Consider the following 60,948-nt stretch of genomic DNA (forward strand, 5'->3'; position numbering starts at 1 on the left):
GGAAACTGAGGCTACAATTGGCACAGGCTCACCAAAAGTGGACAATAGAAGATTGGAAATACATTGCCTGGTCTGAGTCTTGATTTCTGCTGCAACAATCGCATGGTAGGGTCAGAATTTGGCATCAACAACATGAAAGCATGGATCCATCCTGCCTTGTATCAACAGGTCAGGCTGGTGGTGGTGGTGTAAAGGTGCGGGGGATATTTTCTTGGCATACTTTGGGCCCATAAGTACTCATAAGAGCACTGTGTCAACACCTCAGGCTACCTGAGGTTTGTTGCTGACCATGTCCATCCCTTTATGACCACAGTGTACTCATCTTCTGATGGCTACTTCCAGCAGGATAACGCACCATTTCATAAAGCGTGAATCATCTCAGACTGATTTCTTGAACATGACAATGAGTTCCCTGTATTCAAATGGCCTCCACAGTCACCAGATCTTAACCCAATAGAGCACTATTGGTAAGTGGTGGAATGGGAGAGTCGCATCATAGATGTGCAGCCGACAAATCTGCTGCAACTGCGTGATGCTATCATGTCTCTATGGACCAAAATCTCTGAGGAATATTTCCAGTACCTTGTAGATTTTATGCCACAAAGAATTAAGGCAGTTCTAAAGGCAAAAGTGGGTCCAACACAGTGCTAGCAAGGTGTACCTAATAGTGGCCGGCAATTTAAAAGAACAGTTTTTTTTACTTTAAATCCTGTATATTAAAATATCACTTTCAGATTTTTTTAGCATTATTACTTGTCTTAGGTGTTATGTGATCCATCAAAAAGTATTCTAATATGCTCTAAATTTCTTATTATAATCTATGTTGAAAGTTGTGCTACTTGATTAAGAGTGAAAACTTTGATACAGGGCCTTTTTACTTTAAATAAAAATCTTCTGTAACATTATAAATATATTTTCTATAATCGTTCATTAATTTTCTTTTCAACTTAGTCCCTTTATTAATCTGGGGTCGTCACAGCAGAATGAACTGAAAACTTATCAGCATATGTTTTACGCAGCAGATGCCCTTCCAGCCACAACCCATCACTGGGAAGCATCCATACACACTCATACACTACAGACAATTTAGCAATTCACCTATACCACATGTCTTTGGACTTGTGAGGGAAACCGGAGCACCCGGAGGAAACCCACGCGAACATGGGGAGAACATGCAAACTCCACACAGAAATGCCATATGACCCAGACAAGGCTCAAACCAGTGACCTTCTTGCTGTGAGGTGAACATGCTATCCACTCCGCCACCACGTCGTCCATTTTCTATAATTGTTTTTATGTATTTAATGCATATTTGCTTAATACAATTAATGATGTCTATTAAAACATCAAATATTTATAGTTATATCATTTTAGCATATATTAAAATAATATTAACAATTAATGTTATAACCTACTATTACCTCTATTCCATTTCTAATTTCAATGTGAAATTGTGTATCTCATTTCCAAACATACTGAAGTATCTCAAGTGTGCAATTAGGAGTCATGAGGGCTTCACATATCTGCATCGCTCCTGATTGGCCGAGATCATTGACGGACAGGTCCAGCTCGGTCAGACAGCAGTGTTCTGATTGGATGGCAGCTGCCAGGGATGAGCAGCAGGAGTCAGTCAACCCACAGGAAAACGCTCTGTGAGTAAAACACACACAGATACAATGCTGTATCAAGGCAGTAGGTCATTACAAATGTATTCTGGATGTATTATTGATTTATAAAGTATAGCGCATTCAGTTTTAACACACAAAGAACAAATATTTTGTTAATCTGACCAAAAAAATACTCTATAAATAATATTTATTAGAAATTTAGAAGAAATATTACCAGACATTCATAGAATAATGCAAATATTAACATTTAACTCAAATCCATATCCCATATACTGAAAATATTTAAGTGATCTCTCTCTCTCTTTCATACACTGGTGTGTGTGTGTGTGTTAAATTTTTTTTTTAGAAATTAATACTCCCACTTCCCACCATATGAAGCAATAGATTGTGTAGCTGTCGTCAGAAGCAATTCTTATATATTACACTCTATAAACATAAACTTTACATTAAAAAAGTCAATAAATAGTTAAAATGTTCAAATTAATTATTAGATTAAATAAGTAATGTATATTTGTTGTTAATGCATGTTAATTCATTTAAAGTTATTTAACTAAAACTATAAGGGGGAGGGGATAACCTTTTCTTGTTATGTTTAGCTTGGGAATTATTTCATTGTTGCAATCAAGATATTCTTCCGTTGCACTACAAGTGATACAGTCACAAGGTGCTGTGCTAAAACACATTTTTAAGGTTTAAGAAGCGCAAAGAAGTTTGTTTAAGAGAAACTGCAACCCTTCAAGTTTATTCCTCTTGAGTTAGAGAGGCCAATGAGGTATGTGTCGTATGGTGTTAACGTATGTGAACATGTATGATTATGTGTCCGTATGTAATGTATAATTAGCCAATTAAGTGTATTTCTTTACATGTTGAATGTGCACTTTATTTTTTGGTTGTATGTATGTTGTTCATTACGTGCAACATCACCTTTAAAGGGTTAATTGAAGTTTATGTATTTCTTCTCATAGTTCTGACGGCAATATTGGGACATAAAAGAGTGCAAGGCTAGACATGACATGAGTACAAGACATACTACAGACTCGTGTCCGAATAAATGTCAGTTAAAATCAAGAACGACTTGAGCCTTTGTTTCATCTCGAGGGGAGTAACAGACTGATCAAAAAGAATAATGTTGAAGCACTATTCTAAATAAATAATTTCAATAAGTTATTTAAACTTATTTCAGTTTCTACTCTTTTACTGTTTTAAAATTAATTATAATTATTAATAATGTAATTATTATACATAATGATTAATAATACATATTTCTTAAGCTGCAGTTCATTATATTAGTAAAAAGTATAAAGTTTAAATTGACTACAAAGACTGAGTAATGTTAAAGGGCACCTATGGTAAAAAAAAAAAATCTACTTTTTAAGCTGTTTGGACAGACTTGTGTGTAGGTAAAGTGTATAGACCGTCATATTGGGGTGATACAAACACACCCAGTCCTTCTTTTTTAAATTTAACAACAACGGTGTCTTTTTTAAATTTAAAACGGTGGACCAATTAGAGAGGTTTTGAAATCGACCACAACTTGACGCCCCCGCCCACCAATATTGATTGACAGGCGAGCATTGCCTCAGTTTGTTGTTTCACGTCCGCCATTTTTAGTGTGCGAGTTGAAGCGATGTCACTAAAGAAGCACCCTTGCTCTATTTATGGATGTAAGGCTCATTGGGCTCAACACAAGAGCCTTCATCGTTTTCCTGCAAATGAGCGACAGAGATTTTACATTTAGCGGCCATTTGTGCTGAACACTCAGTGAATGCAACGTGTCGATAAAAACAGCTGATCCACCAAGGCCGTACTCACACTAGGTACAGTTGCCTCGAACCGGGCCAAAGTACGCTTGTCTCCCCTCCCATCTCCCCCGACGGCCCGCACTCACACCACAAACGGGCCTCGGCACGCTTACGTCATCGCTGCTGCGCTGTTCAGTGAGAAGCGCTCTCTCATTCAGCAGCACAGTGGAGATTTCTCTAGTTATATCCTTTCAGTCATTTGTTATGCAGTGACATGCAGTCAAATATTTCGCCAAACAGTCCTTAGTGATGCGGTGACACGCAGTCAGATATTTCACCGAACAGATCAACCACTTTTGGCGCTCATAAACAATCATAAAGCTCTCGTGCTGCAGAAATGAAGAGGTCTGCTGAAGCCGCGCAGCTGTCATGCTGTGAGGAGTTCTCGTCTTTAATAAACTACGGCAGTTTGCGTTCACTGAATAGTAAGAATGATTAATAAATCCATATGAAAGAGTCCCTTAAAAGTCACGTCTCGCTTTAAGTTTCAGGCTTTGGCACGTTTTGCACTCACACACAAGCGTACCGTGCCAAAGCCCAAGTGAACTGCGCTCAGGCACACCTCTTCCAACCGGGCAACCGTGCAAGTCAACCGTGCTTGAGCCCGATTTATCGCACTCAAACTTCTCAAACGATCCGGGAAATGGGCCTGGGCAGGGTACGGATGGCATAGTGTGAGTAGGCCCCAAGTCAGCACTCTTTTTGAAAACACTCGGCTGGCGGATCAACATTCACTACATGATCGCTCTCATCGGCGCCATTGTTTGTAACTTTAGGTAGGTTTGCAAACGTGTACTATTCATTGCATCTTCCTTAAACTTCAGCCATTAGCATTTCCCGCGGTCACAGAAGCTCCCTGTCATCTTAACTAGATGCAGCTGGAAAGTGTGAGCGCGTTGCATCACGTACACAACCCTCTATTCGAAATAACAAACTTGCATTACTTTCAACTGTCAAGTCGGCGACTGTCCGTGGCACCTAGCTACGACTCAGGACACTGTTCATATTTCTGCCGCACCCAGAGCGACATCTTAATAGTTTCATTTTAAATAACATGCGAATGTGCGCGCCTTGTGTGTGTGATACTTTCAACTGTCATGTGCGTGCCATGTCGCGGCTCTGAGCAGCGCTTTAGTCTCGGTGTACAACTCGGAACTTTAAACTAGCACACGGTTGGCTGTAAAAATATACAAAGACACAAATGATTTTGTAACTACCACTCTGACATATTCTGCTTGGTCTGTGTCCATATCTAGGTCGTACATGTACGGGTGAATGCTGGTCCTCTCACTCATGTTGCTTCTCTCTCTGTTTGCCTGTCGGTTGCCATACACATTGCGGGGGAGCTCTTGGCTCTGCCCCCTTGTTAAGTTGGGCAGGAAGTGGAAAATAATTTTAATGTGAAGCAACACACCCCTAAAACAACGACCTGTGTACACAGCCCCAAAATGACACATTTTAACACATTATAATTCAAAACTCCTAAAAAAGGGGTAAATTAGGTGTATGTATACACTATTTTAAATTGTAAACACATTTTAGAGTTTTACCATAATTTTTTTCTTGATTTTGGATTCAATAAATAGCCGGAACAAAAGAGAAATCTTTCAAAATGATTAAAAAACACACTGATCTTACAAACCTTTGAATAATTTATACAACATATATAAACTCTCTATATTTAGAGATGCTTAAAAGTGATTTCTCAAACATAACAGTAGGTTACTTCAATATTTTGAGGCGTCCTTTCCGCATGACTTGTGAGATCAGCTCCATCCCGTCATCCATCACTGCATTCCTGCTCAAATTTAGCATGTTCAGCTCTGAAAAATCACTGTTTAAAGCTGAAGACAGAGCGGACATGGACGTTGCCGTCAGTGAGCAATGATCCAGACTGCAAAATACAAACACACATAAACAACGATCAACATACTAAACAGTGTGGGTTTTCATATCTCCGTAGAGGGCTGCACAACATTGCTAACATTGCAATATTTAGTTTTTCTGTTTTTTGAGTTTGTAGCCTGTCATACTGAACAGGGCAAAGACGGTTGCGTCACAAGACGGCAACAACGACCATATAATAAGCCCTTAAAGGAGAAAAACAGTTTTCTTTTCGCATTTTAAACTACAGTTGATCAAATCATTAGAAAACAAGTAAGTCACATTCAAAGTCATCTCTCTTTTTGTATGTTTTTGTATGTAGTGTTGTATTTTTAACATATAATCTGCTAGTGTTTGCTTTGCTTTGGCTTTTACGCGGTTAATTATTGTGATCTCCCGATTGCAACAGAGAAATGCTGGGAAATCTCTGTAGACTGGCAACATTTCATGTCGTTCAGCCTTATAATCTTAAAATGTGAGCAAAGTGACCTGTTTTGTCATCACTTTAGACACGATGCTAAAGAATCATTCAAATAATAACTATACAATGACGTTGGTGAATTAGTAACGGCTTCTGCTGTTCTGTCAACAGCTGCAGATGCGAATGAATGGCGGAAGAAAGTAGTTCCTCGTACAAAAGAATTTTTAAGACTCTCTGTTTGATTTTCTTTTTATATATAGATAGATAGATAGATAGATAGATAGATAGATAGATAGATAGATAGATAGATAGATAGATAGATAGATAGATAGATAGATAGATAGATAGATAGATAGATAGATAGATTGATTAAAGCAGTTTATAGATAGATAGAAAGAAAGAAAGAAAGAAAGAAAGAAAGAAAGAAAGAAAGAAAGACAGAAAGAAAGTAAGAAAGACAGAAAGAAAGAAAGAAAGAAAGAAAGAAAGAAAGAAAGAAAGAAAGAAAGAAAGAAAGACAGAAAGAAAGTAAGAAAGACAGAAAGAAAGAAAGACAGAAAGAAAGAAAGAAAGAAAGACAGAAAGAAAGACAGAAAGAAAGAAAGAAAGAAAGAAAGAAAGAAAGACAGAAAGAAAGACAAAAAGAAAGAAAGAAAGAAAGAAAGAAAGAAAGAAAGAAAGAAAGAAAGAAAGAAAGAATATATTGTGCAGCCCTATCTCCATATTATGAACAGTTCAAGTGTACTTGATTTCCTGTAGTTTGCAGTTTTCCAATGCACCGCTGAGTTGAACCAGGCCCTGATCTTCCAGATTATTCCCACAGAGATCCAAAACACGCAGACCGGATCCTCCAGAGAGCATTTCAGCCATTGCTTCACAATCAGCTGCGGTCAATGAGCATCTAGACAAGCTAAAAACAGTGAGCACAGCATTCAGTATTTTAAACATAATACATCAGTAGCTGGGCTGCACAATATATCGTTTCAGCGTCGCTATTGCAATGTGCAAAATCGCAATAGTCACATCACAGAATATGCGATTTCAGTTTATTCATCCCTTAGGAAATTTGAGAGGAATTATCGCTGTAATGAACAAACTGTAGGATTCCACGTGCATTTAAACCATTTGTTTGCATAAGAAATGTTTTATTAAAGATTAATACTATGTAACGTTTTATACAATGATGACTATGCATTGTTACTTATTTACGTATTATCATTTGAATCATCCCAATCAATATAAAATAATAATTTCTTTACCAAATTAGTTATTCAAGTCATCTGGTGAAATTATATTCATTTCGCAGCGAAACAAAACCTTGCAATGTCATTTTTTTCCAATATTGTGCAGCCCTAATCAGTAGCACACAAACTCCTGATAGAACCAATGGGAGGATTTCTATATAAAATGGGTTCATACTGTAACTAATAATGATCTTACTTGATTGATTGCAGTTTGGAGCTTGCGAGTGCATGACTGAGGGTTTTAACGGATTCCCTTTCCAATCTGGAGTAGGAAAAGTCCAGCGCGATGGTCTGTCCATCAGCCAGTGCTGTTGACAGGTGTGTGATAGCTGCCAAACTGAGGCGACTCTGTGATAGACTGACCAGATAAAATCACACACTTGGTTAATTATAATAATATGAACAAATAAAAGTCTCACTTTAAAATATGGTTCTATTAGTAAACATTAATTAATGGAAATAAAGTCGTTTGTTTTTAATTCTGTAACACTTTGGTTTAGGTTACAATTCATGCTGTTAACTACTGCCTAATATTGAGATATGAACAGTTCTTTAGTAGTTATAAAGTACGATCATTCCTAATCCTACCCAATACCTAAACCCAACTTCTACCTCACTCACTATTAATAAGCAGCTAATTAGTAGTTTATTTAATTAGTAGTGTTAGTTAATGATTTGATAATAAAGTGAATTGTGACATAAAATAGTGTTACCTTTAGAAATTAAAATAGAAACTGTATATAAAGCATACAAATGGTAGTTATAGGTACCATAGATTGTTATGGGACAAAAATGCTACCAGCAACAAATCCATATATTTCATATATTTCATAATTATAATAATAATTATGAAATATTAATGATGAAGATGATGACAATATTACTAATAATGAATTACATTTCCCATTATCATGCTGCATTGAATGTGAGTTATCTGCTATAAAAAGTCCGACTATTACTTTTCTGAAAAATACATTTATGGTTTGCATCAAACAAAATGAAGCATTGCAGTAAGAAATGTTTATTTTGCATTATTGTTTTTATTTGCATGTCAATTTAATAAATAATATGTCTGCTACAAAACAAACGAAAGATTATAAATCATTCAATTCAAGGCTGAAAGCTGCAAAGCAGTCATCAGTAACTAGAGAGAAAAATAATATACACCTCACATGACTGCGCTCAGGTCCTACTCTAAACATATAAATAAAGCCACGCAAAATTTAGAATAAAGGTCTGCACTTGACACAAACTGAAAATGTATCTAAAAAATCGGGCTCGAAAATGTAATACCTCATCAGATGATGTTTATTACTTTTTAATGGCCTTATTTTGGTTAATTTTAGTTAACCTTATTGCCCTTTAGCTATACTAGTATCTTGAAAAACATCTGGTAAACAATTATGTACTGTCAACATGACAAAGATAAAATAAATCAGTTTTTGTAAAATATATCAGAAATTTTGGAAACATACACCCACATAGCAAATGCTTTCTGGGCCAGCTCTGGGCCACACAATAACTTTTCTCTCGGCCCAAGTACCACAAAGAATGACGGTCCTGAAGTGGCCCATAACTGGATTAAAGACACATGGGCCATAACAGGTCCGAATCACAGCCAATTTATTACCCTTAACTAGGCCCACATGGAATCTGTGCACACAGAAATCCGCTCTTTTTTAGCTCTTCGTTAATTCTGTCTTTTTACTTAAGTAAATGTGTGTAAATTTGTATTTATTTAGTTGTTAAATTAATTACAGTAATATTATGGACTAATATGAAAGTGTTCATCTGATTTATCTGAAATGCAGTTTGTACAGTAATATTTTCTGTCTTTTGGTAGATATGTCATATGAGAGACTTGCTTTGTTTACCAAATAGAGTGAATCTAATTGGATTTGCATTTTAAACATTAAGGAAAAGTTAAAAAGGTATTACTTTTTATTTGACATATTAAGGTTTAGTTGATACTCCCAAAATAATTCAGCAGAAATCCAGAGATTTTTACCAAAATTCTCTGCAGTAATAGCAAAAAACGTCCGCAGATTCCATCTGGCCCTACCCTTAACTGGCCCTGAACTGGGCCAAAACAGGTTTATTATTGGTACCGATTATCAGCTATAAGTTAACCATATCAACACCATCATTTAACCAGAAACCCCAAAAACTGAGCCATAACCCAACCTAATGTTACCTAAACAATGTGAACATTTCCTACACTAATCTGGGCCACACACCTCCTGGCCCAAATGTAGTTTGCCGTCATGCATGCAGTGCCATCATTGCCATGCGTGGCCCACATTCGGCTGACGTTATGAACGCCAGTGCCGGCAACACGCCAGCAGTACCATAATGAGGCCACATTTGGGCCAAGTCTGTTTGCTATGTGGGCAGAGGGCTAATAATTAAGACTTCAACTGTATGTGTGCAAATAGAAAGCGTCAAACTCACCTAATTCTTTTCGACAGCCGTAAAGCTGGCATAAGTCTCTGGACCTGTTCATCTGTTAGCTCTGCTCTATATAGATTCATATGCTCCATCTCTCCCACACAACTCACTGCATATGACAGCGCAGCGCAGTCGGCCTCCTGCATGGACTTGTAGCTCACATGCAGCCATTTGCACTTACTAATGCTTTCCTTAACCAGAGACGGATTACGTGCATGATGCAGAAGCTGAAAAACACGGAAATGTTTCGCCTGGTCTCCATCCGACAACACTCTAGAAACAAGTCCCATCATCCAATGGGAGAACTCAGAAATCCGGCTTTCGTCAAAACTGCCGACAGAGTCTTCCAGTGGTTTACGTTGGATTGAGTCGGAAAGTCCTGCTAGAAAAGTGTAATAAAGATCTGAGTGTTTGTCTGAGATTTCCTGCACGGATTGGTCGAGATAAAACGAGGCGGCCAATAAGAACTCTTGCATTATTGGAGAGAGGAATGTGAATGTGGCATCACCTTTAGCCAATAAGAAATCAGAAACTACTGGGTGGTGCAGATGCAGAACAGACCTGGAATCACTAGTGGAGTAAACCGGATTTGCAAGTTTTCCCAAAGCGAACACAATCTCTCTGGTTTGTTCAGCATTCATCTTCGGCTTCTCCAGGAGTGTGTGTGTAATGATGCTGAGCAGGTGCGTGAGAGTCTCAGGTGGGTCATTTTTAGCCTCAAACCGAGCTTTAAACACATTGCAAAGTGTCCAGCAGAAGGCCGGATGAAAGCACTGCTCATAAACTCCCAATGTTTGCTCAACTTGACATAAACGTCTCTCGGATTGCTCTCCAAAGAAATGCTGGAAGAATGTTCTCCTTTGGGTCTGGGAGAATCCGACCACCTCGAAACATCTCAAAGACTCAATCTTGACTTGTTCTCTTGATGTGATCAGCATTGAGGCTTCAGGAAGCAGAGATCCTTCAAGCAGACTGAGCAATAGTGCTAAGCCGGTTGCTTCTTGATGTGGATCACATATAAGAGTAGATGGAGTGCAAAGAAGCTTCTGCGATTCCTCAAGTCCGTCAAGCACAAGAAGCAAACATTGAGGTCTCTGTAGAGCCAAGGTAAGAGTCTCTGCTGATATGTGAGCATACATACGACCTAGCATGCTCTGCAAACTCTCAGCTTTCCCCTCAAGAGTGAGCAGCTCCAAAACAGGCACTCGTATGAGGAGGGCGTAATGTTGCAGGTGTATACCCGTCGCCCAATCCCAAATTATCTTTTCTATCGCTGTGGTCTTGCCCATTCCAGCACCGCCATAAAGAACCAGTCTCCGGCCTTCGGATCCTGGAGGAAACTCTCGAGATATGACGTCCTCTAAAGCTTCCCAATCTCCTCTTTTGACCCTGTGAATGGAGTCTTCGTTTGCACATACTGAGAGAGGAGTGTAGTGGCCTTTCTGGATCACCTCTTGCACTGACTGACCTCCCAGAAGAGAAGTGGACAGAGCTGAGGTCAGCACAGAGTCTCGCAATGCATTCTTATGCATCTGCTGCACATCTGTAGAACAGGAAATATAAAGCAAATATCATCAAATATATCAAATGTCATTGAATAAATACTTCTGATAACTCTATTTATAGTACTGACCTAACTATCTGTCCGTCCATCTATCCATCTATCTGTCTGTCTATCAATCTACCCACCCATTTTTAATTAAGATTTGGACTAGAAACAAGAGAAAAAAACTATCTGTCTTATTGTCTATCTGTCTGCCTGTTGTACTTACCAACCTATCCATCCATCCATCCTTCCGTCTATCTACATTACAAAAGAACGCTTTTCTTGCTTACAATTTTTCTTAGCGCAAATATCTCTAATCTTAAAAAATCTTGTTTTCTGTTTGAAATAGGGTTATTTTACTTAGCCCTTGGAAGTTTATTTTGCTTGTTTTAAGAAAAAAAATCACTTAATTTGGACTTAATAAAAAAAATGTTTTGTACTTGTATACCCAGGAAAAAATATGTAAGAAAAATTTTGGACTAGAAACAAGACAAAGTAAGTAAGTAAGCATGCATGTATGTATGTATGTATGTATGTATGTATGTATGTATGTATGTATGTATGGGCTCGCATAATCACTCTGGACGCCACGCACCCAGCACACTACCTGTTTGAACTGTCAAACAGCCAGACACATGAAAAGTTTCTTTCCTTAGGCCATCTACCTTATGAACAGTTAAATATCCCCCAACTGTGCTATAAATATCTGCAATACTTTCTCATACGCACTTGTACAAAGCAATGCTCAATATACAGTGCAATACTTTCTACATTCACATTTGTACACAGCACCTTATAACCTGTATATTTATAACAAATATGTACATACAATTCAACATCCAGAGTTCTTGATTAACTGCATCTCAGATTAATGTTTATCATCTTTTTTTCTCATATTTATTTTTCCTCTATCTATCTATCTATCTATCTATCTATCTATCTATCTATCTATCTATCTATCTATCTATCTATCTATCTAAAAACACTTTTCTAACTTGCAATTTTTCTTAGCATGTCTCTTATCTAAAATAGTGCTGTTTTACGTTGAAATAAGATTTTAGCTATTTGGGAGATTATTTTGCTTGTTTCAATACACTTTTTTACTTAATTATAAAAACAAAACAACATTTTGTACTTGTATGTCTAGAAAATGCATTTTTTAAATAAAAATTTGGACTAGAATACGACAAAAATCTATCTATCTATCTATCTATCTATCTATCTATCTATCTATCTATCTATCTATCTATCTATCTATCTATCTATCTATCTAATGTTTTTAAAAGTCTTAAAGTTTGACAAACTGAAAGAAAACTCAAGACTCATCCTTCATTATCTATCTAGCATCTAAAAATTCCCTTACATGATCCTGCCTGAATTCATCCTAAACCGCAAACAATAAAAAGCTAAAAATATCAAAACCACCTTTTTCCTCTCACCATCTGAAATCTCGCTCAGCATGGCTGAATATCCGTGAAAATATCGTGAGAAATCCTGATGTTTTGCTAACGGTGATTGAAGTCAAAGCTGCTGTCTCCTTTAAACTGATCGCTGCTCTTTCGTCCGAGGAAGTGAGTGTCCGTAATTTACTAATAATACATTCTAAGACCACCCACATCAAACCAAGCTAAATATTTTCATATCAAATAGTCAAATGTGATTGCCATGTTGTAGTTTTAGTCAAACATCAGTCAGTTCAAACAGCGCTCCTGAACAGACCCAGTAAGTTATATAGAATTTCGCTATTTTCTTCAAAACGACAAACTCTTATCTATAATAAAACAGTAACCCGAAATAAAACCAGTGAAAACGTTTCGATGTTTCTTTACACTACAGTCGTTTCCAACACGGAAGCGTGGTAAAGTTCAACAGCGCCATCTTGAGACATACTACAGTTCTTCACTAGTTTTTGTGAATTCTCAATCACAGAGAAAAATTGCTTGAAATTACCTATTCAACCTCCTCATTTTTTTTGTATATTTATACAATTGATTTTGTACAGTTGTCTGTTATTTCCCAAATTCCCATATGGAAAACATACATAGTAATTTAGGCATGGGATTCTGATGGTGTGTAAACCGTGGATAAAAATATCAATATTTCTCAGTATGATATTGTGATTGCTGCGCTCAAATATATTCTTCTGGGTAAAAATAAATAAATAAATGTTTTCCATTTGAACTCAATATGTTATTTTTAAAAAACATTGAAATATTTTGGAACAGTAAACATGTCAGGCTAAATAACTAAAATAAATCCTTGACCTGCAATCTTAATTAGTTTATACAAAACAGATATCTTTACTCTTTCATCTTTGGATATCTTTCTTTTATTTGGATATTAAAGTAAGCAAGTCACTGCACTGCATGGCACATATGATGCACATAGCAGCATAGGATGTTGGTTTAGAAATGATTTGTTTTTCAAATATTTGCTAAATCATGGGCTGACCAGTAGCTTTTGATTTGGAGGGTCATTTTCTGCTGGAGATACTGTTGCTCTAAAAAACTAAATAAATTAATTGTAAAAAAAAAAAAAAAAACATGTCATACCTTAGAAACGGTATAGCAGAAAATTTTTGCGGTTTTAAAACTTTGACTTTTCCAAACCGTGGTAAACTTTAAAAACGATTATCGTCCCATGCCTATAGTAATTAATTCTACATTTTTAATAAAGTGTTTTATACTGGATATGAGCAATTCCATGCAAATGTAAAAGTTGCCATGAAAACAATTACGTTTTCACCAAAATAGCGACACTCTGGGTTGGGCAGTTTAATTCACTGAATTTCTACAATGTATGCTGTAAACTTGCATTTTTTTTTGGCCACATCCATAACATCCCATAACTCTGTGGTTCGTTGTTTTGGAAAATATAACAAAAATTCAAGGGCGTACCGTATTTAAAGGGATGTGTGAAAGATGGTACTTTTTTTCAATGCAGGAAAAAAAAAATAAATATAAAATATTTAAAATGGTGATTTAGACCCTATCAAAGGTTTTTCTACCATTTTCCTCTCGATTTATATCTTACATTCTGTTGATTGAAGTTGTGAGCTAACAATTATGAGAGGGGAAAAGTCAGAATTGTTCATTTAAAATATGTTATTGAGAAGAAAATAGTTGAAATTCTAAGTTTCTGTCTTATTATTCAGATTTTTCCTCTCTGTATTTTAAGCCTGCATTCAGCCTTTCTATCTTTTGCTCTATATTTGCAAAATAGTCATGGTTTAGATTTTTTGTAACTTTATGATGTAAACCCAAAATTCTGAAAGAATCAAGCAAACAAAAATAAATAAATAAAAACTGATTAAAAACAAAGTCAGAATTTTGAGTTTATATATATGTCACTCGATTTATAATTTTCTCTTCAAACTTTGAGTTAACATCTCAGAATTGTGACCTTTTTGTTCTAATTTTGTTTTATTATTATTGTCTATTAATTTTTTTCTGGAGAAAGTTTTATTATTTTGGCTGGATTAACAAAAAAAACTAATTTATATTTAATTGAAAAATTACACTGATAAGGTCAATATTATTAGCACTCTTAATAATTTTTGTTTATATATATATATATATATATATATATATATATATATATATATATATATATATATATATATATATATATATATATACATACACACATACATACATACATACATATATATATATATATATATAATAAATATGTATGTATGTATGTATTTATTTATTTATTTTTATTTGTTTGTTTATTTATCTCTATTTTTTATTTAATATATATATAATATTTATTTATTTAGTTAGTTATTTTATATATAATTTCTATTTATTTATTTTACATAAATAATATACATTTATATAGTTAGGTAGTTGGTTATCTATTTAGTATATATATATGTATATGTATGTATATATATATATATATATATATATATATATATATATATATATATATATATATATATATATATATAATATTTTGTTAGTTAATTATTTTTTTGTAATTATTAATTATTTAACTACCCATAATATTAATTAATTATTTATTTGTTAGTACTATTTATTTAGTTAGTTGTTTATTTTATATATAATATTTAGTTAGTTAGTTAGTTAGTTAGTTAGTTAGTTAGATGTCTATTTATGTATTTATTTATTTATTTTATATAAATAATATGTATAATATGTATTTATTTAGTTAGTTAGTTATCTATTTATATATATATATATATATATATATATATATATATATATATATATATATATATATATATATATATATATATATATATATATCAAATATTTAGTTAGTTATCTATTTATTTATTTATTTAGTTATTTATTTTATATATAATATTTAGTTAGTTATCTATTTATTTAATTAGTTATTTATTTTATATATATTAGTTAGATAGTTAGTTAGTTATCTATTTATTCATTTATTTCTTTATTTTATATATAATATTCCACACACACTCATTCACACTCATACACTTTGAACAATTTAGTTTACTCAATTCACCTGTACCACATGTCTTTAGACTCTGGGGTAAACCGGAGCACCCGGAGAAAACCCATGCAAACGCAAGGAGAAAATGCAAACTCCACACAAAAATGCCAGCTCACTCAGCCGAGGCTCGAACCAGCGACCTTCTTGCTGTGAGGCAACAGCACTACCAGCTGCGCCACTACATCACCCTTATATATAAGCTATAGAATGGCCAAGCCAATCACCCGATCTGAATCCAATAGAAAATACCAAATAAAGCTCAGATTTGATAGACGAGACCCACAGAACCATCAAGATTTTTACACTCTGCTGAAGTCTGTGAGAAACTCACACGTGAGCAATGCATGTGACTTCATTCTCCATATGAGAGGCGTGTTTAAGCTGCCGTCTAAAAAAACCCTTCAATATTAAACACATTTCAGTAGTTTCTCCTCGTGTCATTTCATTGTTATTACACATAACTCATGTTTGCTTTTTTTGTTATGTTATATTTTTATGTTTGTATTGTTTAGTTTTAACAAAATCTGGTTCAATTCCATGTCAACAGTCTCTTTACAAACATTATTCCCAGGAAAAACCATGATGTGTTCAACACTTATTTTCCCCACTGTATAAATCTCAATTTCCAAAAAGATTACCCTCATGACTAGTTTTGTTGTCCAGGATTACATATAAAACTGCTGTTTATTTTACAGCTGCAGATTGTGTTAACAGATGGTTGCTCAGCTGTATGTTTTTCTTGGCTTGGCCATGAGGATCAATCATGTGAAAAGTGTCGTAATTTGTTGTCTCATCATTGCTATGTGTTTGTGTAAAGGTGTTTGGGTACAGTCTTGAGGGGATGTTGTGTCGTGTTGTCTTTTCATGCGCTGCTTTCCTTGGAATCTTATCTGTCCTGTTTTTCCCCCTGAGGACAAAACGACACAAACTCTTGCTTCACCCCTTTATTAGCGTTAGACCATGGTTTTTGGTAAAACGTTTGACCTCAATAACAGCTGTTCTTTGATTAAAAACTAGTTTAGAGTAAAAGGATGCTTCAGATTCCTCGCATGACTCGGTGTCTTGTACACTTATGTAATTTGAAGCAGTTTCATGTAATACACACCTAAGGGCAGAACATTCATACCATATTATGAGCAGTTTACATCTTAAACATTATTTAAACAATCGTGAATGAGAAGCAAGTAATGAATAAAAAAAATAAAAATAAATGTGATCAAAATAAAAAAAAATTAGTGTTAGAAAATTGGAATCAAAATTTTTTTATTATTTTTGTATATTTTTCTTTTAATCAAACAATTATTTGTATTGGTCATGTAAGGGTCATACAGTATATTAACTGAACTTCTACTGTTGTGTGTGAGTGCTGTGCATACTAATTAGCATTTTTTGCAGAAGTAAATAGATAGGTTAAACTAAAAATTAAATTCAGCTCTGCAGAAACTTCCTGTCTGAAGAGAAGTGTTAAAACTGAACACAGAGCACAGAAAGTTGTATGCTTCTTTTGTTGTTGTTGTGCAGAGAATTCATAAAAAAAGAGGAAGTATGTCTGGGGTGCGGCCAATGGAGGACTGAACAATGACTGAAAAATGACGAATTTCATTAAACTCCACCTGTTGATATCAGCTGCCTATATAAGGTAAAGTCGGGAAAAGAAAGTTGTTGCGCACCTCCTTAATGTAACTTTTGCATCGCATTGAGGATAACAGAACTCAGTGAATCGAATTATTCATTTGTATCCAATAAATTGTTAAGATTTTTGACATTGAAGAAAAATCTCTCCTGACCTTTTTTCTTGAACACGCATGGAATTGATTTAATATTCCAACATTAGTCGTATGTTGCACACACAGTTATATGTTTGGCAGTAACCAAAAATACATTGTTATTGAAAGTTTTAGATTTTTATAATGTCAAAAAGTCATTATAATATTTACTTGACTTTCTTTATTGTCCACAACTGGAAATGTAGCTTCACCACACAACAGCATCAGCGTTCACATCACACACATCACAAAAAACAAGCACCACAAATACATTCAATGTCATCACATAACTCACATTACAGTTTTTCTCAGTCGGTTTGGTCCATTTCTCAGATCAGAATTGAAGTTTTTCAAACTACCTGTTAAATCTTCACATCGTTGTGTCACTTGTGTACATCAAATAAGCAGTTTCTCAATCCTTTGAACAAGCTGCAAAGGCTTTTGTACATCCATGCAAATGATGATGTGCAATTCTCTGATGTTTCCTACATTATCAATTGTTTATGCCATGTTGATCAAAGCTTATTATTTTGGTCTCTGTTGAATAGTCTCACCCCCCACAAAATTTAGGGCTCTATTTTGATGCATTAAGGGCGTGTCAGAATCCACTTTTGCTATTTTAAGGACGGCTTTGCGCCGTGGTGCATGGTCTAACAGGGTTGAGCTTATTTTCTTAATGAGTTATGGGTGTGTTTTGAGAATAAACCAATCAAAGTCTCATCTCCCATTCCCTTTAAGAGTCAGTTGAGTCGCGCCATAGCGCCTTTTGCGCAGAGGATGTTCTTCCAACTGCAACCCAGCATTGGGAAACATCTATACACTCTTACATTCACACATACTCATACACTACGGCCAAATTAGTTTATTTAATTCACCTATAGTGCATGTCTTTGGACTGTGGGGGAAACCGGAGGAGCCAGAGGAAACCCACACCGACACGGGGAGAACATGCAAACTCCTCACAGAAATGTCAACTAGCTTAGCCAGGACTCGAATCAGTGACTTTCTTGTTGTAAGTGCTAAGCACTGAGCCACCGTGCCGCCCCTACTCTAATTATATCAAAAGTAAATTTTTGATTACTAACTTGCATTTTAAGATCTTTATTTTGGACAACTTTAAACCATACTTCAATAATTATTCAGCTTTCTGATGATATATAAATCTCAATTTGCAAATATTGACCTTTAGGAACTTTTAAATAATTTTTTTATTGCCTTTTTGGAGGAACTGTATGAATAGGTAAATAAGAAAAATGTATACATAATGTGCATACACTCAAAATTATTATCAATAAAATGAGCCGAAACAACTCAGTTCTTTAGTTTTTTTGGACAACCTAATTGTTTTACGTTAGATCCACTTAAATTTGTTAAAACAAAAAAAAACTAATTCCTTTATTTTAACTTAATTTCCAAATCTATTGTGTGGAACCCAACATTTTTTATAGTGTATAATAAAGAACAGCAACAAAAAAGAAATCATTAAGAAGTTGTCAAATAGGCGAGGCAGTGGCGCAGTAGGTAGTGCTGTCGCCACACAGCAAGAAGGTCGCTGGGTCGCTGATTCGAACCTCGGCTCAGTTGACGTTTCTGTGTGGAGTTTGCATGTTGTCCCTGCCTTCGCGTGGGATTCCTCCGGGTGCTCCAGTTTTCCCCACAGTCCAAAGACATGCTGTACAGGTGAATTGGGTAGGCTAAATTGTCCGTAGTGTATGAGTGTGTGTGCGAGAGTGTGTGTGGATGTTTCCCAGAGATGGGTTGCGGCTGGAAGGGCCTCTGCTGCGTAAAAACTTGCTGGATAAGTTGGCGGCTCATTCCGCTGTAGCGACCCCAGATTAATAAAGGGACTAAGCCGACAAGAAAATGAATGAATGAATGAATTGTCAAATAACTTCAATATAACAGAGAAATACAGATAAATCTTTTAGTAAAAAAATAAGACATTGGGCACATAAAGATACACAAAATTGTTTTACTTTTAAGTATTTATTTAAAGAAAAGGAACAGCAAAAAAAAAAAAAAAACTTTGAACATAAGAGTATGCGAGTACAATGCAAAAGTTATACTGTATATTTTCCCTGTTTTTCTCTCTCTCTTTTTTTTACCTGGCAGTAAAACACAGGGGTTGATTTAAAGATGTGTGTATCGTTAGATTCTTGATCATTCAGATTCTTGGATGGATGTTTAAAGTGAATTATCGGCCAATCCTATTGGGAGGAAAAACAGATTTGGGAAGTTATTATTTTTCATCATCCGCACTGATTTCAGTGAATTAAAAATGTATTTAATGGGATAAATATATAATGTAAAATATTTTACAGTGAAAAATGATATTTACATATTAAAAACATATATACTGTATATATATACTTTGTTTGTTCTATGGTTTGTTTATACAGTTGAAGTACAACATGGAAAATAAGTAACGAACGTCATGATTTTTCCTGCATGGGAATAATATTTGTAAAGGAGCTGTTGACATTAAATTGAACCAAATTTTGGTAAAAACCCAAACTATACAAACATAAAACTCAAACAAAACAAAAAAATCAGTTTTTTTTATGTGTAATAGCAATGGAATGACACAAGGAGAAACTACTGAAATGTATTTAATACCTTAAAAAGTTTTTTTTTATGGTGACGACAGCTTAAAGACGCCTCTCATGTGGAAAATGAAGTCACAAGCATTGCTCAGGTGTGAGTTTCTCACAGACTTCAACAGACTAAAAATCTTGATGGTTCTGTGGGTCTCGTCTATCAAATCTGAGCTTTATTTAATATTTACTATTGGATTCAGATCAGGTGACTGGCTTGGCCATTCTACAGCTCGATTTTCTTTCTCTGAAAGAATTTGAGAGTTTCCTTGGCTGTGTTTTGGATCATTGTTTTGCTGAAATGTCCACCCTGCTTTCATCTTCATCCTCCTGGTAATGTGGATGTAGACTGCAGCAGTGAATATTCATTTACACTGAGGAAGAGCAGAGGGTTGCTAAAGAACTGCTAAGAGATTTCAGCTGCTGTCTGGGCTTTCACTGCCTTTCTACACCTCCCTTTCTTCATGTGTTCAATACTTTTTACAGGTGTAATTTCATTTTAATACACATAACTTAATTTATAATCGAATCAGTTTAGTTTTCTTTGTATATATAGATTTCTTTGGTTGTTACCCTCATCTAGAGAAAATTTCAAGTCAACAGCACCTTTAGAAATATGTTTTCTGAGAAAAATGATGGCCTATTCAATACTTATTTTCCCTCTATAGATATATTAAAAGATTAGTAGTTAATCTAGTACTTAAAATCATAAGTGGGCACTCCGGCTTCACGGTCTCACCTGTCCTCTTCTCCTTCCAGTAGTTTCTTGTATGTGGCGATCTCGATATCCAGAGCCAGTTTGAGGTTCATCAGCTCCTGGTAATCTCTAAGCTGTCTGGCCATTTCCTTTTTGGCTTTCTGCAGTGCTTCCTCCAGCAGGCGGATTTGCTCAGTGGCATCAAGCACCGCCTCCTCGCCGTCACGCTCCGCCTCCTTGATTTTCTCGTCCACATTGTCACACTGTAATGGTGTCAGAAATGTAAATCACACAGATCGAGCTGCTAACATGCATCTACAGGCCCGGCCCATAAAGAGATCGCCTCTGAGATAGTATTGAAAGGCATCCATGCTTTTACTGACAGATACAATCAGTTTCATTGTAAATAAACGAGCCGATGAATAGTGTTATCTGGAAATTTACCTGTGATTTAGCTGAGGTGATGTCATTTTGCAGGCGCTGTATTTTCCTTTTCAACTCGTCTATTGCACCTTTGTTGTTTTTCAGCTCTGTGCTGCACTGGTTAGCCTGAGATGAAACCAAGTCAAACTGTGGAGGAAAACAGGTATATGCACAATTATGAGGTATACATAGATAGAAATACACAATTAATAATATCTATATATACAGTTGAAGTAAGAGTTATTAGCCCTCCTGTATACTTTATTTCCCATTTTTTGTTTAATGGAAAGAAGATTTCTTCAACACATTTTTAATCAAAATAGTTTTAATAACTCATTTCTAATAAGAGATTTATTTTATCTTTGCCCTGATGACAGTACATAATATTTGACTAGATATTCTTCAAGATACTTCTATACAGAATAACGCGACATTTAAAGGCTTAACTAGGCTAATTAGGCAGGTTAGGGTAATTACAGTAGGCAAATCATTGAATAACGATGGTTTGTTCTGTAGACTATTGGGAAAAAAATCTAATAATATTTACCTTAAAATGTTTGTTAAAGAAATAAAAACTGCTTTTATTCTAGCCGATATAAAACAAATAAGACTTTCTCCAGAAGAAAAAAATATTATAGGAAATACTGTGAAAAATTCCTTGCTTTGTTAAACATCATTTGGAAAATATTTTAAGAGAAAAAAATCGAATAATTATGACTTCAACTGTGTGTGTGTGTATATATAAATATATATATATATATATATATATATATATATATATATATATATATATATATATATATATATATATATATATATATATATATAGGATAAGTGCCTTGAAATTAGGATTTTGGGTGCTGTGGAATATAAAAGATTGCAATAAACCACTTAAAAGTTAACGCCAGCCATTCTACTTTGCTGTGTGAGTTCAAAAGTTTAAACTCTTAAGATTACAGTACTTTAAAACATGAGAACCTGCCGGAAATGACAGATACCATCTCAAGATCTCACTTGTTTTTCATGGATATTAAATGAGAAAGTATAATCTTTGCTTTAGGCATCTGTGATTTTTCTCTAGAGAAACGTCTTCAGTAATCTCATATTTCTGCTCTAGTGTTTCAGCAAATCTGATCCTCACGTTGTTCTTATACTAAACTGATTACTAGTATCTTGCTAAATATCTAGTTATTATGGCAAAGACAAAAGAAATTAGTTATTAAAACTATTATGTTTAAAAAAAAAAGTGTTGAACAAAAATCTCTCCTTTTAACAGCACTTGGCAGTCCCTCCAGGATATTGTAGGGTCATTTTATTCATATAATTGCAGCCAAAATGATTGATTTTGTAATGTCTTTCTGAAATGTTTTGGTATTATTTGCACATGTTGTAAAATAGTTTTTTTTTTTATCTCAAGAACTCAGACTCTGAAAATTCCTTGTAGAGACTGACTTAAGTAATTTTTAAAAAAACTAAAGTTTTTATTCATTCATTCATTCATTCATTTTCTTGTCAGGTTAGTCCGTTTATTAATCCAGGGTCGCCACAGCGGAGTGAACCGCCAACTTATCCAGCAGCTTTTTACGCCGCGGATGCCCTTCCAGCCGCAACCCATCTCTGGGAAAGCTAAAGTTTTTATACTTTTTCTAAATATTTCCTATGGAATTTTTAATGTAGTAAGGAAAATTTATTTCCTATAATTTTATTCTTCTGGAGAACACCTTATTTCTTTTAGTTTGGCTGGAATGAAGGCATTTTTAAATATTATATTCAAAATTATTAGCTTCCTAAAGACTTTATATTTTTCAATTTTCTACAGAACGAACCATTGTTGTCCAATGACTTGGCAATAATTAACAGACAAACAAAATCCATAAGTGGACTGTAAAACATTGCTGTAAAATTTACAGTATTACTGGCCATTTTGGTAGTGTAAAACTACAGCACAGTTGTAATTGTTAAATTGCAGTGCACTTGTAAATTTTACATTATTACTGTAAATTTTTACAGCATACTGGTAAAACTTGCAAATTAACATGTACAACTCTGCTATATTTATACAGCACAATTGCAATTGTTAAATTGCAGTGCACTTGTAAGTTTTACAGTATTACTGGCAACCACAGTCAGACCTTCATGTTTTTGCGATTTTTTTTTCTGTCAAAAAATTCAACGCACATCTCCCATTCCCTTTTAGAGCCTGCTGCGTCACGCCATAAGCGCATTTGCTATTTACAGGACGTAAAGTAAGTGGACAACAAAAAGCCAAAAATATATATTAATTGCGATCCTGCAAAATTTTTATTTAAACGCAAAATAATCAGATGAAAATAAACATCTAATTCTAACCATAGAACCAAATTATATTAATTTCAGTTTGCAAATGTTTTACGTGACTTATAGACATTGCATACGCAGCGCAGAAAAAAATGACATCTCACTTATGCCCTCACAATCATGAAAGTGCGGAAAAATAGTTTATCAGCCCATACAGTAAGCAGACGTAAATGAAGCATAAATCGTGAGTGATTTACATCTGAAGTCAATGGAAAGATGCGATTAGACATCCTGCGGCACAAGCTGAGCGAATGACTTGAGCGTTTCATGCGTTTGACGCGTGTCAGACTACAAAAGAAAGTGGGACCAAACATCTAAAAAAACAGAGCAATGGAACAGACAGAAAGTGTGAGAGTATAAAAAATAAGAGTCATACAACCTTCCTTTGGCTTAATTCCTACCGTTTTAGATTTATGGTTTAGATCTTGACAAGCTTTATTTTTTTTAATTTTGTTATATATGTAGATTGCACATCCAGCACATACCTAATATGTTAAATACATTATCCTATTTATAATTTTTTTTAATCGCTAAATTTTCCACAAATTTCTGGGAATTACCACCACAAATTAGTATTGCAAAAATCACCAAACACATGTAAGAAACTAGGGGGACTGCAAAATTACCAGTAATACTGTACATTTTACAGCACTTTTTTACAGTGTAATCCTAAAATAATCTGAATGCATGACCTAAACCTAACTTCTCTGATTTATTTATTGTCTCAATAATGTCATGTTTCTCCTCTAGTGATTCAGCAGATGTGATCCTCCTCACCTTGTTCTTGTACCAGGCCTCGGCTTCTCTGCGACTGCAGGCTGAAATCTCCTCATACTGGCTCTTGACGTCAGCGAGGATCTTCTCCATGTTCAGATTTCGGCTGTTGTCCATCTGCACCACCACAGACGTGTCCTTCACCTCGTCCCGCAGCTCCTCCAGCTCCTACAGGTGAAGACAAATCCATCTCAGATCATCTCAAACATCTGTGTGTTTCTGTTGCGCGTCTGGATTTGCATTTTACCTGCTCATAGAAGCTCTTGAAAAAGTTCAGCTCTTCCTGGATTGTTTCTAATTTTTCCTCCAGGGCAATTTTACCCAAGTACGTCGTGTCTACGTCCTGTCAGAAGATTTATTTAAAGTTAGTTTGGAGGCAAAAAGAACCAAGTTGGGTAGGATTATTATTGGTAACTAACTGCAAAAAAAGGTAAAAGTGACAAAATAACCATAAATAAAAATAAACTATACAATATTTACAGGCTTGTTCAGCTAAATTAAACACTCTGAATAAATCATTACATTACAAAATCATACCATTTTATAGTTTGGTATGGTAACAGGTAGAGAAATATACATATAAAAGACAATAAACAATATATATATATATATATATATATATATATATATATATATATATATATATATATATATATATATATATATATATATATATATATATATATATATATATATATATATATATATATATATATATATATATATATATATATATTAATGGAAGTAAACAACAAACAGCCAATATAAATATAAACAACAGAACAATGAGTTTTTAATCACTGGCCATGAGGTCATGACCCTGATGATGTCACCCAAATCTGTCTTACCTTTTTCAGAAGAACAAACGCATTTTCAGCTTTGTTTCTGTTGCCAATCTCATCTTCATACCTGCAAAGAGAAGCTGCATGTTGGTATATACAACATTTGCTTTATGATATCAGAATTGCTAAAGCTATTCAAAATAGAGTTTAAATATATATTGAAGTCAGAATTATTAGCCCTGCTTTGATTTTTTATTTTTTTTTAATATTTGCCAAAATGCTGTTGAACAGAGCAAGGAAATTTTACTTTTTTAACACCCATTTGAGGTCAAAATTATTAGCCCCTTTAAGCTAATTGTGTTTTTGATAGTCTACAGAACAAACCATAGTTATACAATAACTTGCCTAAATACCCTAACCTGCCTAGTTAAACTAATTAACCTAGTTAAGCCTTTAAATGTCACTTTAAGCTGTATAGAAATGTCTTGAAAAATATCTAATAAAATATTTTGTGCTGTCATCATGGCAAAGATAAAATAAATCAGTTATTAGAAATGAGTTATTAAAAAAAAAGTCTTGTTAACTTTTTAATTAAGTATTATTATAATTATTTTAAGATTTTTTTTTTGCCTTTTTGCCTTTATTGGGTGGACAGGACAGTATTTTAGACAGGAAACAAGGTGGGAGAGAGAGAGAGAGAGAGGGGGTAGGGACAGGAAATGTCCTCGAGCTGGGATTCGAACTCGGGACGCCCTGAAGTGCTACTGCACCATATGTCAGTGTGCTAACCACAAGGCTACTGCGCCCACTATTATTATTATTGTTTACTGAAATCAATAATATAAGTTTAGTAATTGAATTACAGCTTAAATAAAGTATAAAAATAAGATGAAGATGATATGTAGCCTACTCAATTCACCTGTACCACATGTCTTTGGACTGTTGGGGAAACCGAAGCACTGGAGAAAACCTACGCGTACGCAGGGAGAACATGCAAACTCCTCACAGAAACGCTAGCTGACCCAGCTGAGGCTCGAACCAGTGACCTTCTTGCTGTGAGGCGACAGCACTATCTACTGCGCCACTGTGTCACCAAACAGTAGTTACTATTAATTACTATAGTCTTTTTCTTGTGGGAAGGCAAACAGGTTTTTAGCATTGTAGATCAATTCAACATAGTTTAATTGAATCCACCTGTTTGCATTAATTCAACTTGCAAAGATATTTTTATCCCCAATTTCTGTTTAACGGAGAGCAGATTTTTTTCAACACATTTCTAAACATAATAGTTTTAATAACTCATTTCTTATAACTGATTTACTTTATCTTTGCCATGATGACAGTAAATAATATTTGACTAGATGTTTTTCAAGACACTTCTATACAGCTTAAAGTGACATTTAAAGGCTTAACTAGGTTAACTAGGCAAGTTAGGGTAATTAGGCAAGTTATTGTATAACGAGGGTTTATTCTGTAGACAATCAAAAAATTGCTTTAAGGGGCTAATAATCTTGACCTTAAAATTGTACAAAATTAAGAACTGCTTTTATTCTTGCCAAAATAAAACAAATAAGTCTTTCTCCAGAAGAAAAAATATTATCAGACATGCTGTGAAAATGTCCTTGCTCTGTTAAACATTCATTCATTCATTCATTCATTCATTTTCTTGTCGGCTTAGTCCCTTTATTAATCCGGGGTCGCCACAGTGGAATGAACCGCCAACTTATCCAGCAAGTTTTTACGCAGCGGATGCCCTTCCAGCCGCAACCCATCTCTGGGAAACTTCCACACACACACACTCATACACAACGGACAATTTAGCCTACCCAATTCACCTGTACCGCATGTATTTGGACTGTGGGGGAAACCGGAGCACCCGGAGGAAACCCACACGAAGGCAGGGAGAACATGCAAACTCCACACAGAAACGCCAACTGAGCCGAGCCTCGAATCAGCGACCTTCTTGCTGTGAGGCGACAGCACTACCTACTGCACCACTGCCTCGCCCCACTCTGTTAAACATCACTTGTAAAATATTTAAAAAGGAAAAAAAAATTCAAAGGGGGGCTAATAATTCTGACTTCAACTGTATATTGAAAAAGTGGATGAAAACTAATGCACAATATTATGCCTTAAGCTCTGATTACCATGGTAATAACTGCAAACAGTATTGTTGTTGTTTTACATTATTTAGCATGTATATTAAGATTAATATTGAATTTAACGTTTACACTAAAACTATTATTCTGCTGATGATGATAAACTGAACTGTAGTTTTCAGCAGATGCAACTATACATACCTCTGCTTTTGCTCCTGGACCTGTGCGTGGGCTTTTCTGAGCTCGTTATCCAGCTGCTCTTTGTCTTTCTTCACTCTCTCCAGCTGCATCTGTAAGGAAGTGCTGTAATTCTTCAGCATGGGCTCCAGTTTAGACTCCGCTTTAGTCTCTTTCTGTAGTAGTCGCCATTTGGTCTCCAAAAGCTTGTTCTCCTGCTCTAGTTTGCGAACCTGCCAGTGTTTCAGAGAAGGTTTATTGTCATTTATTCAGATGTCGAAAAATATTCTAATTAATTTCCAACTTCAGTCTGGTGTGATTAACAGACCTTGTCGATGAAGGAGGCGAAGCGGTTGTTGAGCGTCTTCATCTGCTGTGTCTCCTGCATGCGCACCGTCTGCAGCTCTGGGTCCAGCTGCAGATCCACCGGCACCAGCAGACTGCTGTTCACAGACACAGGTCTGATCGGGGCTCCAGATGCCGGCATCATGTTCCCAAAGCCGAAATAAGAGTTTCCCTGCCGGGGGATTGAGGCGTTGGAGCCCACAGAGCGGCTGCTGAAACTCATGGCTAAACACACACACGCTGCTCCTGACAATCCTGATGCTTATATACTGACAGGTGGGTGTGTATTTCTGCATAAATGAAGATAAACCAGCATTCCTCAGTCTGAAAAACCTGTTCAGCCCACCTGTTATCCACAGCAAACATACTAGACATTCATGCACGCTCACGTCACTCACAACTACTGTTTTCACATTACAAAGATATCAGGTACTTAAAACGGCGAGGATTTCCTGATAGTGATGGTGTAAAATATGTGATGCATGTGTTATGGATGTGCTATTAGTTAAATGTGGCTTATTAGAGTCGCTGTTAAATATTTTCGTTGATCTGATGTGACTTATTAGTGTCATATTGTGCCATTCATGCACAATAGACAATAAATCATAGACTGTTTTTACTGCCTTTAACAGTTTTACACTGCAAAAAATGCTTTTCTTACTTAGATTTTTTGTCTTGTTTCTAGTCCAAATATCTCACAATTCTTAATTCAAGAAGAATTTTCTAGACAAGCAAAACATATTGCCTTGTTTTGAGCAATAATATGCCAAAATTAAGTGAGTTTTTCTTAAAACAAGCAAAATAATCAGCCTTCATACTTCTTCATCTCGGGGGCTTTTTCAGTTTATTCAATTTGCTTTTGTATAATGTTATTATTATTAGCAATACTATTTATTATATCCATATTTATATTTGTTTTATTAAAAACAAGCTTAGATTTGTCCACCAACAGGTTTTAGACCATATGGGGCACAGCATGTGTATTAGCATATAACTCAGGTTTTGACCACACTTTGTTATTATTGTTCATTTATTCATTTGCTGGAAATTAGAACTGAATTTAGAAACAGTTTTTAAACAAGTCTTTGCGCTTAACAAACAAAATTAATTATTCATAGGCTTATCGATGTCTGTGCGTACAACACGTTTCCCTATCCACGAGAGCAAAAGTGAAACTAGATTATGAGATGCCTTATCTCTCATTCTCGCGCTGTAGATGCTCTGTTTAACTGTTTTCTTGCTTGTGAAATGCTCAGTTTTTCCACCTACACTTACTTTACGTCTTGTAAATAGCAAATGCGCTTATGGTGCGACGCAGCTGGCTCTTAAAGGGAATGGGAGATAAGACTCTGATTGGTTTATTCTCAAAACACACCTATAACTCATTAAGAAAATGAAATCAACCCTTTTAGACCAAGCGCCACGGCGCAAAGTGGATTTTTCCGTCCTTATAATAGCAAAAATGGATTCTGACACGTCCTGAAAGCGTTTCCGCCCTGCGCTCTGCACTTTGCGCATGGATCGTCAAAATAGAGCCCTAAGGCAGTTCTGAAGGCAAAAGGAGATCAAACCCAGTACTAGTAAGGTGTACCTAATAAAGTGGCCGGTGAGTGCATATATAAAAAACCACTGGAATTATGAAGTGTTGTCACCGACTCGGTACCAGTCATTCCCCTCGCTGGCCAGCAGAGGTCACCATCCCCGGACTTTTAAGCATTACATCATCCATCTATATACTGATTGTGCACACCTGAACTGAATCCCGGTAACGACCCACGCTTCCTATATAAGCCACACTCAAACACCAGTCCATTGCGAAGTCTTGTTTAGTCCCGGCCAGCATTACTGAGCGGTCTTTCCTGCCTGATCTTCTGTGTATAACCCTGGACTGTTTCTGACTCCGATTTGCCTTCTGCCTGCCCACGACCCTTGCTTGATACACGGACTCTGAACCACGCTGCCTGCCCTCGACCCAAGCCTGTTTAACGGATTCTGAACCACGACGCCTGCCACTGATCTATGCCTGGTAAATCACTCTGTGTCTGTCAGCCGCCAGCCCCAAGACCATCAATAATTACTGTTGATGTGTGTTCGCACTTTAGTGCGTATTGGATGTTTGTGTTTGACTGTGACTAATAAATACTGCATAATGGATCCTGCAGTGTCAGTCTCCTCATTACAAGTGTGTTTCATGGGTGAGTGGGCTTGACAAACCACCTATAGAAACACTTTTCTCTCTAAAAAAACACCCTCTTAACTCGCTTTGTTCTCTGAGCACAAACAGTTCCCTAATTAGCACTTCTTGTGTGTATTGCCTCTTCTTGTTGGATTGCTGAATGCCTCCTCAACTGTATGTTGCTTTGGAGTGTCTGCTAAATCCGGGGTCCCCAAACTTTTCAACCCTCCACCCCCAAAAGGACAATGCCAGTGACTCGCAACCCCCCAATATCCTCTGAGGTGGTTATAAATACAGAAACCTTGCATGCAATGGCGCACACACACCAATAGACCCAAGTCTATTCTTCGTTTATTTTTTTAACATATGTCAGTGTTGTAAATGGGCCAGAAAGTTTACCCTGGTGTTATAAAATCAATCTGCTGCATCTGACGCTATTGCTGTGTCTTTAATATAATGTAATTACCCCAGGGGTCGCAATCCAATAGAACTAGTAACTAAGCTACTATAACTATACAGTATATAGTAACTATAAACGATTATTTTTTCTCTTCAGTAGGTTATGAATAAAGTATGCTCATTCTTATGATTAAAAAAAAAAAGATTTTTGGAAATCACCAGGCGACCCCCCCTCCCCTTTTATTGTCCCGACCCCCACTTTGAGAACCACTGTGCTAAATGACCACATGTAAATGTAATAAATAATCAGGCCCGGCCCTAACCAGTTTGGCACCCTAGGCAAGATTTCAATTTCAAAGAAATTCCACTGCTAGTGTATAGTCATAAGAAACTATATAGCTTTTTGATCGACTACTACAAGCTGGGAAAACGTCAGCTAAATATGCCAATGCACCGTTAACGTTATAGCTGAATAGATCTCATATTTACGCATTTGAGGAAGGAATGATGGGGGTATTTACATTACGATTACTATTTTCCATAACATCCATGCCCTTCCATAACATTAGGTGACGTTAAAACTAACAGATAGCACTATTTAGCTATCTAGTTAGCTATTTAGCTAAGATAGCTATTCATTGATTAGCAATCTGTCAACGTTGGGATGTAAAAAATACGGGACAACAAATAGCTTCAAATGATAGAATACATAGCAAACATTAGAAAATATTGACAATAAAATAAAAGGTTTAGCCTATTAAAATAAATAGCCTATAGAAATTAAATAAAGCTATAAAATCTCTTTCACTTTTAATTGTATTTGCATATAGATTAAAGTTACTATAGTTATTTAGTGAAGAGCAGCAAATGAATCTCTCATTGTGTTTTGTTTGATAACAGAGGTGTTAATGTAAGAATGCACAGATCTATAATAAAGCATTCAACTACTTAAGTAGCTGTGCTCATTTATCAAAAAGAAGCACTTTTCCGACTGTCCCTTACTCAAAGCCCCGCTCAGCGTGAGCTCTCCCGGTTAAACGCAGATTGCGAGGACTCAAACGAAGAAGTGGTTGTAATGTCGAGCGAAAAAAGAAAAGAAAAAGACAGCTGTGAAACATAACCAGCTTTGTCTTTTTGTAGTAAACAGGCTTTAGATCTTTTTAGGGTAAGAGGTTTTTGAATTATTGCCGTCTATCACTGAATGTGTCAGGAATATCGAAAACAAAACCAACTTAACCACACTCATTTCTGGCGCCCCCCTGGATGTACAGCGCCCTTAGCATTTGCCTATACTGCCTATGCCACGGGCCGGCCCCGTAAATAATCATTTTACCTAAGGGCATCCACTGTGTAAAACATATGCTGGATAATTTGGCGGTTCATTCCGCTGTGGCGACCCCAGGTTAATAAAGGGACTAGGCCGAAAAGAAAATGAATGAATAAACAAATCCCCCAATGGACCCTTTTCACCTTTTACAGACTGTGACCCGTTTAATGGTTATCAGCATCTTAAATCCTTGAAATATATAGATTAAAATTAAAGTTACTTAATAAAACTAATTAATAATAAAAAAAATATTTTGAAAATCAAAATTAATGTAAAAATATACAATTAAAAACGTATATAATAAAATCTACAAAAGTGTCTCAATATACTAGAATTCTCCATAAATAAACAACAATTTAAATATTGTTTGACAGCATAAACAACAACAAAAAATGTTTTAAGTGTTTTTTGATAAATAAAGATGCAAAAACAAGTCGCAAGAGGGCGACGAAGCTTAAAGTTTATCCCAGCAGGATCCCTCAGGGGGCACTGTGGAGACGCACGCAAAACTTCACTTGCACGCACGCAAATCTGCTTCCTGTTTACATTTTGCAGAGCACTTTCACTGCGAGCAGAAACAGCAGAGACATCGCCTCAAACTCCTGGAAACAGGCTCCGAGCTACAGTAGTTGTGACCCGCCGCTGTCCGTGCGCCTGCAGCCGATCCTGTCTGATAGACAGGCCGTTTCAATGCATTTCAGAGAAGCTTTACCGCCGCGCAGATGGACGCTGTTGATCTGTTTTCAAGCTGCAGAAAGGGCGACATTGCCAGAGTGAGGTCAGACAGACCCATGCCTTCTCCTTGTTGTTGTTTTGGTTTTATGTTTCACATATAAGCAGATATTCACGGCCTTATATGTGTTTAATATGCTGACATAAACTATACTGATTCTGCGTGTGCGCGTAGGCTTACTGTAAATGCTCCCAGCCTAAATAAATGATCTCTGGTGAAGTAAAGTTGGTTTTATATTCACACATTCAGACTTTCTCGTTAAATTGAGGTACAGTTGGTTTTATATTAACACATTCGTTCAGTTTTAAACAGTGACAACTTGTGACACTTTCTATTTTGTTTGTTTCTCTAATGTTACTTTAAATATTCCGTCTGAAATAGCTTTTAAATACGACTTTAAAATAAATTTAGCACTATTTAATTGACTGTGAACAATTCTTTGATAGTCATTGGCTGCTAATATGACTTCCCTATTTATAATTTGCAAATAATACTTTTTTGAAATCATAATATTTAGGTTACAGTACAAAATGTGTGAATATAAAATCAATTTTACCTCAGTGTTGTTGTTTTAGTTTTAAGTTTCACATATAAGCAGATATTCGTCACTTAATATGTGTTTAATATGCTGACATAAACTATACAGATTCTCTGAATGCATGTAGACGTAAATATTGCCAGCCTACATAAATCTCATTGAGGTAAAATCGGTTCTATATTCACACGTTCTGACTTTCTCCTTAAATTGAAGGTAAAGTTGGTTTTATATTTACACGTTTGTTCATTTTGTTTAACTTTTGGCACACTCTCTATTGCTTCTTGCGCTACTTTAAAATAATATTCGGTCTGAAATAGGCATGAGGCCTATTACCGTGGTTTGGAAAAGTCAAGTTTTTTGTTGTTGTGTTTTACATGTTTTTTCACAACATTTTTATTTACTTTTTTAGGGCAACAGTATCTTCAGCAGAAAAGCTACTTATCCACACTATTTGAAATGTTTCCTAAAATAAAATATATTGTGTTCAATAGGGGAAAATAGTAGCTTTTTACCCAGACATTTAAAAAGAACTTATTTTGGGTCAATAATCACAATACTGCAATACAGTGAAACCGTGATATTTTTAACCAAGGTAATCATACCGCCAGAATCTTATACCGGCCCATGTCTAATCTAAAATGGCATGTAAAAACGACTTCAAAACAATACTAGCACTATTTAATTGACCGAGAATAATGTTGTACTTTGATGGACTTTGGCTGCTAATATGGTTTAACTGTATAAAATTTGCAAAGAATAGTTTTGTGAAATTATAATATTAAGGAAAAAGTCTAAATGTGTGAATATTAAACCCACTTTACTTCAGTGTAGTTGTTTTGGTTTTAAGTTTCGTATATAAGCAGATATTCACGACCTATTATGTGTTTAATATGCTGACATTAACTATACAGATTCTCTGCATGCATGTAGACACTGTAAATACTCACAGCTTACTTAATCTCTTTGATCAAGTTTTTTAAATTTATTTTATATATATATATATATATATATATATATATATATATATATATATATATATATATATATATATATATATATATATATATATATATATGCATATATATGACTATATATAAATGCATATCTAAGCACACGTTCGTGATTTTGATTCTGATACTGTATCTGCATATATAAGCAACTGTGTTTATATTAAATTACAGTTTAGTTCTGTATATTCATATCTAAGCACATATGCATGGGCTTTAAATCTTTTTGGTACCATATATGCATGTCTAAGCAATGCTTGGCTTATTTATTATGCAGATGCTGTGTATGTGTTTAGTTGTCAAGATGTTGTTATATTGCAGTATTGAACTGCGCTTCTCAAACACATTTGCTTGAAGCACATCCTTTACTTATAACACTGTGATACGCTTGAGTTGTTTTTCAGTGTCATTTAGTGTGACAGCAATGGTGTGAAATAGTGAAAGTCACCCAGTTGTGGCCTCAGAATCAGAAGGAAAAGCATGTGAGAGGGACAGATAACATGGCGTCACTGTGTTGACCCACATACTGGAATTACTGTACACTAGTTTGCAGATTTCTTGAAGCACACTGGATGTACTCTATCTGATGCCTGATTTATTATTATTATTTTTTATGTTTTCCAGATACTTGGTTGAACAAAGGGATGTAGAACTGAACATCAGAGATAAGTGGGACAGCACACCTCTGTAAGATTGCTTTATTAATATTATTAATATTCAGTGCTGTCAGATGATTAATCACATCCAAAATAAAAGCTTATATTTACAATAAATAATATAATACAAAATAATATAATATAATACAATACAATACAATACAATATAATGCAATGCAATGCAATGCAATACAATATACATTGAAAAGATCAATGAAAAGATAATTTCAAAACAAATCCTCTTTAACCCAAAGCTTTTTTTTTATTTTTTTTTATTGCTGCGCTTATACCCAGAGGACTCAAATTGTAGTAGAAATAAAACAAGTATTTTTAGACCTCAGCTTGCTTTATGCCAAAAAAATATGCAGCTTTGCTATAGAAAAAGATGCAAAGACTAAACGCTACTCAATGGATAAGACAAACGTTGTCAAGCCTGCCATTAGAAAAAATTACTTGTTTACTAAAAGCTAAACAGCGTGTATTTGAAAACATATATGAAGTCCTTTCATTAGTTGTATCAAAGAAGTGGAATTAACAGAGGAAGAAGTTGATGAATAATTATTTTTGGACAGTGCAGCTCCAGTCTTGTAGTTCTGTATTGATACATTCTTCTATATTTATTTGCTGTACCTAGTACTCAGTATGATTATAATTGACATGTTTGAATAGATTACCATTAATGACAAAGAGAGGAGCACTTTTACTTTTTATTTATATATATATATATATATATATATATATATATATATATATATATATATATATATATATATGTATGTATGTATGTATGTATGTATGTATGTATGTATGTATGTATGTATGTATGTATGTATGTATATTAAAAACAAAACAATTTTTCAATGTTTGCAAACTAAAAACGAAAATAAAAATATTAGGGAAAAAAATCAAAATATAATATAATATAAATCAAAATATAATATAATATAATATAATATAATACAATATAATATAATATAATATAATATAATATAATTTAATATAGGCGAGGCAGTGGCGCAGTAGGTAGTGCTGTCGCCTCACAGCAAGAAGGTCAATAGTTCGAACCTCAGCTCAGTTGGTGTTTCTGTGTGGAGTTTGTATGTTCTCCCTGCCTTTGCGTGGGTTTCCTCCGGGTGCTCCGGTTTCCCCCACAGTCCAAAAACATGTGTTAAAGGTGAATTGGGTAGGCATTAGGTAGGCTGAATTGTCCGTAATATATGAGTGTGTGTGTGGATGTTTCCCAGAGATGGGTTGCGGCTGCAAGGGCATCCGTTGCGTAAAAACTTGCTGGATAAGTTGGCGGTTCATTCCGCTGTGGCGACCCCAGATTAATAAAGGCCGACAAGAAAATGAATGAATAATCTAATATAATATATTATAATATAATATAATATACATTTTTATTTTTTGTCCTATGAATGTTTATTAAGAAACCGATGTGATTATGTGTTATATATTGTACATTTAGTATAGATTTAGTATAGCCAAAGCTGCTGATTTGGCATTAGAACATAACAAAACAAACAATAATATAATATACAAAAACTAATTTTTACAAATATATTTGTAATTTGCATTAGATATCAAATATCTAATCTACTTGCTTGTATTTATATAAATTATATACACACACACACACACACACACAAGCTTTTTTATGGATGTGATTTATCAGGATTAATTTTTCGACAGCACTTTTTTTCTTTATATTTTCTTTTATTTGTCAGTGATGTGTGTTGTGCTTTCTCTTCTGTCTTCAGGTATTATGCATGTCTCTGTGGACATGAAGAGCTGGTGCAGTACCTGCTCGCCAACGGTAAACGCTAAATTCATAATACATCATTAACCAGGGAGTTATGATCTTTCAAATATTCAGAATGAGAATCCTTAATAAACATTCAGCTAGTAAAACTATATTTAATGAGAACTCTCAAGTTTTTTTTTTATTTAACTTATGGTTTGTGTTTTTTTTTTATTGATTGAGTTAGTTAGTTAGTTAGTTAGTTAGTTAGTTAGTTATTTGGAACACACATCGCGAAACGTAGTGGACTTTATTCGGAGGCCGTTGAGATAAACTGTTGATTTACTTTTTTAATGTATTACATTATTTATATTATTATATTATTTGTAAGATTATTTGTTTGAAATTAGAAATTAGTTCCCACGTTTCTTGAAAGTACTTGAATTTCAGACATATGAATTCAAGGCCTGGAAAGTACTTCAAAACAAACATAGGTCCTTGAAAATGCTCGAATTTAAAGTGTATGGTGTTATTTCTGCAATTGAACTATTCTGCTTTCATAAACTGAAACAAAAAAAATGAAATTCTTAATATAAAAAACATCCATCCATCCATCCACAGGATCTATCTATCTATCTATCTATCTATCTATCTATCTATCTATCTGTCTGTCTGTCTGTCTGTCTGTCTGTCTGTCTGTCTGTCTGTCTGTCTGTCTGTCTGTCTGTCTGTCTGTCTGTCTGTCTGTCTGTCTGTCCGTCCGTCCGTCCGTCCGTCCGTCCGTCCGTCCGTCCGTCCGTCCGTCCGTCCGTCCGTCCGTCCGTCCGTCCGTCCGTCCGTCCGTCCGTCCGTCCGTCCGTCCGTCCGTCCGTCCGTCCGTCCGTCCGTCCGTCCGTCCGTCCGTCCGTCCGTCCGTCCGTCCGTCCGTCCGTCCGTCCGTCTGTCTGTCTGTCTGTCTCTCTGTCTGTCTGTCTGTCTGTCTATCTATCTATCTGTCTACCTACCTATTCTGGGGGTGTGAATTACAAACGTTCTCGATGTATTGCTTTTAAAAAGTCCTAGAAAGTTTTTGAGTTTGGTGTCCATAAAACAGTGAGAACCCTGGTTTTAAGTGTATTTGTGGTATTTGTGTAAGTAATCCCAGACATGTGTATTGTGTGACAGGAGCAAAGTGTGAGGCGAACACGTTTGACGGCGAGCGCTGTCTGTACGGAGCTCTGAGTGACGCAATTCGTCGTCTGCTCAAGGAGTACAAGCGCATCACAGCCAAGGCCATGCAGAGAGACTATTACGACCAGTTCCTGCAGACGTGAGCATTACAAACACACACTACCACACACTTCACACGTTTTAAGTCAAGTTAAAGGGCCATGAAACCCCCTCGTTTCAGCAGGGTGTTTTCACACCTCTACTTTGGAAAAAGTCAGAAAAGTGGGCGTGTCCAGCTCTGTTTAGGGGGGAGTGTTGGAGGAACTAAAGTGGGAGGGTGTGGGAGTGTCTATTTTGGCACGCGCGAGTTTCAGAGTCAAAATACACACGCAGGAGAAAGTGATGGTGTTTAACCTACATGGACATCTGTAGTCGAATTATTTGCCAAATTATTAAATGTTGGACTTTAACTGCAGTTTGGCTCTTTCATTCAGGGAATTCATTCATGTCCCTCGCGACAAACAAGATATTTGATTCGAGGATCTGCTCTAAGCGTGTATTTTTCATGCAATGTTTGATACCGCACGGCGAATGAGAGAAAAAAACCCTCCGCATTTCCCGGAAACTTAGATGCACTCGGCAGGTAGCGTCAGAAAGCCGCGTGTGTTATTCCGGTCACTAAATGCGGTTAAAAACCCTACACGAGGTTAAAGTTTGGTTGTGGTGCTAACATGTTTACACTCTGTGCTATAGTTAACTTAGTTCAATACGAACAAACTGAATAAACAAAGAGCACTGGTCGCTCACTTACCAAATCTGTAGAGACAGGACAATCACCAGCAACTAGAGCCGCGTCTTTATTAAGAGGAAACTAAAGCGAATCCGGATCTCAGCGTTTGCAGATGAGAACAGCTCTCAGGTAAACAATGTTCCTCCAAGTTAGACACGTAAGTTATTGTTGTCGAGCGTCGCGTACACTGTTAATCCACACGTGACTCCAGCTGAGCTCTCACAGAGAGAAAATGAAAACAAAACTTAACGGCAGCAAACTATAAAAGCAACATTTCACGCTTGTTTTGCCAACACAACGTAGCGTCTCTGTCGTCTAAACACGGTGACACTAATGAATATTAATGAAGTTGCACAATAGAGCGCGCTGATTGGTTTGAACCAAGCCTTACTCATGCATTAATGCAACACACTGTAAGACGTAATAAGACACACTCTGGCACAGACGCCCAGTCTGCACGCTGGAATACACGCTATTATGTCATGACCGTGATGCAGCTTCAAAAATTCGTTTCAAACTGGAAGTACGAATTTGCTTGAAATAACGCAAAAACAACCAATTTACACTTTTTAGTGAAATATAGGTGTCTTAATAGTATTTTTAGCAGTGTGGGACACATATACGACTGTCAACAGCTCAAAAAATGTGTTTTGGTGTTTCGTGACCCTTTAAGCTTTGTCATTCCGCTACATGTCTGGACATACAGTGCAAATGTCATGTCTCACAGGACCACGGTGCTACATAAATAAATAAATTCCATCCAAAGATGTGAATTAGGTTTATGTACCGAACTGGAATATAGCAAACCACATATGTGAGTAAAGCACCGTTTCTGTGGAAAGAGTCAAAGAGAACAAAATCATCACTTCCTAATAAACTGGTGGCAAACATCAATAAAGAACAATGCAGTTTGATGCAGTAGGAGAAGCCACTGTGGGCCTTTTTTCTTATATTATAAATGACTTGCGCCTAAGAAGACGAAACGCAATGAACGCAATCCACTGGCTTTTGGAGCAGTGAGACACAGACACTCAAGACAGTTCTGGAGGTATTATGGAAAATATAATAATAATACTGAACCACTGTTATGACAGACTTTGGCTGAGAGATTTTCGACTGACCAAAACAATCGTTCAGATGCTTTACAATGTGCTCGCTCCAATAGTTTGTCCTAGAGCTGCACAATTAATGGTTAAAAGATCGCAATCTCGATTCGACCCTCTAGACTAGGGGTCACCAATCTCGGTCCTGGAGGGCCGGTGTCCCTGCAGGGTTTAGCTCCAACTAGCTTCAACACACCAGCCTGGGTGATTCAAGTATACCAAGTAAGAGCTTGATTAGCTTGTTCAGGTGTGTTTGATTAGGGCTGGAGCAAAAATCTGCTGGACACCGGCCCTCCAGGAACAAGTTTGGTGACCACTGCTCTAGACGATCTTAATCCAGCATTTCTTCGATTCTGCCAATCATATTTTCAAGTTCAGGAGAGAAGAAAAGGCGGCTGCACGAGTCTTTTTTTATTGTTTCACATACCTTGCTCAGTGACATGGACACCTCCAAATGATGTTAAATTAGTCACATAATGTATTTTATAGGTATAATTCACCTAAAAATGTCATTTTTGTCTTCATATAATGATGTTTTCGCGGCCGGGAAATCACAAGAGACGTGAACTGCTGACCGAGCTGTTATCACAAAGAGGGCGCGCGCTCTACTTAATGATAGACACATGCGCGTCTACTTTAGTGAACAGAACCTGCAAATGTTGCGAGTAACAGGTAATACAGTTGTCAATAATATTCAGTTTGTGGCACCGAGTGATTGTTTGGGAGCCGCGCGCGAAGTATGAACAAGCACTTAGCAGTCAAAATGAAACCGAAAGTGTGCACTTCATTTAAATGATTATATCGCATTTTAGAGTTATGATTACGGCAAGCGTTTATGTTTTTTCTTTTATAGCGAAAATGTTTACAATGACAGTAAAACTACTCTTGCCTATATATTGTTGAATATAATCTGATAATGGCAAATGTCTGATTTTACCAGTGAATAAATTTGTCTAATATGACAGATTGCAAGCATATATCTTAAACATAATAATTCAACATCAGAATTATAAGTAGAATAGAATTATTTATAAAAACCAGTAGACCTACACATAATATTATTATCGATGTTGTGCCATATGTTTGTTTTTACCATACCTTTATTTTACATCTACAGAATCGTGAGAAAATCTTCATCTTTATTTTAAGCAAAAAAAAATCGCTATTCTCATTTCAGCCAGAATCGTGCAGCTCTTTGTCCATTAATGTCATCTCATCATGCACATTTTATCATCACATGATCTAATAAAATATAACTCAGATGATTTTTAAAATCTGAATGCTGAAATGTATTCAGTAAATGTGTTTCCATTGTAGTTTATACACATTTTCTTCTATTGGATTAAAAGATTATCCTGCTCAAAGTGTTGCATAAAACTGCATGAAAGTGGAAACAATGTGGATGGAAACAACTAAGTAATGTCTGCTTTTCTGCCTCAGGCTTTTGGAGCAGGGAAACTACAGCGATGTGACATTTGTGGTTCACGGGGAGATGTTTAAGGCCCATCGGTGTATCCTGAGTGCCCGGTCTGAATACTTCGCCCACATGCTGGAGACCAAGTGGAAAGGCAAGAGTGCCATTGCGCTCAAACATCCACTGGTAGGCGCTGTTTTACTCCACATAAGTCACTTATAATTGTACCTATTCACAGGTTCCATGAGGTACATCTGGCCTATTGTGTGTGAGAAATGGGACTAGTGCATCCAAATTCATGTTAACTAGTGACTAAGTGGTGTATTATTTCTAATGCATACTAGTTGGTTCTCAAGTGTGGATATTTTTTGTCTAAAAATAACTATCTTGTAAAATGATGCCCCTTGACTCATTCAATGTCAATAAAATCTTACAAACTTACTATAATCTAATTTTTTAAAAAGTATTATTATAAAGCATTTTTTTATTATTCCGTAATTTTTAATTCAGTCCACCCATATTAAGAAGTATCTTTTTTTTTAAATCCAGTACAAGAAGTTCTGCACTTGTTTATGATGTGTGCTTGGTTATGATCAAGTGTGCTCTTTTATGCAAGTGTGCAAATTAGGCAGAATTATTTTTTCCAAATTAAAATAATACTTTTAAATTAGTGCTGTGAAAATTAGCGCATTAACGCACGCAATTAATAATCAATTAATTAATGTCGCATCACTAGGCTATCCAGCGTTTCCTCCAGAGGTTCATGTAATTTCAGGTGTTTTATTTTTAATCTTTAGACTTTAACTGCAGTTCACTTTCATTCAGCAACATATTGTTCATGCCCCGTGAAAATTATTGGATGAAAATATCAAGTAAGGACTTTGATACCGCATGGCGAACAGAAGGAAAAAACGCCGCATTTCGGGACTCAGGTGATCCTTTACGGTAATCAAAAATCGCTGTTTACATGGTAGACTCTTAATTATTATCTTAATCATAAAATTGGAGTATTGGTATCTATGTAATTATACTCAATGAATGTGCCTGATGATGTCGCAATCTGTCAAAACAGCCTATTTCTCTGCCTTTAAGTTGAATACATGCACTCTCAAATGTTTCATTAATTTTGACGTGTTTGCCCTCTACACGCAACTTTTGTAAAGGATCTGCTTCTCGTTGCTGTGTCAGAATCCTTGCTTGTAAAATACAGCCATATTTAGAATGCTTCGTTTAAATTCGTTTAAATTTGATGAACAGGATAGTGCGTGTTGACGAATGTAAAGGGAGTTGCTCACCGAGTGCGCTGTACTGCATGCGTTGTCTGTGTGTGCTTTTCCTAGCAACAAGAGTAAACGCCTGACATCGCTGAATGTGTAAAGTCTTTTTAAGGCATTCTATATGTATTCTATTGTCGGTGTCTGTATCCCTCAAAGCTGTTCGGAATTAAATGTTTAGAGATGGTGTGATCAAAGTCTCTGTAGGAAGTCTATAGTCTTTGGTACGTGCCTTGATGTACCCCTTGGCCACATTGTCCCCCAAAAATGTCAATAGACTGGACTGTCTTAGCAACAGGCTAAATGTTAAGGAGGACTAAGCAAAATTGTTTCTACTTTATAATTAATGTTCTCAACTGGCAATACAACTTTACAATGAGTACAACTGTTTGTGTTCAATGCTTTATTATTATTATAATTTTCCATTTTCCATATTTTCAGGGCCTGTATTTTAGATTTTTTTTGTAGTCCACTTAGTATCCAACACAGAAATCATTTTTGTGTTTTATTGGCATTGATTGTTTTGAAATTCAAATGGCACTTACATGCCTGTGTTTTTATTATTATTATTATTATTATTATTATTATTATTATTATTATTATTATTGTTGTTGTAATAAGTATGGCGTTTCGCGATTAATCATGATTAATTACAGAAAAATGTGATTAATTATTTATTTTTTAAAATCAATTAACAGCCCTAGTTTAAATCAGTATGAATTAGGATTTATGAATTAATAATAAAGAATCTATCACTGATATCAGCATGAATAAAAAATCATCAGTGACACTAAATTAGTCAAATGTGACTGTCAACATTTATAAAGTAAAAATTGGTATAAGACAAATATCTCTTAATATACATACTTAAACTTTATTTTTTTGAGGTAACTAATATAATTTGTGAATTACAAATATGTAAACAATAATTTGTGTCATTGTTCAAGAAAATATTAAGTTTTTGAAAAATAAGAGAAGGGCAGCATGGTGGCTCAGTGGTTAGCACAGTCGCTTCACAGCAAGAAGGTCGCTGGTTCAAGTCATGGCTGGGTCAGTTGGCATTTCTGTGTGGAGTTTGCACGTTTTCCCCATGTTGGCATAGGTTTCTTCCGGGTGCTTCGGTTTCCCCACAGTCCAAAAACATGTGCTATAGGTGAATTTAGTAAACTAAATTGGCCTTAGTGTATGAGTGTGTATGGGTGTTTCCTTGTACTGGGTTGCAGCTGGAAGGGCATCAGCTGTGTAACATATATGCTGTTAGGATGGCAGTTTATTCTGCTGTGGCGAGTAGGGTTGTAACAATATACCGGTATGACGGTCTACCACAATTTGAAAGTGCACGATTATCATACCATGAACAATTGCATATCAACGGTTTTACCCTTAAAGACCGAGACAGGCGCCCGCGGCTAAAAATAAGTATTGCTCTTAAATGTTTAATAACTTTTGATCCGCTGATCCGATTCATACAATTCAAAGATTGGCATAAAGAAGAGAATCTGAGCTGTATCACATAACATTCGCGGACTTTCAGAGGCTCCGGAATCAGTGCGGTTACGTCATCAACATTTGACAACGCTGATTTGACAAAGAAACGCTCGTCACTGTGTCTCCGGACAAACCAGACATGATACATTGATGTATTGTCCCTCCTCCATGCCCAGATTGGTTCAAACTCGCTATATCACAACCAATAAGCATAGGTTTCGCTTTTGTTTGTGGACCAAGCTTTTTGAACAACACGGAATGAGAGATAGGCATACATTTATGCGCGGCTAAATAAAACGCCAAAAAAAAAAAGTTTTGCATGAAATAATTCTCATACTAAGTACTTTTGCATGCACAGCAGCACAGAAACATGACAAAACAGTGACACAGCAAAGACGAACTGCTGCTCTTGCTGTTTTCAAAAGACGCAAATGAAGATGCAGCTGTTTGTCTGCATTGCAGACAACCATATCCAAATCCATATCCACAGACAACCATATCCATGCTGGCACATAAAACCTAAGGATGTTCCATATTGAATCTAGTTTCGTTATGTAACTATTTATAGTATAGTAAATATTTATATCTATTTTTTACTGAGGATTTGCACCATGTTTATTTGGACTTTATTTGGACTTTGACACATTATTTATTATTTTCTTATTTTTATTTGTTCATTGTAAGTGGTGTTGTTTATAGTAACTAAAAATATATTATTTGGAAAAAGTCAAATTTGCTTCACTGTTCTATTATTTTGTAACATTTGTAACATACCGTATACTGCGAAACCGTCAAACCGTGGTATTGTTTTAGACGATTATCATACCGTGAAAAATTCATACCGTTACAACCCTAGTGGCGAGTAATGAATAAAGGGACTAAGCCAAAGTAAAATAAATGAATGAATAAATGAATGAATGATGAGGTTTATCTAGGATCTAGAATCCAGTTCTAGTTTAATCAACTATATGTACACATTTACTTCAAAAATCGCTGCTAATCTAATACTGCTGTTCATTTCCTCCTGTACAGCTTAAAATATCTTCTCCCTAGAGTTGTGTTCAATTAAGAAGAACACTGTCTTCTCTTTTATATCTTCATCAGCACTCCTTAAACTGTCATGATCCTAATGGGTGAACTTTCATTTCTTTTTTGTAGGTCAATCCTGCTGCCTTTGGTGCGATCATGCAGTATTTCTACACCGGTGAGAGTCAGACCAGACTGTGGTTCAATAGCTGGTGCCAGACGCTGTTTTTCTTCACTCTCTGCTGTTTTTTCCAGGTCGTTTGGATATAGATGTGAATTATGTGGAGGACTGCAAGCGTTTGGCCAAACAGTGCAAGATCGGCGAGCTCATTGAGGAGCTGGAAGTGAAGTGCAAACAGGTTTATGAGTTTGGTGAGGAGCGTTTGATATCTGGGAGGATCATTTGAAACTTTAATCAAATTAATAATTAGCTTTATAGGCTACAAACCAAATACATACTGAATGCATTGATGCAACATTAGGAGTCGTTTGATCACAAATGTTGTAAAATCTGGATTATTCTGAAATGATGTTACAAGATTGTGTAAAGCTGAATTTTCAGGATTGGAGTCACATGATCCAGGAATCATATGCTGATGTAATGCACAAGAAACATGTCTGATAATATCAATGTTGAAAACATTTGTGCAGCTTCAAGGTCTTGTGGGAAATCATGATAATTCCTCAATGTCCTTTAAAGAGTGTAAAGTTAATTATTCGATTTTTAGAAAATCTGGCATTCTGTTTTTAGATTACATGTAGGCTAACTCTCATGATACTTAAACTGATCATTTATTTATAAATATGCTTTTTTTATTGATTGATTGGTTTTATTTAGCATCATATTTTGACCCTGACCTTCTTTCATTTTTCTTTTTTTCTTAATTCATTATTTTGTTTTTGTAAATTTGTTTTATTCTTGTTTTATTCTTGTTTTAATTTATTTACTTACCCCTATGGGAAGTCAGTAGCTTTAGCAATCACACTAAATGATAATTTACTAAATTAATGTTGTGATTTTTTGACATTCTTGACAAAAATTTCAATAGGGTAAATGCCGAAGCATGCTAATAGGACTTTTAATTAGCCAGTATCCTGGGTTAACCGCTTCTGGTGAACTGTATGCCATTGCAAAATCGGCACGTTTAAGGTCTGTTTTCTTTCAAAATTAGCACTGGCTGAGTGATATCCAATATAAAGTGGGTCTTTATTACATTTTCCCCACCATGACTTCATAATATGAGCATTTATTTTAACCCAGTACATTCAATGGAGCTTCTGCGCTCCTCTGCTGATTCTGACAGGTGTGTGCGAGTAAACGGCTTTTTGTCTCATTTTACGCTTGAGCAACTAAATGAATGGCAAAGTCTATTTAACTGATTATATTTTAATGACATTAAAATACAATACACTACAATACAATACAACTCACTATAAAAGGTCACCGGAAGTTTATCAGTATGCAAATAACACTAGCTTGGCATATACCCTATATAGTAAGAAATAATAAGAAATTTTAAAATAATGAACAAAACAATCGTTCATAACTTTACAAATATTTTTATTTCATGCATTCTTGTTAAAAACAAAATTATATCAATATTTTATTAACAAAATGTAGCCACAGCGGGTAAATATTGAGCACGGTCTGTTTTTTCCAGGGAATAATATTTCTAGAGGAGCTGTTGACGTGGAATTGAACCAGATTTTGGGAAAAACCCAAACAATACAAACACAAGAATAAAACAAATCTGAAAAATGAGTTTTGTGAAATAACAGTGGAATGGCACAAGGAAAAAGTACTGAACTATTATGTATAAAAGTTTTTTTTTTGGTGACGACAGCTTAAAGACGCCTCTCATATGGAGAATAAAGTCACATGCATTGCTCAGGTGCTAGTTTCTCACGAACTTCAACAGAGTCAACACAAATCTTGATGGTTCTGTGGGTCTCATCTATCAAATCTGAGCTTTATTAGGTATTTTCTATTGGATTCAAGTCAGGTGATTGGCTGGGCCATTCTACAGCTCGATTTTCTTTTTCTGAAAGCATTTCAGAGTTTCCCTGGCTGTGTTTTGGATCATTGTCTTGCTGAAATGTCCACCCTGGTTTCATCTTCATCATCCTGATAATGTAGATGTTGGACTGATGCAGCGAATATTCATTCACACTGATGAAGAGCGGAGGGTTGCTGAAAAACTACTGAGAGATTTCAGCTGCTGTCTGGGCTTTCACTACTTTTCTGCACCTCCCTTTCTTCATGTGATCAATACTTTTGTTTCAATACTTTTTGATCAATACTTTTTGTTTTGTTTTCTTTGCATATATGGAGTTCTTTGCTTGTTACCAACATCAGGGGAAACTTTGAAATCAACAGCACCTTTAGAAATATATGTTCTGAGAAATATGGTGATGTGTTCAATACTTATTTCCCCCGCTGTATATATGGATTTTTTTTTACTTAATGATTTCTAATTTTAGTCTTTAAAAATGTTTCAATAAACTAATGATAGCTGCACAGTATACATTAAAAATAATCTGACCATTATTTTTCCTTCTACAGTAATGCCATTTCTTTTTGAAATTCACCTCAAAAACCACAATAATTTCATCACTTTTGTCAAAACTGTTTACTGCAGCTTTAGTGTATCAGTTATAAATCATATTGAAAGTAATCTTCTTTCTCTCGGTCAGTGTCCAATAAGCCGGGCACGTGTGTGAAGGTGTTGACTCTGGATCCGCATGACTTCCAGCTGCAGGACGGCATGGCTCTGCTGGCTGACAGTGCACTTCCTGCAGAGCTGCGGGTGAGAGGAAAAACACACACACATCCAGTCCTACAGCCCTTATCATCACCATGATCATTCATACATGGAACATTCGTGAGGGATTGTGTTCCCCAAAATTATGGGATGTGTGGTTGCTGAGCAACTGGTGGCCAAATTAGTAGTTTTCAAAATGTCAAAAGCTGTTTGAGCTCAAGGCTTTTGATTTGAGAGCCACTCATCTTAAGTCATGAGGAGCAAATCTGCAAACTGCAAATGCTTTTTTATTGTCTTACACTTTCGTTTAAACTTTATTGTCCATTTAGCTTTGTTTTTCACACTGATGACCGTAAATACATCCACAAAAAGATGCTAAAAGCAAACATAACACAGTTCCATCTACCTATTTTTATGCTCACTTTGGAATGATGAATAAAAAATATGATTAATGGAAATGCCAATATGCGCATACAACATATGCACACTACTGCGTAGGATAAACTTCAATTTTGATTAAAAAAATGTGCATAAACTACGCTGGATACACATTTACTGAATAATTTCCAGCATGCAAATCAAAGTCATGTTTTAACAGATCACATGATAACAAAAATGTGTGCGATGGGACGACATTACTGGACATTCTAAAATTTTTTAGACATTCTGAAATCCCTTAGCCAAAGTCTGTCATCAAAGTAGTTCAGTGTTATTATTATTACCTCCAGAACTGTCTGTGCTCATGAAGAGCCCATGTCTCACACCTCCAAAAAGCCACTCTTCTTTGTAAACACACATAATTTACTATATAAGTAAAAGGCCCACTGTGGCTTTCCTTTATATTTATATATATATATAGTTGAAGTCAGAATTATTAGCCCCCCTGAATTATTTTTATCCCCAATTTCTGTTTAACGGAGAGCAGATTTTTTTCAACACATTTCTAAACATAATAGTTTTAATAACTCATTTCTAATAACGGATTTATTTTATCTTTGCCATGATGACAGTAAAGAATATTTTACTTGATATTTTTCAAGACACTTCTATACAGCTTACAGTGACATTTAAAGGCTTAACTAGGTTAATTAGGTGAACTAAGTAGGTTGTTTGTTGTTTGTTCTGTAGAATATAGATAGATAGATAGATAGATAGATAGATAGATAGATAGATAGATAGATAGATAGATAGATAGATAGATAGATAGATAGATAGATAGATAGATAGATAGATAGATAGATAGATAGATAGATTGTCTGTAATAATGTGTATATATTTGGGAGCAGTTTATCAGGAAGTAATTTGACTCACTGGATGGAAACAGTGCTTTTTTTAGCAAATGTTAATGCGATATTCCAGTTTTGTACATAAGTCTAATTAGAAATAAGCTACTGACATTCCTGATTGCTACTGACATATTAATAATTATACTCCCAAAACTAAGTGGAAATGTTTTATTGTTACTTTATTACATTTTATTTGTTTTACTAGATTTAGAATTAATCAAAAGTGTTTTATACAGTTTTGCATCTTTGTTTTACAACTTTCAGTTGTTGTTTCTTTCAACCAAAACCATACTGTATCAGATTTTTGATAGAAGTGAATTTGTTTGGCAAAAGCCAGTGCTATTCAAAGCTGGACCAATATTGTTGCAAAGTTGATGAAAAAGCTGATATTTTCTATCTTATACTGTAAATCTGATTTCTAGTTAATTTGATTATTTATTGATATTTTTTTGTACAAGTAGACGGTTTCATGGCATCTACTTGTATATTTTTTTATATGTTTCATGTTTATTATGTTTCATAATTTGAATAAATTATTGATCTTAAAAATTAAAAACAGAAGAGAAATTGGTTGAAATTGAAATCACCTAAAACCTTTAAACAGTTTCGAAATTTAATTTGATTGCAAAAACATTCACTTTCATTTTAAGAAAAAAGTATAATGCTTTAGTGTTTTGTCAAAAGGTGATAAACTGTTGAAAGCAAAATTATTAGTAATCATTTGAAATTTTTATTCTTTTCCAAATATCTCAGCAGTGATGTTTATAAAAAAAACTGCTTAGGTCAAAATGATTAGCCCTCTTAAGAATTTTCTTTTTAACTACAAAAACCCCTGTTATCCAATGACTTACTAAATTAACCTAGTTAAGGCTTTAAATTGCTGTTTAAATATTATGTATTGTCATCATGCCAAAGACAAAAGATATGAGTTGCTAGAAGTTGTTTATTAAAATGTTTTTAAAACATTTCAGCAGGGAAATATTTGTAGAATAATTCAAATTAAAATTTAATCAGTTCCAAAAGTGTGTGAGATGTGGGGAAAATGCTAAATTTATTTTACCAAAGTTGCTTGAAGCTAACATAACTTCATAGATAATTTAGCAAACATTATTAACCGCCACTCCATACACATGTACAAAATAACTCAAAATCTTAAAAAAAAAAACTTGAAAAATTGTAAATAACTAGTAGTTTATTTGCTAAAACTATGCAGATTTTAGACAATTTTTTTGCATCCCTTACAGGTCAGAATGGATTTCATTGCATTATAATGGTTAATAATAAAGTTTGTTCATCTCTTATCTCTTATACTACATATGTATTTGTTTCCTACATTGGTCATGTGTTTTATAGTGTGACTAATTGAAACTACTGCTGTCTGATTTTCAGGTCGGATACGGTCAGCTTCCATTCGATCTTACTGACAGCTTCCCGAGTTATCCTGACATCTGCTTCCGGGTGGAGGGTTATGACTTCCTATGTCATAAGGTCACTATTTATTAATACTTGTAATCATAATCCCTGCCTGTGTATGCTTGAACAGCATTATGGCTCCCTAAAACAATGTTCTAATATCCATCTATTACTCAGAATTAGTTATGAGAATGATGCTGCTTTAATATTGTATTAGTGGTTTTGATTAAAATTGATTGTGTGTGTGTGTGTTGCAGGCGTTTTTCTGTGGCCGCAGTGATTATTTTAAGGCTCTGTTGGAGGATCATTTCAGCGAGGGAGAAACTCTACAGACTCATCCCAGTATTCCTGTCATCACGCTTCATGATGTGTCCCATGATTTGTTTACAAGAATCCTTTACTACATTTATAGTGACAACACTCAGGTACACAAACACACACACACACTTACAGTTACAGACACTGGGCTCTATTTTAATGATCTAGGCGCAAAGTCTAAAGCGCATGGCGTAAAAGCGTTAGTGAGTGTCTAAATGTACTTTTGCTATTTTGAGGGTGGAAAAAAACAGTTTGCACCCCAGCGCAGGGTCTAACAGGGTTGTGCTTATTCTCTTAATCAGTTATGGGTGTGTTTTGAGCGTAACAAGCTTTACTAGCGAGAAAACAGTTAAACAGTGCATCTGCAGCATGAGGATAAAGAACGAGCCTTCTCCATTTAGCCTCTTTACTATCTCTTTACTTTCGTGGAGTAAGGAAACGGTGTTGTACGCACTCCACTGAAAACATCCATTAGCCTACATATTTAATTTAGTTTGTTAAGTACAGAGGTTTGTTTCAAAACTTTTTCTAAATTCAGTTCTAATTTATGGCAAACGAATAAATGAGCAATAATAACAAAGTGAGGTCAAACAACTGAGTTATACCCAAACACACGTCTTGTTATTATATGGTGATCATATGTGTCATTATTACCAGCGATCTAACCACCAGAGATCGCTGGTGAACATTCATTCTCACATAAACTACAAATCTGCCATGTTATGGACTACAACACCCAGTCATGCCATACACACACACAAGCGGTTCCAGACTGATTACATACTCACAGCTGAAGCTGCTCACACTGATTATTTGGACTATTTAAACCCATCTGTTCCACACACATGTGCTGAGTATTTTTTAGCTGTTTCTGTCTGTATGTAAGTGTTTCTCTTTGTTTCCTGTTTGCTGTGTAATCAGTCTGGATCTGGAACCGGTTGTGTGTGAGTGACATGACTGGGTGTTGTAGTCCATAAAATGGCAGATTTGTAGTTCATGTGAGAATGAATGTTTGCCAGCCATCTCTGGTGGTTAGATCGCTGGTAATCATGACAATTTGTCTCCAAAACCTGATAGGAGGACAAATCTAAGCTTGTTTTTTATTCAAACAAATATAAATCTGCATATAATAAGTAATACTACTACTAATAATAATAACATTATACAAATGCAGATTGTCGTGAATAAACTAAAAAAAGTTCACCCCCCAAGGTGAAGAAGGCATGGAGGCAGTTGCTTTTATATTTTATTTATTTATATTTTTATTTATTTATATTTATATTTATAAATAAGAATATATATATATATATATATATATATATATATATATATATATATATATATATATATATATATATGTATATTTTTAGAAAATAATCATTTTTGTAACATTTTAATCCTTTAATTATTTTTTTCATTTGTAAAGATATTTGTGTATTGCTGTACATCCTGTGTGTATTAAGCAATGTGTAAGTGTTTGGACCTGCATAGACTCTGCACTGGACTTTAGACCTGGGGTCCGTTTTTCGTACGTGGATTACTCAGTTAGCTGGATTTTGATATTGACGATTTGACACGATCAAGTATCGTTTCGTTCTTCAAAACTCATCTGAGACTTGTTGTCATAGCAACAGATCTGGTAGCTTAAACCTACTTGGGAGCGGGTTCATTTCATATAAACAGGAATAGTTTGGGTTAGTTCAAGTAAAGAAAATACTGAAAGTACTAAATGCTGATATTTTCTTACAGTAGTTATATTCATTCATACATTCAATCATTCATTTTCTTATCGGCTTAGTCCCTTTGTTAATCCGGAGTCGCCACAGCAGAATGAACCGCCAACTTATCCAGCACGCTTTTATGCAGCGGATGCCTTTCCAGCCGCAACCCATCTCTGGGAAACATTCATAAACACTCATTCACCCACACACTCATACACTATGGACAATTTAGCCCATCCAATTCACCTGTACCGCATGTCTTTGGACTGTGGGGGAAACCGGAGCACCCGGAGGAAACCCACGCGAACACAGGGTGAACATGCAAACTCCACACAGAAATGTCAACTGAGCCTAGGATCGAACCAGCGACCCAGCGACCTTCTTGCTGTGAGGCGACAGCACTACCTACTGCACCACTGCGTCGCCATAGTTATATTCACTTAGGAAAAAAGTAAATATATATTTTTAACTATATATATATATATATATATATATATATATATATATATATATATATATATATATATATATATATATATATATATATATATATATGAATAAAACGTATGCAATCTGCACTCTGAAATAAAAGTGAAACATTGCCACCTAGTGGTTCAAAGAGAAAATGTATTAAAATGTACTTTTTAGATACAAATGTCTACATGCTTTACAATATTTGACTTATTTAAAAAATGTATGCAGTCATGAATGAGTTTTGACCGCTAATATGCCGGTGATTTGATGCTTTGCAAAAGTTGCAGGCACCTTTACTGATATCAAAATGCTTTTTTGATGCAAAAATAATAATATAGTTATTCCTGTCACCTATTAAAAAACTTGAGTAGGCCTAGGCTATGATAATAAAGAAAATCTTCTCTAAATGTAGGACTAAATAGATTGATATGCATTGAAATACATGATGAATACTCTTCTTGACACATGAAAGTGTAAAGCCTGCAGCTCACAACAAATGTGGAGAGTTATTGCGTGTCATATTTAAAAAATTGCTTACTGCTAAATATATGTAATTTTGCTCACATGTATAATTGAATTTGAATAAGATGATGTCATTACGCTGATGTGCCGATGGATCTGTCCTTCAACACACGCAGCGATCTTAGATCAGTTCATCCGGACATTTTAATCTGATAGGCGATCTTTTTTGAAGAAACAAGGTAGCCAGAGATCAGTTATCAAGATGAACAGGTACGAAGAATAGACCCGAGGTTTTGCTTGGTCAATGGCGCAGTCTATTTCAGTTCTTGAAAATGGCAACACGCCAGCAATGTGCCTTAACACACTATCTTTCTAGACCAGCACACACAAGTCCAAAAGTGGCACAAATGGATTTGCTATTTAAACAACGTGGTGCAAAAATTGACAGTTGCGCTGGTCTGAAAATAGCAACAAATCACGCCTTATTGCGCTCTATGATAAACACTATATTTCTCAGTGTTGTTATCAGAAGGACATAAATGAATAGGGGGTTGTTGACACTTAAATTAGCAGAAATGTGGGGAAGTAAATAACTCTTTAGCATTAAAATATATATATTTTTTATGAATGTTGAGATAAAAGTGAAGTGAAATGTGTTCAATAAAATACATTGCTTGATTTAAAATATTAATACTTTATTTTAATAACAGTACTGTATCATATTTTAATAAAATAAATATATTATATTATTGTTATTATATTTATGATACTAAAATATACATTATATTAGCTAAAACAAACAAGCATATGATAATTTACATTGATAAATTTCTATCCATACTTTTATCAGTTAGGATATATTTAGATTTTTAAACTTTAAATATTTTCCAAATGGTGTTTAAAATAGGAAAGAAATTTTTCACAGTATTTCCTATAATATTTTTTTCTTCTGGAGAAAGTCTTGTTTGTTTTATTTCGGCTAGAATGAAAGCAGTTTTTCTTTTTTTTTTTTTCCGGCTCGAATGAAAGCAGTTGTTCATTTTTAAGACCATTTTAAGGTTGATATAATTAGCCCCTTAAGCAATATAAATTTTTTTCGACTGTCTACAGAACAAACCATCATTATACAATGACTTCACTTAGTTAAGCCTTTAAATATCAATCTATCTAGTGAAATATTATGTACTGGCATCATTGCAAAGATAAAATAAATCAGTTATTAGGGATGAGTTATCAAACTATAATGTTTTTATTTTTAACAAAATCTCACCGTTAAACAGAAATTGGGGAAAAATATATACAGGGGGCAAATAACTAAGGAGGGCTAATCATTCTAACATCAGCTGCATGCTGGGGTATGAATTATAGAAGTGGTTGATTTAAAATGAATGGTGCTTTAAAAGTCTGTGAATCTGCTGTTCATGAAAGCGTGGGAACCTGTGTATTTGTGTTTTTCAGTTGTCTCATGAGAATGTGTATGAGGTGTTGTGTGTGGCCGACATGTACCTGCTGCCGGGTTTGAAGCGTCTGTGTGGCCGAACTCTGGCGGCGCTGCTCAATGAGGAGAACGTGCTGCACATGTGGAGAACAGCCAAACTCTTCCGCCTGTCCCGCCTGGAGGACCAGTGCACTGAACACATGGCCAAGATCATCGAGAGGGTACTGCACAAACACTGCACATCATTATATATATATATATAGGTGAACTAACCATTTAAATATCCCTGCGGTCATATTATAATTTGTATTTTTAGTGTGATTGAGCTCAGAAATAAAAGTCCTGTTTGTTTCAGCTCGTTGAAAGGCCGGAGTTTGCCGACATGATCAGAGAGGATGCTGGGAATGTGGCCGCCAGACAGGAGACGGACTCCATTCCTCTGGTGGACGAGATCCGCTTCCACATCGCCAGTAATGTTCAGACGTACAGCGCCATCGAGGAGGCCAACCAGAAACTGAGCGCCCTGGAGCTCCTGCTGGCCAGCATCGGCCTGGAGTGCTGAAAAACACGTTCAACACTGCACACATGACCTGCAGAAACACAGCTGAGCACACATCACTTGTAGCAAACTACTATAATCGAGTCTAACCAAAACCAGATACTTAAAACGTATGGCAAGCCATGTTAGCCGAAAATGTTCCCAGCGTTACTTGACATAATTGCATGTTTACAAGTAAGAATTAGAGCTGTATGATTGAGTTTTTTCTAGCAATTTGAGAGCTCTCGAATTTAATTATTTATAGGAACAATTCTAGTAAGAGAGCTCTATAAATGATTGTTTACCTGTCATGAGTCTTAATTACTTTCCGTTCATTTTCTAAAGGGATATTTCACCCCAAATATTACAATTGACTCTATATTTGCTCTTCGTTAAGTTCATTATCTTTGTTAGGTTCATTATTCTGTTAAACACAAAAAAAGATTTTTGGAAGAATGTTGGATACCTTTAACCATTGATTTCCATATTAGGAAAAACAAACACTTTTGAAATCGATGGTTACAGGTTTCCAACTATCCCTTTAATTAAAGACTCTGTTGTTGAATTTGCACTAGTAAAATACCAATTAGAATGAACTACAATTACATTCATACTACTTATAATTCCAGTTAGAGAGCTCCACAAATGAATGTTTATTAGTCATGCGTCTCCATTACGTTCCTTTGATTATCTAAAGGGATAGTTCACCTCAAATATTACAATTTACTCTCTATTTGCTCTTCGTTAAGTGTTTCTAAACCTTTGAGGTTCAATATTCTGTTAAACACAAAAGAAGATATTTTGAAGAATGTTGGAAAACCGGTAACCATTGACTTTCATAGAAGGAGAAACAAATACTGTTGACATCAGTTCCCAACCATCCCTTTAATTACAGAGCTCTGTAGTTGAATTTGCACTAGTAAAATACCAATTAGAGAGAACTACGATTAAATTCATACTAGTTATATTTCCAGTTAGAGAGCTCTGCGAATAAATGTTTACTGGTCATCCATCTCATTTACTTTCCGTTCATTTATTACAAGCATAGTTTACTACAAAATAAATTCATTTACTCTTTAATTTCTGTTCAATAAGTGGTTCCAAACCTTTATGAGGTATATTATTCTGTTGAACACAAAATAAGAGATTTTAAAAAATGTTAGAAACCGGTAACCATTGACTTCCATAGTAGGAAAATCAAATACTGTTGAAGTCAGCGGTTACAGGTTTTTTCAAAATAACTTGAAGGGAGAGTAAATGATGCCATACTATCCCCTTAATTATAGAGCTCCTCGGGTGAATTAGCACTAGTAAGAAAAAACATTTAGAGAGAACTATAATTAAATTTGTCTGAGTTATAATTACAGTTAGAGAGATCTACAAATTATTTTTTACTAGTCATGAGTCTCCATTACTTTCCGTTCATTTTTTTAAAGGGATAGTTCACCCCAAATATTAAAATTTACTCTCTATTTGCTCTTTGTTAAATGTTTCCAAACCTTTAAGAGGTTCATTATTCTGTTAAACACAAAAGAAGAGATTTTGAAGAATGTTAGAAAGCGGTAACCATTAACTTTCATATAGGGAAAAACAAATACTGTTGAAGTCAATGGTTACAGGTTTCCATCCTTTTAATTACAGAGCTCTGTAGTTGAATTTGCACTAGTAAAATACCAATTAGAGAGAACTACGATTAAATTCATACTAGTTTTATTTCCAGTTAGAGAGCTCTACGAATGAATGTTTATTAGTCATGCGTCTCCATTACTTTACGTTCATTTTCTAAAGAAATAGTTAACCCCAAAGTTAAAATGCACTCTATTTACTCTTTATTTAGTGGATCCAAACCTTTTAGTTTCTTCATTCTTTAGTACACAAAAGAAGAGATTTTGAAGAATGTTAGAAATCGGTAGCCATTAACTTCCATAGTAAGAAAAACAAATGCTGTTGAAGTCAATGGTTACAGGTTTCCAACTTTTTTCAAAATATCTTCTTTTGTGTTCAACAAAAGGAAGAAGCTCAAACAGGTTTCTGACTAGAGGGAGTAAATGGCAGAGTTTTCAATTTTGTTAAAAATGTACCTTTAATTATAGAGCTTTACAATTTAATTAACGCTAGTAAAAAAAAACCAAAAAAAAAAAAAACAATTAGAGCTCTAGAAATAAATGTTTACTACTCATGCGTCTCTTACTTTCCATTCATTTTTTTAAAGGGATAGTTCACCTCAAAAATTAAAATGTACTAATTTCTCTTCAATAAGTGGTTCCACACCTTTATTCTGTTTAACACAAACAAAGATATTTTGAAGAATGTTAGAAACTGGTAACCATTGACTTCCATAGTAGGAAACACAAATAGTAATGTCTGTAAACATGTAAAAGTCTTTTTCAAAATAATTAATCTTATGTTTAACAGAAGAAAGCTACTCAAACAGGTTTCTGACAAGTAAAAGATGAGTTAATCATGATAGAATTTCCAGTTTTGGGTGAACTGTCTCTTTAATTTAGAGATCTGCAATAAAAATTTTACTAGTTTAAAAAAAACAATAAGAGAGCTCTACAAATAATTTTTTTACTAGTCATGCATCTCCATTTAAGTTTATTTCTCAAGAGATAGTTAACCTTAAAATTAAAATGTACTCTTTATATACTATCCATTAAGTGGTTCCAAACCTTTAAGTTTCTTCATTTGGTAGTACACAAAAGAAGAGATTTTGAAGAATGTTAGAAACCGGTAACCATTGATCTCCATAGTAGAAAAAATCACTGGTTACGGGTTTCTAACTTTTTTCAGAACATCTTCTTTTGTGTTCGACAGAAGAAAGAAACTTAAACATGCTTCTGACAAGTTAAGGGGGAGTAGATGATGACAGAGTTTTCAGTTTTGGATAAACTGTACCTTTAATTGTAGAGCTCTGCAATTTAATTTGCACTATTAGAGAGCTCTACAAATGAATTTTTACTAGCCATGCGTTTCTATTACTTTCCGTTCATTTCATAAAGGGATAGAAAATGAAAATTTACTCTTTATTTACTATTTGTTAAGTGAATCCAAACCTTTAAGTTTCTTTATTCTGTTAAACACAAAAGAAGAGATTTTGTAGAATGTTAGAAAGCGATAACCATTGACTATAGAGCTCTGCAATTTAATTTGCTCTAGTAAAAAACTATTCGAGAGCTCTAGAAATGAATGTTTACTAGTCATGCATTTCCGTTCCATTTTTTTAAGGGATAGTTCACCTAAAAATGAAAATGTACTCATTTCTATTCAATAAGCGGGTTTCGAACCTTTATGAGTTTCTTTATTTTATTGAACACAAAAGAAGAGACTTTGAAGAATGTTAGAAACCAGCAACCATTGACTTCCATAATAGGAAAAACGAATATCATTGAGGTCAATGGTTACCGCTTTCCAACTTTTTTCAAAATATTTTCTTTTGTGTTCAACAGAAGAAAAAAAACTCAAACATGTTGGTGACAAGTGAATGATGAGTAAACAAAAACAGAAGTTGAACTGTGCCTTTACAGAGCTCTGAAGTTTCATTTGCACTAGTAAAACAATCTAATCTACAGAGAACTACAATTAAATCTAGTTATAATTCCAGTTAGAGAGCTCTCTGAATATCTTTTTACTATTAAGAACTCAAGTTTTTGAGCTCTTCATTTCCATTTTTGTTTACTAGTAACACTTAGAGTGATCTCCAATTAAATGATTGCTAAGACGAATACAATTACTGACTATTACAGTTTTACTAGTTAGAAAAAAATATTAAAAATATGTTTAGTTGCATGTCTCTAAAATACGAGATCTCTTGAATTATATAATTAAATAAATAAAAAACTATTATTAATAACAGAATTGTATTCTAGAGCTCTCTGATTAAATAATAACCAGTAAGAAGGAAATGCAGAGCTCTGTTATTGAATAAGCGAGCTCTTTAATTTCACGTTTACTAATTGATTGACATTATTAGTAGTGAGAATTAAAAAATTCATTCTCACTATTAAAAGTGCAAATATAACTAGTGATGCTGGAACTATTTTAGGCTAAATCGGCTTGCCATATAAACGCACATAGAGTCCGGTTTATTGTATTGCAGTGGGGCTGTTGTGATCCAGTAAAGCTTCCCGCCTTTAGTTGTTATCCACGAACTAACTCAAAAGCTTGACATTTGCATCATTTCAGCGTCGATATTAACATTCAGTTCTTTGAATGCCTCGTTTTCCAGATGTAGCAGAAACTTTAGGTTATGAAGCTTCCAGTTAAAACAATATCACGTCATAGATGTTACATCACCGAATAGGATTCATTCTGGAAGGAAAGATTTATTTACGTGCGTTCATAAATAAGTTTGAGCTCATGATAGGACCGTTAATCAGATTTATTTTCCTCTGATATTTGTGTGATAGTTTGCCGTTAATTAAAGCATACGGATTATTATTTATGCCTCTAAATGTGCGTTCACTCATGAATATATCTTCCAGCACTTGCGTTCCTGAAGCTTTGAACTTGCAGGAATGGCTTATGCTAATGTGCATGCAATATTTGCATCAGTAAACCTGATTTAATCGTTCTCCTCAAACGTTTTCCCTGTTTTGATTTTATTTTCAGCCTTTTATTTATTGTTTTATGCTGGTCTTAAAGCGACACGTCGATGAGATGTGGATCATATTGCGCTTGTTTTCCACTGCAGCACTTGGTGAATTTGTGTAAGATTGAGTTACTGAATAGGCTGCTCAGGAGAAACTCCCACAGGTGAAACTAGTTTATGAATATTCATGAATGTCAAAAGTCATCTGTTTACGATCTGATTGGTTGGCATGTATATGAGTTTTTGTGGGAGACTATGACTGAATGGGATGTACATAGGTGAGCAGAAATAAATATGATTTAATGTATTATTCGTGTGTGTGTTTCATTTCAAACACACACACTTTTCCTTTTGTCCTTGTTATGCAATGATTTTATTGTACAGCTTTTTAAATCAGTTTTCTGTCATTCCCACTACTGGGTTGTGGCTGGAAGCGCATCCGCTGCGTAAAACATATGCTGGAATAGTTGCCGGTTCATTCTGCTGTGGCGACCCCTGCTAAACAAGGGACTGAGCTGAAGGAAAATGAATGAATGAATTTCATATTGGCACAAACACATTATTAAAATTGTATTATCAGGATATTTGGAGTAACATTAAAAACATTTAATGAGAGAACAATATAAAATACACTCGCCGGCCACTTTATTAGGTCCACCTTACTAGCACCAGGGTGCACCTCCTTTTGCCTTCAAAACTGCCTTAATCCTTTGTTGCATAGATTCAACAAGGTACTAGAAATATTCCTCAGAGATTTTGGTCCATATTGACATGATAGCATCACGCCGTTGCTGGAGATTTGTCCGCTGCACATCCATGATGTGAATCTCCCTTCCACCATATCCACCATATAAGGTGCTCTATTGGATTTAGATCTGGTGAATGTTTAGGCCATTTGGTTACAGTGAACTCATTGTCATGCTCAAGAAACCAGTGTGAGATGATTCGCGCTTTGACATGGCACATTACACTATGGTCATAAAGGGATGGACATGGTCAGCAACAATACTCATCCAGGCTGTGGCATTGACATGAGGCTCAATTGGCACTAATGAGCCCAAAGTGTGCCAAGAAAATATCCCCCACACCATTACATCAACACCACCAGCCTGAACTGTTGATACAAGGCAAGATCCATGCTTTCATGTTGTTGACACCAAGTTCTGACCCTACCATCCGAATGTCACAGCAGAAATCGAGACTCATACAGTACATCTCCAATCTTCTATTGTCCAATTTTGGTGAGTCTGTGCGAATTGTGGCCTCAGTTTCCTGTTATCAGCTGACAGGAGTGGCACCCGGTGTGGTCTTCTGCTGCTGTAGCCCATCCGCCTCAAGGTTGGACATGTTGTGCGTTCAGAGATGTTCTTCTGCACACCTCGGTTGTAACCAGTGCTTATTTGAGTTACAGTTGCCTTTCTATCAGCTGGAACCAGTCTGGCCATTCTCCTCTGGCATCAACAAGGCATTTGTGCCCACAGAACTGCCGCTCACTGGATATTTTCTCTTTTTCAGACCATTCTCTTCAAACCTTAGAGATGGTTGAGCGTAATAATCTCAGTAGATCAGCAGTTTCTGAAATCATCAGATCAGCCCTTCTGAGACCAACAACCATGCCACTTTCAAAGTCACTTTTTTTGCTGCCATGTGATTGGCTGATTAGAAA

General features: G+C 35.2%; 3 protein-coding genes across 16 annotated transcripts in view; 1 reads left to right on the forward strand and 2 right to left on the reverse strand.

Moving 5' to 3' along the window:
- Positions 1–12,807, reverse strand: part of si:ch73-233m11.2 — a 28,854-nt gene extending 16,047 nt beyond the window's left edge. For 6 of the 10 annotated variants that reach the window (XR_015497543.1, XR_015497542.1, XR_015497541.1 and 3 more), the window contains exons 1-6: positions 12,413–12,807; positions 9,431–10,970; positions 7,176–7,337; positions 6,481–6,645; positions 5,157–5,324; positions 1,477–1,650 (exon numbers count right to left, since the gene is read on the reverse strand). Coding sequence is in view for 5 of the 10 variants with exons in the window: in XM_087264235.1 (XP_087120361.1) it covers positions 1,477–1,650; positions 5,157–5,324; positions 6,481–6,645; positions 7,176–7,337; positions 9,431–10,970; positions 12,413–12,434 (2,231 nt within the window). In the remaining 5 variants the exon portion in view is untranslated. Of the gene's footprint in view, positions 1–1,476; positions 1,651–5,156; positions 5,325–6,480; positions 6,646–7,175; positions 7,338–9,430; positions 10,971–12,398 lie in introns of all 10 variants that reach the window. The other 4 variants (XR_015497545.1, XR_015497544.1, XM_087264237.1 and 1 more) reach the window with 1 other exon arrangement.
- A 4,586-nt stretch (positions 12,808–17,393) lies between these two features.
- Positions 17,394–27,697, reverse strand: si:dkey-222n6.2. 4 transcript variants are annotated; one of them, XR_015497559.1, is made up of 9 exons: positions 27,442–27,697; positions 27,138–27,346; positions 24,904–24,964; positions 24,303–24,398; positions 24,059–24,223; positions 20,966–21,091; positions 20,564–20,784; positions 18,909–19,437; positions 17,394–18,125 (listed from the first exon to the last, which is right to left on the reverse strand). XR_015497559.1 is itself a non-coding variant. In XM_087264268.1 (8 exons), exons 1-8 carry the CDS (start codon positions 27,679–27,681, stop codon positions 19,425–19,427), a joined length of 1,131 nt encoding a protein of 376 aa, XP_087120394.1. In that variant the 5' UTR covers positions 27,682–27,697; the 3' UTR covers positions 17,394–19,424. The 4 variants fall into 4 exon arrangements, 2 of the variants coding, with proteins under 2 accessions (XP_087120394.1, XP_087120395.1); XR_015497558.1 differs by having other exon boundaries at positions 18,900–19,437; XM_087264268.1 differs by having other exon boundaries at positions 17,394–19,437.
- A 4,207-nt stretch (positions 27,698–31,904) lies between these two features.
- abtb1 (ankyrin repeat and BTB domain containing 1) lies at positions 31,905–59,589 on the forward strand. Of its 2 annotated transcripts, none has more exons than XM_087264264.1 (12): positions 31,905–32,138; positions 34,263–34,325; positions 36,055–36,110; positions 37,200–37,344; positions 40,518–40,677; positions 44,412–44,457; positions 44,535–44,651; positions 46,974–47,086; positions 49,717–49,815; positions 49,998–50,165; positions 54,174–54,374; positions 54,509–59,589. In XM_087264264.1, exons 1-12 carry the CDS (start codon positions 32,083–32,085, stop codon positions 54,713–54,715), a joined length of 1,431 nt encoding a protein of 476 aa, XP_087120390.1. In that variant the 5' UTR covers positions 31,905–32,082; the 3' UTR covers positions 54,716–59,589. The 2 variants fall into 2 exon arrangements, with proteins under 2 accessions (XP_087120390.1, XP_087120391.1); XM_087264265.1 differs by having other exon boundaries at positions 31,912–32,133.
- Positions 59,590–60,948: the final 1,359 nt, after the last annotated feature.

This window comes from Danio rerio, chromosome 8 (genome assembly GCF_052040795.2).
Source record: "Danio rerio strain M-AB ecotype USA chromosome 8, GRCz13ab, whole genome shotgun sequence".
NCBI lineage: Eukaryota > Metazoa > Chordata > Actinopteri > Cypriniformes > Danionidae > Danio > Danio rerio.

Excerpts from the sequence above, each read along its gene's own strand:
- abtb1 (XM_087264265.1), top strand. The coding sequence starts at position 32,051 with ATGCATTTCAGAGAAGCTTTACCGCCGCGCAGATGGACGCTGTTGATC. Across the intron at positions 36,111-37,199 it reads GCAGTACCTGCTCGCCAACG|GAGCAAAGTGTGAGGCGAAC; the intron begins GTAAACGCTAAA and ends ATTGTGTGACAG. Across the intron at positions 40,678-44,411 it reads TTGCGCTCAAACATCCACTG|GTCAATCCTGCTGCCTTTGG; the intron begins GTAGGCGCTGTT and ends TCTTTTTTGTAG.
- si:dkey-222n6.2 (XM_087264268.1), bottom strand. The coding sequence starts at position 27,681 with ATGAGTTTCAGCAGCCGCTCTGTGGGCTCCAACGCCTCAATCCCCCGG. Across the intron at positions 24,965-27,137 it reads GTCCAGGAGCAAAAGCAGAG|GTATGAAGATGAGATTGGCA; the intron begins GTATGTATAGTT and ends TTCTCTTTGCAG. Across the intron at positions 24,224-24,302 it reads TCAAGAGCTTCTATGAGCAG|GAGCTGGAGGAGCTGCGGGA; the intron begins GTAAAATGCAAA and ends CTTCACCTGTAG.